Source organism: Uloborus diversus, chromosome 5 (genome assembly GCF_026930045.1).
Source record: "Uloborus diversus isolate 005 chromosome 5, Udiv.v.3.1, whole genome shotgun sequence".
Taxonomy (NCBI): Eukaryota; Metazoa; Arthropoda; class Arachnida; order Araneae; family Uloboridae; genus Uloborus; species Uloborus diversus.
In genome coordinates this window covers 84,084,179-84,156,267 of record NC_072735.1, presented here as the reverse complement: position 1 = coordinate 84,156,267, position 72,089 = coordinate 84,084,179, and the positions used below count along the sequence as shown (strand labels likewise).

General features: G+C 34.4%; 1 protein-coding gene across 1 annotated transcript; it reads left to right on the top strand.

Annotated features, from left to right (window-relative positions):
- The first annotated feature begins 25,209 nt into the window (after positions 1-25,209).
- Positions 25,210-68,493, top strand: LOC129222234 (barH-like 1 homeobox protein). The gene is made up of 3 exons (XM_054856714.1): positions 25,210-25,863; positions 63,096-63,336; positions 65,907-68,493. The coding sequence occupies exons 1-3, from the start codon at positions 25,449-25,451 to the stop codon at positions 66,277-66,279; spliced, it is 1,029 nt and encodes a 342-aa protein (XP_054712689.1). The 5' UTR covers positions 25,210-25,448; the 3' UTR covers positions 66,280-68,493.
- The last annotated feature ends 3,596 nt before the right edge of the window (positions 68,494-72,089 follow it).

The window sequence follows — 72,089 nt, the reverse complement described above, 5'->3', positions numbered from 1 at the left end:
GTAAATGTTGTGGTAATTTGGATGCAGTTTCGAGTGTACTGATTTATTAAAAGTTTCTCGAAAGAATTACACACCGTTATTTCGAACATTAGAAAACAAAGCAAAATCTTTTTGAAGGTACAGTCGAAATACCGTTATTAAAGTTACATTTACTTTGCTCCTTTAACGATTTTTATCATTCAGTTTCATTACTGATTTTTAATGTTCAGTTCAATACCGGTATTCAGTATTTTTTAACGCGATACCAGAATACCTGAGTAAATACCGGTATTAGAAATTTCCCAAAACACATTCAAAATCATAATATTTCGTTGCCATATTTTATTTTGTGCCAAAAGTGCATTATTTACTTATTGTGAACAGATATAAAATGAAGGAATAAATATCATAATAAAAAATCAATAATAGCAAGAAACATAATGAATCTATTTAATTGTCACTAAGCCTGAAACTCATTTCAGTGGTAAAATTTCCTGCAGTTGAAAATATTCTTTCTTAACTCACGCATGCCGTTGGTACTGCTAATAATGCGCTCCTGTACTTGATTGGAAGTCCTTCATCTTCAAATCATTCGGGCTCGAACTTGTTGGTTTTGAAAAAATCATTTTTTTGTGAATGTGGGTGTTTCTTTTGCATTGTGGGTAGTTTTATCATTATTATTATTTACTCCGCTGAACAATTACTATTATATATAGTAACCGTTCATTGAGCAAAAATTCGTTTCCAGTACTAACATCACACTCAACGATTTCCTTTTGGGTTGAATAAGTTTGTGTTTGCTTTTTATTAGCCCTTTAGTTTGATATTTACGATAAATTTGATCTTGTTATTATTATTTTTTTTTTCGTTTTATTTTCGAAATTTTTTACATTTCTGAAAATATGTGCCCTACCTCTTTGAAAATGTTTAAGGTATTATAAACATCATTTCGCTTCGTATAAATCTGAATATCGAGACAAAACAGCACGCTAATACCGGTGACAAGAAATTACAGTGAAGCCAGATTTTTACTTCAATTTTGACAACAAATTTTGGAACTGTCACCTCGAAAGAGAAATTTATATTTAAAATAACAGTAGATATATAATTAGGTTCATTGAAAACACTTTAATTAAAAAATACCGGTGTTATGAAACTGCAAAATAGCAAAAATTTTCAATGTTAACGTTTTTGGTTGTGTGTCACCGATGTCGGTATTCTCGTTGGTGCTGGTCTCCTTTGTCATTCCTAAAAAGCTTTTCTTTTAGTGAGTTCTGAATCTGAACTGTGTGATTTTAATAGCTTTACTTCTGGAAAGAGCTCTGGAACCAATTGCACAAAATGTCTCCAGTGCTCCAAGCTCGATTATTAGCACGCCAAAATGCAGTTTATTACTTGTAATCTGTAATCTTTAGGAGTTTGGATCTTGAAAGAGAGGAAAGTTTTATCTGTTTGCATAGCCGCATCCACGTAAAACCGAAACTCATCCGCGTAAAATAAACTAAAGGTGTCAAATCTTAAACCGCGTATAATCGAAACTGCGTAAAATAAACCCGCTTAAAACGAGGGTCTACTGTAATTGGGAAACACACAAATTTTTCAGTTACTCAACTGCAGGGATTGCTTTCCGAATTTCTTAAAGAAGTTTCTTGAAAATTGAAGTGCTCACAGTTGGTAACATTTATAAGATTTACGTGTGTATTATAGAAATACCAACAATAGTTTATACTTTGAGATTGTCTCAAGATGGCAGGTATATAATTCTCATTTTTGAAAAAGGATCCAAGTTACCTCGTTACGCAGTGTGTATGAATACTCAACACCAGTTTTGGATGAATGTAACCAAACCAATAATACCATAACAAGAGCGTATATAAGTGAGAGGCTCAGGGGATCCTGGAAAAATTTAATAAAAGGTAGTTTTATTCAGTAAGTTACCGCGCCATAGCCAGGGCTAAGGCAGAAATACATGAAATACACCGTCAACTCAGTCAATTCCAGCTGAGGACTGCAGTTTCGTGCTTATTAGCACTCATCAACCCGGCATAGGAAAGTGACTGAGCTGGAGGTGGAAAATCTCTTAAGGAAGCCAAGAGTGTCAAATAAACTGGTAGCTAAAGTGGAATTAGTAGTGAACAGACGATTGACCGAAGCAATGGTTCGGTTCAACTCGGATATTGAAGGCAAGGCAGGTATGTAATAAGTTACCGCCCCATAGCCAGGGCTAAGGCAAAAATACATGAAATACACAGCCAGCTCAGTCAATTCCAGCTGAGGACTGCAGTTTCGTGCTTCATCAGCCCGGCATAGGAGTGACTGAGATGGAGGTGGAAAACCTCTTAAGGAAGCCAAGAGTGCCAAACACACTGGTATCTAATACAGAATTAGCACTGACCAGACGAGTGACCGAAGCAGTGGTTCGGTTCAACACGGATATTAAAGGCAAGACAGGTCTATTCAGTAAGTTACCGCCCCATAGCCAGGGCGGCTATGGGGCGGTTTTCCATCTCCAGCTCAGTCACTCCTATGCCGGGCTGATGAGTGCTAATAAGCACGAAACTGTAGTCCTCGGCTGGAATTGACTGAGCTGGCGATGTATTTCATGTACTTCTGCCTTAGCCCTGGCTATGGGGCGGTAACTTACTACATACCTGCCTTGCCTTCAATATCCGAGTTGAACCGAACCATTGCTTCGGTCACTCATCTGATTAGTGCTAATTCTGTATTAGCTACCAGTTTGTTTGGCATTCTTGGTTTCCTTAAAAGGTTTTCCACCTCCAGCTCAGTCACTCTTATGCCGGTTTGATGAGTACTAATAAGCACGAAACTGCAGTCCTCGGCTGGAATTGACTGAGCTGGCGGTGTATTTCAAAAGGTATACTTATTATTATTTAGTTTAAGTTTGCTGAAAAGTATTTTTCATACTTTTAGCTTCAAAAATAAATAAATAATGACAATTATAATAAAAATACTTTAGATGGCACCAGACAGTAGTGAAACCAGAGGGGAAATTAAGAGAAGAAAAGAACGTTTCTTGTTAAAACAAAGTTCTTTTAATAAGAAAAAGCAAATAGTGTTGAGAAAATTAGCTTCATTATTTTAAAAAGAAATATTTAAATTAAAAATGTTCATTATCACTATTATCGTTATATAACACGGGGAAACATTAAAAAATTAATATTGTCAATCTTAGGTGTAGTGTGAGGTCAGGTTTCTTTCGTTTCATAACAGCAAGTAGAAATGATGAAAAAAGTTATATTTAAGAAAATGCACTTAAAATAAAGAAATAATATAAAAGTAATGAAGAAAGCTATATTTAAAGAACTATACTTAGATATGAATAAATACGAGGTAGATGTATTGGAAAAAGCTAGATTTAGGGAAAATTACCAATGATAAAATATATTTATGCTGGACATTTCAGGTAGATGTAATAAAGAAAGCTAGATTAAAGAAAATGAACTTGCTATAAAATATCAAGTTTATTTCGACTTAATTCCACTTTAGTTCTTTAGCCTCTTTTTTGAACGTAACATTTCCTTGCTGAAATCTACTACGTTCAGAGCTAAAGTGAATCAAGTAAAATGATCCAGTTTAGCTCTGAATGCCTCATATGAGGTAGATGTAATAAAGAAAATTTACGTGCAATAAAATGTTTTTCTGATGAACAGCGTAGAAAGATGTGATGAAGAAAGCTAGATTTAGGAAAATATTTATACATTGAAGCACCGTTAATACGTTTCTCTTTTATACGTTTTAAACAATTATCCGTTTTTAAGTTGATCCCTGCAGAGTCTAATACATATTAACGTATACCTATTATACGTTTTTTCATTTATACGCCTTTTTCATACAGTCTCTTCAAAACCGTATAAACGGTTCTTCATTGTAATAAAATATATTTATGATGATGGTCATCTGAGGTAGACTGATCACAAGCAAGCACAGCTTTTATCCTGAATTCACTCTCTAGCTCTCTCAACACCATAAGGCACAAAAAAAAAAAAAAAAAACCCTCCTTTGATAATCTTATACTGACTAATTTACGCTAACATTTTAATGGATCCCGTTGGGTAGCGAAATTTACTGGTACTAAGTATCTTGACAAAAGCAAGAGGTTGTTACAGAATCTCGTGAACTGTGATTCCTCAGTAGTACGCTTTGCACCTGTTGCTAGCGCGGGGCCAAAAGGTTGCCATCAAACACTTCCAAAATCTAATAAAGTCTCCATCACTTTCTGCTGCCCACAAGGCCTTTTAAATGGAGCTCATGGCGTAACTAAGCGGTTTGGGGAGGAACTGAATCGACTTGCAATTAACGCCTGCATATCCTAGTGAAAGCCATGAAAAAGCTTGAACCACAGATTCTTTCTTCTCTTATTTGACTGTGAGATAATGCCTCTTTCATAGCGCTACTGCTATTGCTGACCGATCAGTTACTGTTAAAGCGCAATTTCATTTAAAAAAATTAAATCTTTAAAAATTGTAACAAATGGCGCATGACAGTCACAAAAATTTAACTGATCTGTCTAATTATTCGTAAAAAAAAAGAAAAAAGATAGATAGAGAGAGAGAGAGATAACATTTACGGTTTTGCGTTAGCGTTTTTTTTTTTTTTCTGGAGTGGGGGGGGGGGGGCTGAAATGAAAAAAGGTGCACTAACTCAGTTAAGGAACACCCGCAGCCAAGGGATTAACACAGTAAACTTTAAAACACTTAGTTGTTTTCTTTTTGGAAACGTATATGGTTCATTTCACATCAAATCCCTATGCTATGTGCCGTCAGTCTTAAATTTTTACCGTTTCTTTCTTTTCTTTTCTTTTTTTTTTTTTGCGAAAAGATGTCTATGAGATAAGCTGAAATTATTTTTTAAAGATTTTTTTTAATAAAAACTAAGTTTTAGACAAAATTTTAAAAAATTCGATTTTTGATAACTTTTCGGGATCACATTTTTGGTATGAATTCAGGAAAATTTCCTTAATCTCTTTATTTTTAACTAAATAAGCTGAATTAGGTATAAATTTCATGCTAATACTTTTTTTCTTTCAGTACAAACGACAGAAAGTATTCTGTGAATAGTATGGGGTGTTGCCACTCCTTATCTTAAGTCAGCTTTAAATTCTTTTTCAGCTGGGAGATTTAATAAGTCATATTCTAATATGTCTAGTATATCTTAATAAGTAATACTAATATGTGCATCAAATTTTTTTCGTAGTTTTAATCTTTTAATACATCATTCTCTTGCTAAACAGAAAAAAATTAGAAGGGTGTTTTTTATTGTTTTAAAATAAAAAAACTTACAGCTGACAATGATCCTCCACTCTGGAGGATCATTGTCAGGTGTTACACTCTTAATTCAAAAGAGCGAAAAAATAACTCTTAAAAAGAGTGAAATCTATTGCGGGTGCATTCATTCTTTCTGAGTGCTAGCTTTATCGAAAAAAGACGCTTTACGAAAAAACCAAGACTAAAACTTTTCTTTATTCGCGTGAAATTCGGAAACACTCCGTTTGATGAGCGAAATATAAAAACATTCTTTAAAAGAAGGACTCAAAAACATTTTCATTGGTTCGATTCTGTCACGTGATTTTGTTTAGGGAGAATCTTCTATACCTCCACGTTAGGCTTACCCAACGTTGGTCGCGAGTACCAAGTGGATGTCGCTATCTAAATGTCTTCATTTAATGAATTTAAACAATATTTGTTGCCGAATGAGGTTTCTGAAGGAAGTGCACAAAAACTGCATAGTAAGTGCGAAGAATTTTCTTTTTTATTAAAACTTGAAACTGTTAATATTTCTTGAACTGCTTGTATATCATTACAAATCATCCATGTGCAATGTTACGGCGAACTTTTTGTAACTTTTTCTTCCAAATGAATGAAACTTTCATCAACAATTTTGTTTCGGTCATCGAATCAAAAATAGGACATTTGGAACAGTCGTTACCATCTTTGGTGTGTGTGTGTGTGTACTGTATATATATTTTAGGCAGGTGTTACAGACCCGACCATGCGCAAATCTATAGGTCGGATACCGAATCCGCTCCCGATGGTCGGAGCTCCAACCACTGCGTATATTTTAAATTAATCAAATATTGTTTGTGTGTATAATAAACTTTAAAGAGTATCATAAACTTTGTATAATTCACTCATTCATATGTGTAACATCCAATTCATTAATTAAGTAAGTGTCCTGACGGGGAGGGGGTGGAAAATTCTCTACATACCCTTGCTTGGAGGGGGGGGGGTTGGATCCATTCTTACTAATATTTTCCGAGCCGATATTTTATATTAGAAATCCGCGGTCAAGTGGTTTGGCAAAATTATATTTCATTTGCTTCAGGAAGGTAAAAGTATGTATTACAGGATGAGCTGTTTTGTGTTTCAAAGAATGAAACGTGTAAAATATAATAAAAGAATCGCTCTGTGTTTTGCATGTCTTATTTTTAATTAGTATCGCATCATATACAAAAATTATTTGTCGAAAAAACATTCGGTCTAGATTCCTTACAGTTAACATTTCTTTACTCAAAAAGGTTTTAAAAAATAATAATGATAGTTAATTTAAGAACGATCCCAGTGATGTAATATTTGTTATTTTATTATTGTGAAGAAAAAAAAGAATCTTACGTAAGATGGGGGGGGGGGGAGAATCTTACATACCCTTACATAGGGGGAAGGGAAGGTCAAAAATATTGCCGAAATTGTCCTTACGTAATTAATGAATGGCCCCGAAGAAACAAAATTGAATTCAAACGTATCTTGTCATAATTTATGAGTGACTTTTTAAATTGATTTGAACTGAGGTAACTTTTAAAACATTATTAATGCTAAAAGGCACACCGAGAATATCAATATAGAGTTTCAAAATTTTAAATCTATTTATTTGGAACTGTGTGGGTTTGTTTAATTTTATTTTAAGTTTTAAATTCGGAAATGTACGCAATATTGCACGTGGGTGATTTGTAACGATATACGAGTAGTTCAAGAAATGTTACCAGTTAAAGTTTTAATAAATTAGAAAAGTCTTCGTACTTACCATACAGTTTTTGTGCAACCTCTTCGGAAACACTAAAAACAGTTTTTTTTTTTCCACACTTTTTTAGCCTAATTTTTTTTTTCAAATGAAATAACAATTTTAAAAACAGTTTTAAATTCAAATACACAGCATAAGCACATGAAAACACATTTAAAAAACAATTTCACCAAATGAGAGTGAAATGATTTTATCTATTTTATTCTAAAAAAGAGTGAAATAGCGGCTTTCCAAAACGGAAAGCAGTCACTCATTTAGAATATTAATTTAGTCTTAAAAAAGAGTGGAAAACACTTATCAAAAGGGAATGAAATTAGCTTATCCAAATGGAGTGAAAATAACCGCTCCGCATAAGGAATGAAATTCACTCCTATAAGGAAAGTGCGTTTTCGAAACTGTAAAGGAGAGAAAATTTACTCAGTCTGAGTTAAAATCGCCGGAATTTTTTAAGAGAGTACATAATCCAAACAAGTTCACGTTATGAAAAGGTTTCAATGGTAATTCTTTTTTTGTTTGTTTTTTAATGTCGAAAAAATAAAGGCAAAATAAGGCCTAAACCTACGCTTCAGAAGACAATATATATATATATATATTGTCTTCTGAAGCGTAGGTTTTTGCGCAATTCTTTTCCAAATTGAACAACCTTTTAACGATTAACAATTGATACAAATCAGTTTTCATTCTTTGACATTCCAGTATTAATTGTTTTGAAACGTTTTTGGGTCTGTTTAACCACAAAAGGACTTTAAAGCTATAGAAAACTTGTATTTTCTGCATAGCAAAAGAATGATTTATTTATACTACACACACACACACACACACACACACACACACACACACACACACACACACACACACACACACACACACAAATGATGCAGATGTTTGTTGGCACTCCTGATATATGACATATTAAATTTATCGATTGAAAAAGCATAAAAACTGACTTTAGATAAAGAGTGGCAACACTCAACCATTCAGAGTACTTTCTGTTGTTTTTGCTGAAACAGAAAAGTTTTAGCTTGAAATTGATACCAAATTCAGCTTAACTGGTTGAAAAATAAAGAGATTAGGGAGATTTTTATAAATTCACATCAAAAAGGTGACTTTGAAAAGTGATCAAAAATCGAATTTTTGGAAAAAAATCTTCAAAAACTAATTTTTGTTCGAAAAATCTAAAAAAAAAAAAATATTTGATTGTCTCATAGAATTGATTGCCTCTTTGTCTCTTATTGTGTTTGTCTCTTTGTAAAAAAATAATGGACAAAATCTAAGACATGACGGCACGGCCGACTATTTAATTTGGATGATTTAACGTGGAATGACTACCTCATTTCATTTTACCTACTACTTTCATCTATATATAGAAAGAAGTTATTACTACCAGTTCATAAAAGAAAAAACTATTTAAACCTTATTTTAAATAAATAAATAAATAAATAAAAATAAGAAAACAAACTGTTCATTCACTGCACTGTGTTCATTTACTAGTCTGTCTCTCCTACACATTTAAAAATTTTAAGTTTTTCAATTTTTGTTTCTCTACCCAGTTTGCCAGTCATCTGCCATTAGTGATATAGTTTAAAAAAATGGATTAATTATAAAACAGAAAATCGCCCGTCAAGGTATGACGGGTGAAAATTGCTTCTACATTTGAACGAAACCATTGCCTGTTTGGTGAGATTTTGATAGTTGAAATTATAACCCTAACTCCAGTGGCTTAACCCTAAACTCAATGGGTAGCTTTCATTGTTGACCATTCTTTCGTTTCTTCATTCTCCTGAAATGAGTTTTATCAGTAAAACAGTTAAGTTATCAAATCAAGTTCTGCCTTGTCATAATGAAGCTTTTCCCTGGATGTCAAACATTATTAAAACATATTATCTTAAATTATCATGTCGTGGCGCGAGTTTCATTGTTGAAACACTTGGGTTACTCGATCATCGACTACTATTTATATGAAGACTTACATACATACATTACATACACAGACTTTCAACATACTTTATTGCCCATAAAATTATGCTGCCAGGTCCGTGCATTAATCAGACGCTGCTCAACAGAGTGGACAACTTCCATCGGTTCGATCGTTTTCAGAGGCAAGAAGTGAGAGTGAGGCGAAAGTGGTTAGAAGAGTTGTAATGACCGCGCGGAGCTGTCTTCTTGTGGCGTGTCCACCGGATGCCATGTGTTGTGTTCGCGGGAGAGAGGAAGGGCGGGGCGGCTCATCCGTGCGCGCACTCGGACAAAAGAAGACGGCTCCATTTCCCGCCATAAACACCTCATTGCCATTTAAGGGATGCTGCACTCCCTTGCGCAACAGAACGCTTCGCTCACGGTTTGTCTCCAGCGCATCAACTCCACCAAGATGGACAAGGGGTCGTTATGGAACATTTGCATCTCATTTACAACTTTGAAAGGAAAAATGATGAATAACCAAAGCTCAATTTCGATTTCAGTGGCCCTGGGCATATAAGCACGTAAGATTTCCCTCCCCCCATGACAATTTGCATTTTAATATTGAAGATATATTCAGAGAAATATATAAAGATAAAGTATTGTCCGTTTCCCACGAGAAGGCACTTGACTCCTCCTTCCTCACGTGGTATCCGATGATTCTAGTTCGCTGTTTTCGGCAGAAGGTATATTCAGATCATAGCATTTTGTTGAAAAAGCTGCAGTTTTTAAAATGTAAGAACAACTAAAATGACAACAGAAAAGTGAAGCAAGTGATGTAAAGGACACTAAAACTTTTTTGCACATTAAAATGCCCGCTCAATTTAAGGTTGTTCGGTTGTTTCATTTAGAAGCGCGGGGATATGTTTACCATCACCCCCGTGTAAAATGGAGCTCTGCTTAGAGGAGCGGGGCTAAGTACCTTCTCGTGAAAAACGAACAATACTTGAAGAGTATACTAAACTTAACTCATTGGTGCAACAGCCCCTGACCTACTGTGCCCTTCTCAGTTTCCTTGACCGAGGGCTTTGGGTTGCAATGTATAGATGCTCCTGTTAGGTGGTTAGATAAAAACGCGGAACCCCCAATGTTTAGTTCCCAAGCAGTCTTGGAAACTCATTTTATGGACCCGCTGAAGAGATGAAGGGTTGAACTTAAATATCATAACAGTGTTAAGATGAGTAACAAAATGTTTTTGAACTTCATTGATAAATAGAAACATTAGATGTATTTCAGATATGTTCATATTTGGAAACAAATTCATACCGTCCGTAGGATGGAATAGTAAACTAACACATCATAAAAACATTTTTTATGGCATGATTTTGGGACTCCCAAACCGTGTGGAGGAACCCTGGGTCAAGTGCCCCACTTGCTCATGCGGAAATCAGGGCCTGTGAATAATTAGCTGCTTGTTAATATTTGAGGATTTAATCATTGGTTTTTTCTAGATAATAGTTATTTGTGTATAATAATATAACACTGAAAATTTGGTTTGGTTTGAAAATGCCATTGTAATCGTATAGATAGAATACTAAACAAGTGTTAAGACACGAAATGCTAATTTCTCATACATACATTTCATACATTTATCGTGTTTTTATTTCTTAATTTTGTCATTGTTTTGTTACTTTTTTTTCTTTCTTTACTTTGTCTTTTTCTTTCTTCTTTTTTTATTCATTTTTTCTTTTTTTCTTTCTTTCTTTTCTTTCTTTTTTACAATGTAATTACTGCAAGCATTAGCTATGAAATTGAGCATCTAAAAAAACATGGAACAGTCAAGATTAAAAAAAAAAAAATTTAACTTGCACAATGATGAAAAAAAAAAAAAAAGAAAAATAAATAAAATAGAAAAATCATTTTCAATGTAAATTCGTGACAACAAATATTAAATACCCATTCCTCAGAAAACGATCTTTATGACTTTTCATAAAGTACCACAAGGAAAAAAAAAGCATGATATAAAGAATGATAATCATCTTTTAAAAAGAAGCTTCTCATTGTCGGCGAGAGAGCAAATAAAAGGAATAGAAAAAAGTAAAATGGTCGTAGAAAATTCCAGTAGAGTTTCAGAGCAGATAAATTGGTCCAAAACCATATCTACTTGAGTTCGCTAATGATGCATAGTTACCAGCTGTTGACCATTAAAGCTGTTCATTGTGATAGGTGTGATAAAACTAAGCCCAACTGACTGGCGTCTATATCTTGAAAGTTTAGGGTGTCATTAGACTGCAACTCTTTGCGAGAAAAAGAAGTTGTATTTGATGATATCTTAACTACGTGGAAGACTCTTTAAAGACTCCTTAAAAGAGCACGCAAAGGAGTTTCGTAGAAGACGAAACTATTCTTTCGAGCAAAGGATTTTCTTTCGTTATTTTCTTTCATAAAAAAAGTTTTTAGAGTTGCTTATTTTGCAAAATGATTTGTATTTTCTCTTTCTTTTTCTTTCAAAAAAAGAAAAAATATCTGAACTTGTTTTAAGGGGAAAACAATGATAAATCTGAATTTAAAATCAAATTACAAAAATTTTGAAAATATTAATGCAGGCAGTTTCATCTGTCCTGTCAAACCATCAACTGCAGAAATATTAGTTTTATGGATAGATAAACACCTATAAACTCTTTCGCAAACTTTTCGCCCCCCTCCACCTTTTTTTTTTCCATTTATTTTAATAATTTTATTTTCTTTAAACGCGAATCAATTGACTCTGATTAAAGTTCAAACATACTTTTGTTTATTTACTTATTTTGTTGTGTGTGGTGTGTGTGTTAACAAAAAAGCGTCCACTCAGATGTTTAGTTGTGCAAATCACTTGACTCCTGTTCTATATTTAAAAAAAAAGCTGTTTACAGGGCCCCAATTAACTGGTAAGACATCTACTATGGTAAGCATGGGGATCTTGGGACGTGAGGTGTTGAGGTGGCAACATTTATTATGATTTTAGAGACACAGATTAATCTCCATTAGGTTCTAATTTATTTTAGGCTATCTTCCTCTACTTTGAAAAGAAATTTATTGGGAATAAAATCGTTGGGAATAAAAACCACTATTTCTTAAAAAACCTAAATAAAAAGGCTTAATAAAAAGTTTTTCCAAATGCGAGCAGATATGACATTATATTAATTTCGACAAAACGAAATCTGCTCAGTTGGCTCGAATGCGATTGTACGCCCTCTTTGAAGGTAAAAGGTGGGATTCCGGGACTTTCACTCATATTCTTCTGATTTTAAAGTTTTAAAAATGCTATGTTTCACAATTTTCGACAATGTTAGGGGAAAGAGAGTGGACCTCTTCTCCGAAAATGCTTCGAAATTGAAATCCTAAAAACGCAATTATAGGCCATCTTTGATAACATTTTGGCAAAAAATGGAGTTTAGGGCTCTCCCCGGGAAAGTTTTTGAAATTGAAGTTTCAAAACGCAATTTTAGATGTTCTTTGATGACATGATGCAAGGGCGTGCACAGGGGGGGGGGGGAGAAGATACACCTGTTGGCAGGGGCCCGAACCTAAAGGGGGCCCGAGGTTTTTAAAATAAGGGGTGAAATATATGTTGGGACGCAGAGATAAACAATATTGGGGGAGGGGGGGGGCTGTGCCAAACAATCATTTGTGACGGCCCCAAAATGTCTGTGCACGTCCCTGATTTATAAGGGAAGTAGAAGATTCTTCCATGGAATTTCATTCGAAATTGAAGTTTAAAAAAAAAACGGTTTTAGGCATCCTTGGTGATGAAAAAGGTGATTCGGCCAAGAAAAGGAAAAGGAGATCCTCTTTCTTTCCTTTTTTTTTTTTGGTTACTTTTTCCTTACTCAGTTGTTCTTTTTCATAATCAATTTTCCTACTTCCACCTTAATATTTTTATTTGTTTGAAATACAAACGACTGCTGCTCCAATAAAAATCTTTAATGTTTGGGACTGACATGTATTTTGAAGTGATACCTCAGATCACTTTTTTCACTTTATTTTATTTTAAATATCATGCCACCTGAATCCATCGATAAAGTTTTGTCTTATTTTCGTTTTTACTTTTAAACATTCCAACCGACTAATGTGACTTCTCATTACAATATTTTAATCCTCTCCGCCCATGTGTTTTTCGCCACTTTGGTATGTTTTTCGTGTGACAATGTTTTATTTATTTATTTTTTTAAAGACAAGTACATCAACAGCTCTTTTTTTTAATTGATGTTTTTCATGGACTTTCATATTATACGTAGTATTTTTCTTTTCACTTTAAAAAATATTTGAAATGTACATTTCAGTCATCTTAATATTACAGATTTTTCAATACTCCTTCACAATATTTTGAGATGACATTTTTTTCTTTTTTCTTTTTTAACTCGCTTTTATTTTTCATTATAATTTATGGCACAGAAAAAAAGTCTTCTTGTCCTTTTTTATTCATTCGTTCTTTTTTTTTTTTCTTATCGAGTGTCAATAACTCTACGAAGGTTTTTCTTCCTTTTTTTTCATTTAGCATTATGAGTTATCAGTCCCTTTTCCCAAAAACTGGTTAGGTGGCATGTTGCAGCCCTCTACCTTGGCGATGGTCCTAACTGGAAACGAAATAATACCTAAATCTAAAGTTGCAATATTTTTCTTTCTCTCAACTCCGTAGTTTTATACTTTACTTTCACTTACAAAATTTTTTATCATAATGTCTTCTGTACAAAGAAAGGAAAATAAACTATTTTAGCATAAATTCTTTAAAACTATTCTGAAAACTTTCTATAGAGGTTGATGCCCTTTAACCCGCCCTCTGAGTAGGCCTCTGGCTGTCATGGTGGTGATAAAATAATCAGAATTTTGATTAAAAATATTGATAAATAAAAAAAAAGGATGAAAAAGTTTTCTTTTTCTTTCTTTTTGTAATTTGCAAAAGGTTTTATTTTAATTCAGTCAAAAGATTTCCTTTTCTCTTTCTTTTTCTAATAACTTTATAATATCTCGTACTGAACGTTTTCCTTGATGCAAAAAACAAAAATGCATCTTTTGAAAATAAATGATATGAATTCCAACAGAAAACTAAATATAAAGAAGGAAAATAAATATCTAAAGGCAAACTTGTCAAATATTCCACACGACTAAACCTTTCTTTCAAAAGATACGATCTCTTGTTACCACTCAAAAACAGTAAGTGAAAATATAAAGAGAAGTGTTAAAATTCCTCATAAAAATTTCAGTTTTTATGATCTGCCATGCTTTTAAATCTAACACTCCCATTCGAACAGCCTCGAAAGAGGCCTTTTTCGAACTGACTGTCATGAGCGACACATCATTGGATCAAACGATGACTTATTTAAGAAAGTCTTACGCTCTCGCCACTTCAAGGCGACGCTGAAATGGCAGTGCATTGAGATGGTAAACTGCGCTCACGACAGCTTTGCGAGGGAGGCTCGTTTATTTTCGTTCGATGGCGCACCCCCCTTTCGAATGTTTTTACGCCGCGTCAAGATTTATGGACATCTCTCTCACACCTATGAGTTTTCTTTATCTGAAGGGAATTTTGAGCCTCGTTTATTTATTTATAGGAACGATGATTTTGAAAAGCAGAGCCAAAGAATATCACACACAGCTTGAAATATTAAATGACACGATAAGGAGTGAAATACAGATTTTGATATTGGGCGATGCTAAGCTAGATGAAACTACGGGTAATAGTAGTTTATAACCGAAGAAATATGAAACGTCACAGGCAAAAGTGTGGAAAAGTTTTTACAGAAGAGTGAAGGAAAAGCTTAGATGACTTATTTTACAGCAAGATTGGTTTCATCGTGAAGCTAATTTATGTAGCTGAAGAATTCAAAAAAAAAAAAAAAGTTGTATTTCGTCATTTTTTTTCGCTAAACTTGAAAAGTAGAATGTTAGCTAATAAGGCCATGACTCGAATTTTTTATGGCACCGGAACATCGAATGATGGATCAGATCTTGTGCTGCGTATGCTACACATATGTGAAAGAACCGTGTGCAGAAGTAACAAAAATAATAATAATAATAATGAAATATTAGGCTCCGAATTTCACGATTAATCTATCTCCTTTCCATTGAAGAAAACATAGAATTTTTGATAATGTTTTTAAGTTAATGAAATGGGTTTCAAGTGTTTTGATATTGACAAAGGCGTTTGTAAAAATATTTTAGCTTACTAAAACTTTTTTTTTATTAATTTATTTTTTGAACCCTACTTGAGATTTTCCTTCCAACAGTTAGCTTTATTGGGACACATGTTCCTAACAAGTACAAATCGTTTTCTTTGCTAAAACTGCTGAACAACATTAAACTGCTAAAATCACTTGAATTTTCAATTAGATTTTTTTTTTCTTATTTTTTATCAGTCGGCTGATGAATAGGCAAGAGAGTCAACTGCATCACAAATGAGCGAGATATTAGGTCATTAACCTTAGGGTGGCCTTTTTTGGTGCTCTTACCTTACTTTTCAGGTTCTAAGTGGCAATACTGTTATTAATTTTGAATCACATTTCTCCATTAATATAATCAAACATTTCCAGGTAGGGTTGGTCATGAGAATCTAAAGTTGTGTGGGATGAGGGGTTATGGTTACCTTGGTCTTTACACTCATACATATACTGGGATCGGCAATGCAGGTTAAAATCATGTGTTTTTTTGTAGGGGGGAGGGGATTAAACACTTAAAATCACTACGCCCCCTGTATTACTGGCAGAAATTATATAAAAGACAGCTATGAACAAGGCTAAAAATTCAGTTTAATTGAATTTGGGAATCGTTATTTCTCAATTTTGTCTATTTTAGAATAGTTTTTACGCCAGTTTTAAGCTAATAAATTAAGAAATACTATTAAAATGCATGTAGAGGAATTAAAAATAGAAAAATTGTAGAACAAACTTAACCTGAATGAAAATATTTATTCGTTTTTTATCTTAACCAGGCTCATTACAACAGACAACAATTCAATCCTTGTCGAATTCTTTCCATTTCCCTTGGTGCGTACTGACTTCAAATATTCATGCAGCTCGCTGTTTCTACGCTTACAACTATATTCAACTGTTTGTAACCATAAAATTGTTAGTGTCGATGATAATATATTCAATCACTTTATTTTCTGCATGTTTGTTACATTAACAAAATAAAATATTACACTATATTGTCTTTGTTATTTTACCCTTGTGGGGGAAGGGGGGAGTAGATCGACCGATGAATGAACGATTTACCCCCCAGTTTCGCCGACACTTAAAAATTTCTCCCCCCTTGAATGTATCAAAAGGTATGATTGAAACTGAAAAGCAGGTGGGTAGAAAATTTCGTGTCGTTCAACCGAATGAACACTTATAAAGCACAATTTTATTTTCAGAAACTCATAACAGTGTTAAAACTGCAGCATTTGGCACATGACAAAAGAAACATTTTTATTTGTGTAGGTTATTATTTTCTTTAAAAATGGAGAAAAATTTTATGGCTCTGCACCAGTTTTTTTCTTTTTTTCTTTGGCGGAGGGGGTTTGAAGTGCAGAAATACACCAATCCTTTAAATGAGCACCCCTTACAAGTGGACACACACAGCATTTCACTAACTGTTTTCCTTTTAAAAAAGTATAGCAGGAAGTTACTGTTTCCATTGCCACTTTATCTAAAGAAAAATCTTTATTATTATTTTTTTTTTCAACATGAGCTATTCATTTACTGCTCAGTCCTTACAGAATTTTTTTCACCGTACCATCACCTATTTGTCAGTCCTCACCAGGGCCCGACTACCTTAAAGTGAGGCCCGAGGCCCAGAATAATTTGGAGGCCCCCTGAAGACTCTTTAGCGGAATTCAGTGGTTGACTTACAGGTTGGGACCCGCATGAATGTATTTTGGGCGCCTCTTCGTCTATCACTAAACTATATAAATCATTTATCATGTGCATGCATTTATGATTTATGAATCCCTTTTTGAGGCCCCTCATAATTTTGACGCGGTAAATTCACTACTGGCTGAATGAATAAAACTTCTAATTTAAGGAAGTAATTTTCCCGATTAACAAGTAATTATTATTTAATGCAGTAAAACCCTTGCAAGTTGACCATCTTTCTAAGCTGACCGCTATTTTTAGGCAGAGTTAGATCTATGTCATATAATTCAACCTCTATAAGTTGACCACTAAAATAGCGCACCGCAAGTGGTCAACTTACACAGGTTTCACTGCAATACTTTTATAAAAACATATATTTTTCATCCTGTTGTCATGCTATGCAAATTTCTTTTAGTAATTTGGGGCCACTTGACTCCAAATTACTAAGTACCAAATTAACCCACCCAAATTATACTACCCAAATTAAGTCCCAGGCCTAGTTGGCCTGTGCGGTAATCAGACCCTGGTCCTTACATTGTAAGTACCACTTTACAGAAATTTTTGGCACACAAATATGCTTCCTGGATGGAGAAATGAATAAATTTTTAGGTTAAAATTTGTCAACCGTCTGATCAAATTTCATACTGAAAAGAGCGACAATTTATCTACATTTGGAGAAAATATTTTGCGTAATTTCGTTTGCTGTCTCACAATGGACCGGATAACTCTTCGTGGTGGTCTTTCTTAGCCAACTATTGTGAAGATGGGGAGGAAAGTCCGACAAAAAAGGGGAGGGCGAAAGCCCACTTTCGGGGGTTCGAAATCAACTTCAAAAGAAGGGCTTACAGAAAAGTCAACTCACTGAGAATGTCACACTTCCCCTTCTTTTGTATAATGGACACAAAGGCGAAAATCCAATTTCTATGTGGTTCACCCTAATGAGTTGAGCCACATTACCTCTCAGCGGGAGCATTTGTGGCTACGACATATTGGTACAGAAATCTGAAGCGTCAAATTGCCAATGAGTGCCTTGGGAGATCAGTCCAACAAGTACATCGATCACGTGATACAAATTGCTGCAATGTATATGCTTTTCGAGCAGTCCAAGAACAAGTAGTAAGAAATTTCTTTCAGCTAGACAGGAGGTAGCAGCCATTGTCAAATTGGACCCTTCTGAAAAGATGCTTCCGTTGTTCTCTAAACAAATTATTTTCAAGATGTATCTTAGCTACAGCTGTTTCAATTGATGTTTCTTGCCAACACCACGCACATTTCCAGCTTTTTTTCCTCATGTTTTCTGAAACAATTAGAACTGGTGATTTGAATAACCAATGTCAAATCCTTCTTTTTTGAGCAAAAACGGGGATAACGGCAAGTAAAACAATAACCGCCCATTGTAAATGAGTGGGAAAAGAACGGCAAAGAAAAAAAAAAGTCTTTTTGCAAAAACGTTTTAGTTGAAAACAGTTGGTACTCGGTGTAAAGCATAGCTATGCCCCCCTCCCCATTTTGAGCATGGAAATCTCTAAAATGTCCTTTTTGTCTCAGAATATATTATTATTAGTATTATTATTATTTTACCGCATTTGTATTTCATAAAACTAAGCAAGTTTCAATTTTCTAGTTGAAAAGTTGTTTGAAATTTGATTCAGCACGTCTCAAATTTTTTAAGCCAGCAAATCAGTTTCAAAGCAGTGGTGGTGGTCAGTTCATCTTGAAGTTGTAAACTGTTGTTTTATTGCTTTTAATAATAAGGAATCTTGGCACATAATTGTGGCATTTTAGAACTATAGCATATAGGTGTTTTGTTTCTTTACTCTTAATGTATAATCAACCTCCGGCTCCGGGCAGTTATTTACACTTCACACACTTCTCCAAACATGCACGCAGTCCAGTTAACGCAAGTTTCGTAATTCTGTGCGAAGTATAGTAACACTGAAAGCTGAAAGTCGAATTCAATCTTTTACTTAAATTTCAGTGGAATTAAAACAAAATTTACCATTTTGGGATTTCCAGTAAATGTCATCCTTAATTGAAATTTTTAATGTAAGTAATGATGAACCTAAACAAACTGTTGCCGCCTAAACCTGACAACAGTTTAGGTTCATCGTGAAGAGCGTCACCACACAACACCTTAGACTAATCGGATTGCATTTTTGATTTGTACTAGGATTTCTAATCCCGCACCGAATTCAGTCCCGCCGGATTTCGGGATTGTAAGGAGTCAATCCCGCGGGATCCCGGGATCCCGCGGGATTGACGTTATTCTTCTAAAAATCAATTTTTTTTTTTTTTGTCAAATAGAAAAAATTCTGCTTTTTAGGAAGGGCTGCTTTTATTACTTGAATTAATAGTCGTATTGAATTATATGCAACAATTGTAAAGCACTACTAAAGTCAGATTCGAATTAGCAATTATCGGTTAATAAGCAAGTGTGCCGCTCGTATGGGATGATAAAGGATTTTTGCTCTAAAAATAATGCGCTTGATGAAAACACGTGATGTGGATCCACGCAATTGGTTTAACTAAAATTAAATACTTGTAGACATTTAGAAAAACTATCCTATTAAATTCATTACCTACTGAAATAGATTTTTCATTTCTTACGCTGGGTTTTTGCTCAAGAATAGCAATTTCGGACAAAACCGATGTCTGTTGGATATGTGTTTATTTGCTGCATCCAATTTAATTTGCATTGATACTACTCTTGTTGTTCCCTAACGTTGGTCATTTCATCAGTGAATTTGAGTCATTACATTAAGGTGTGAATACTGCTTGATTTCACAATTTCACCAAGTCGCGGTCACAGTAACAGTGTTGGAATAAGTTTGCTAATTTTACCCCTCACTTTTAAGAGGAGTTCAAAAACATGAGCAGAGAGCTTAACTTACTGCACTGTCATGCGAGTCATCCTGTGCTATAGATAAGTTTCTGTCGCTCCTTTTAAAGTCGTGCCGAATATAATATAAATAATGTCAGATTTTTCATTGCTTTCCTCTTTGAAGTGCCCTTTTTGTAGCTGCAAGGTTTTGAGTGTATTACTAAAGTTTACAGAAGTGCTCCAACATTGCTTTCAAGCTACTGCAGCGGGTTTTGGTATATATAATACACTTCCTCTATTTTTTCTAAAGCGTAATTAACTGAATTTTAAATTTTAGTGATGCTTTTAAATTTTAGTGCTTATCAAGTGTTTTGCATTTTCTCAATTGCTGAACGTATGAAAACTGAAACCTCGGATGAGAATACCAACTCATTCTCAGCAAAATGTACTCCATTCTTACTGTGTTCTTAAATGGTAAATCCATCATTAGTCATATGAGACACACTTTTTTTTTTTGCTCTTCTTGCGGATATACAAAGAAGATTCCAACTTCAGATGATGCTTGTGAAAATAGCCGTTTTATGAGCGGCAAAAGCTGGAAAACGCTTGAATGGAAAAAAATTGCGGGATTGGGAATCCCACAGGATCAATCCCGCTAAATATCCTGCGGGATTCGGGATCGGGATTGGAAACCGTAATTTGTACACGCCAAGTCCCTCCCGGAAACTTTTCGAAATAAAAATTTCAAAAAAGCAATTTTAGACGACATATGGTAATTTTAGGATGATGAAAGTTTTGGAGGCTTTCCCCACGACATTTTGAAAAATTTAAGTCTAAAGAACGCAATTGTAGGACGCGAACACACTAAAATGGGGTTCAGGGACTTTCGCCCTGTAATTTCTCGAATCTGAAGTTCCATAAAATGCAATTTCAGACAAGCTTTGATCATTTTAGGGGAAAGACTTTCAAAACATTCAACCCTGAATTACTACGAAATTCAAGTTTTAAAAACGTAATTTTAGAATAACCGGTAACTGTTTTACATGTAGTATTACGTCGCTACCGGTGGAGTTGATTATTTCTATCTAAAGGTGAACCCCAAGCTGAATTCAAGGATTTAAAAAACATATATACTTAAATTCTTAATCAAGCCACAATATAGCTTAAATTATGTTTAAGTTACGAAATTTAAAAGAAGCTGGGGCATACTTTTACTGGTAGGAGGGGGTAACTTATGCGTCAAGGGCAAATTTTACGTGAAATACATTCGTAATTCTTACTTTCACAATTTAAACAACCGTTACACCATAAAAATAAGTTGTTTCTGAAAATTGCACAAACTTCATGTCTACATAAAACATTAAAAGATTTTTTATTTTAACGGGGAGGGGGGGGGCAACACAACTAATTAAAACCCCAGGTGGCACCTGTGCTAGGTGCTAGGAACATCACTGCATGTACTTGTTTCCACACTACACTGTAACAAATTTCGGAAACGTTTCTAGATATATCGGAAACGTCTCCGAAATAGTAAGAATCCTTCATCCAATAGCGAACTCCTCATTATTCAGAAAGCTTTTTGTTATTTCAAGAAATCTAGAAGCGGAAGTGAGGCGCAATGCTTCGAAACGTATTTTATCCTTTCAACACTGGCGCCAGTGAGTCGAAAATAACGAGAGCTTATTTTTTCCTTATCTATGGTTGCTGCAGTCAGCAACTGTTTAGCATTGGATTGCTTGTTATTTCATGTCTAGAGAGTATTAAATTGTGTCGAAACTAATTTTAAGCCTTTGCATTTTGGGCTGCCCTTGATTTTTTAGACGATGTACGCAGCTATTAAGTTAGTTAATAACGATTTGCTTCTTTACAATTTCCGGTGCGACCATGATTACATATATATTGTGTGTTCAAGCGTGAATAGTTTCAACATCCGTTTTTATACTTAATGAAACGAAACCCTTTGGATTACTTATCCAGTTGTAATGGAGGTACTTAGATTTTCTTCCGCTCATGTTCACTTGTAAGTATTAATGAATATTTTAAAACATGCTGTTATATACATTTATTTATATTTTTGTTGATTTGCATTTGATGAGGCTCCAATTGTAACTGTTTTTGGGTTTATCGAATTAATTTAAAGTTATCCTACATACCTATGTGCGCAGTGTACTATTTGTTGTGACCATTTGAAACTGATTAATTACGCAAAAGAAATAAGATTTATATTTGAAAAGCAATCACAGAAAAATTATTTCGCAATACTTGGATATACATACATTGGTTCAAAAAAAAAAAAATCAATTGTTTAATTCATTAAAAATATGGTAGTGCAAATGTTTTCTAGCATTGTAATATGCTCTACACAAAATATGCCAGGATTATTTATCTTTTTTTATTATAATTTATTCATTTATTTAAAAATATTTATACCATTAGAAAATGGCCCAGTTCTGTATTAGTAAGCAAAATAGTTATGCAATTAATTCATGTGCTTATTCATTTTGTTGAATGTGGTTGACAATAAAAAATTCCTTGACATTAGTTGTTGGGTAAATAACATTTCCTTCGTGGATATACTAGTTTAATATAGGACAGTCAGGAGGAATGAGTCAGAGGCAAAAATGGAACAGCTGCATTTACAAGCCGAAATAAAAAGAAATATTATTTCATGTCCTTTTTTTAAAAATATGTTATTAATATACAATGTACATACGGGGAGAACACGAGGGGCGTTCACCACGCAGACTGCCATTGACATTTTTAGGGATTGCTTTTTTTTTTTTTGGGGGGGGGGGGGCGCTTTATAGCATTTTATGGGTTCACCATCACTCTTATGGTGTGGGGGGGGGAATCTTGTATATATGAAATGGAGTAATCATGCAATAGAATTCAATGTTTTAATAAATAAAATATGTAATGCATTTTGCGCACATTGTAAAAATAAAATCAGTAACCTATTTTGATTAAGTATTTATATTTGTTATGAACTCGGAAAAGGGCAAGAACAGAAGAATCACCCCGAATGGTTCCAACAGGAGGACTTGGTGTCATATTTAAATTCATCAATTTCTCTGTTGGCACTTTTCGGTACACTTTGTTCGTCAGAGAAATAGACTTGACGCGAAGGGAAGGTAAGTTCTGTCAAATTTTATCCGAAAATAAAAGCTATCAAGTTTGATACAAGATATGTTTTTAAGTTCTGCATTAAAATACAATATGTTGATAATTTTGTCTTGAAAATATTGAGAGAAAAACTGAAGTTAAAGATTGTTTAACAAACAATCCCTCTTTTGAGAAAGTACCCTCCTCCCCTCCCCTGACGATTTTGTGAATAGGAATGAAACTACTATATTATGTCATAAATTTTCAAAAATTTATAACTGTGCATATGTTATACTGTTAACCATGCTATTTGTCATTAGAAATTCAGAAAAAAAAAAATCCACGAATGATTCTAAAATTGTTTGTTTCATTGCTCTTAGATATGAAAGAACTGAAACTGATATGGTATGGTATGCAATACTATTGTAAAGAATTATATTTTAGAAAAAATCACGGAAAAAGGATTCTGAAATTCTCGGAAACGTTTTTGAAAATTGTTTGGAGAGTTCCGAAATACTCGGAAACGTTTTCGAAACTTTCATGAACCACAGCTGCCCAGAATACTCAGAAACATTTCTGGAAATTACCGAAAGAGGATTCCGAAATACTCAGAAACGTTTCTGAAAATTACAGAAAGAGTATTCCAAAATACTCAGAAACATTGAAAGAGGATTCCGAAATACTCAGACACGTTTCTGGACATTACAGAAAGAGAATTCCGAAATACTCAGAAACGTTTTTGAAAATTTCATGAACCGCAGCTGCACGATATACTCAGAAACGTTTCCGGATTTTTTTTACAGTGTAGGATTGACAATGTCAGTTAAAATCGAGGTTTCGGGTGAGACAAACATAAACTATATAAATATAAACTTTTCTTTCTCCAAAAATATTTCACACATTCTATCTCATCCAGTTTCACGCAAGAATATGCATAAAATAATGTCGTTTCTCATTTCTCAAGCAGATGACTTTAAATATCCAGCCTAAAAACTTTCAAAACTGCGTATTTACATTGTATTTACCAGCCATCCCAGTCTTATTTAGCTTATTCACTTGTATATTAGTTCTTTTATTGTTTGTTATCTCAGTATTGTTGTTGGTTTTTGTAATTATCAAAATTGTACCAGCGAGTGTCGCTCGTGATCTGTTATGTTCCCCCCAGTCACCACATCCGGTTAAACCCTCACCGGGGTTGGTACGGTGGTGATTGGTGGGGTTTAGATAAATAAATAAATAAATACAAACATAAAGCTATGTGTGTTCTTGAAGAACAGAGATCCAAACTTACTCCTGAAAGATTACCTTGATCTAATTATTTATTAACGAATACATTAAATATTATTACGCGTTTTGGAGCAAAATGGAAACATTTTTAGCTTTTGCTCTTCAATCTTTAGTAAAATTAATCTGGACATATTTTTAAACTAAAGAACTTCTGAAACAATTGACAATTCTGTGTAGTTACTTTTTGAAGATAATTTATCATTATTAATTACCATATGAGAAACTAAATCGGGACACACACACACACACACACACACACACACACACACACACACACACACAAAAAAAAAAAAAAAAGAAGAAGAATGTAGCAAAGGGCCCGCCATGAATCATGACTTGGAGTCACGAAAGTCAGATTCTGACTTTATCGGCTTTGGAAAGAAAATATTCTCTGCACAACCTTTTCCAATTTTACACCTTGAGCATTTTCACTATCTAATTATAGAATGAAAGACTATGCACAATTTTAATTCTTTTGTACGCTGAAGGTTTTTTTGAAAAGTTTCTGTCACGTTTTCTTTTCTTTTCTTTTTTTTTTTTTTTTTTGCAAACAGTAATTTTTGTATTTTGTTGCATTTATAAAGTGTAAAGATAAAATGAATACAGAACCGCATATATTTTATAATTGTATACCTCTAAAATAGTATGTTTAATTGGAAAAAGAGAAATTGATCTTTTCATGCAAAAAGAATTTTTATTGAAAATTAAAAATTATACATTTTGAAAGAACATCATAAAAGTGGAAAACAAAGAAAAAGAGCTTAAATTGTCTAAATCATGCAAGAAATGATGTGCAAAGAGGAGAAATTATAAAATTTACCGCTTTGAAAAGCAAAAAGAGGAAAATTTAAGAAAGGGAAAAAAATCAGTTTTATTTACCCGACCCCTTCGTACACATGTTAGCATCCTTTACCGTGCTAAGAAATGGAGCCAAAAAGTAACAAAAGGCGAGAAGATAAATAATGCAAATAAACAAACAGAAATTAACCGATCGGCCTCTCGTAACCATCGCTCAACGCCTTCGAGGGGCTGAACCAGAAGAGCGCTCCAGACATTCATTGGTCCTCTAACGTGACGTCACAAAGTCGTCCATTTTCCGATTGGATGGGCGTTACCGAGCCGAGAGACCGAGCGGGATAGAGATGTTGCGACAGAGCCAGTCGGAAGCTGAGGGCGAACAGAAGCTATGGCCGAGTCTCGGAGGTGGTTGGTTTTGTTTTTGCGCCTCTGAAGCAGCGAAGTGGGGAAAAGACACCTGAGAAGCGGAAGAGATTGTTTCCACGTCCAGATGGCAACCGGGTCAAGATAGTTGACTAACTTTTTTTTGCGAAGGATTACCGAACATTGACTTTGTTTACTAGTTGAAGAAAAACTTTGCCTAATTCTTCACCTGCACCGCATTACCTTGTTCTTTTTCCACCATTACGGGCTCACCTTTCCTGTACGGCCAGCGGGCCATGACCGTCGACCTGCCGCAGAAGCCGATGCCGCCGGAGCGCCACCCGAGCAGCGAGGATCCGGCCGAGGACCAACGACTGTCCGGCAAGGATCCGGTCTCTCGTCCGGGCGCCGGCATCCCTTCGCCGAACGCCTCGGCGCCCTCCTCTTTCCTGATCCGGGACATTTTAAGTGGATCAGCAGCCCCCGCCGACCAGAAAGAACCACGTGGTTTCAACCCTCCCCTGGGAGGTCACGGGGCCCTAAGTGTCCTCCACCACCCTTTACACCCGCCGCCTCCACACTTCTTCCGACCGCTTCCAGCAGACCTCCGGAGGCCGAACGGGGGAGCACAGTTTTCACCCCCTCTAGAAGACGATGTTGATGACGGAGCGGTGTCCTCCGACGAAGATGGTTCAAGGGACGTTGGAAACGGTAAGACCAATTTTTTCATTTAGAAATTAGAAATCTTGTTAAGTTTCTCGGAACCTGCAAAATTACGTTATAAATTTAGAGTGTTCTAGTTGACTGTGTGTGCAATAAAATATGTTCGGAATGTACTTCTTTACAGAGAGATTGCACTGAAATGTGTTCCGAAAATGTATCGAATTTGTTCCGCTTAATATATTTGTTAAACTTAAACTCTGTAAACACATTTGAGAACAGATTGAGGATACATGTGAAATCATCGCTTTTTTGTACAAACATAATTTTAAGATTTTCTTTAACTATCGGTCAAAACAATCCCTCAAAATGATTACTAATAGAAATTTCGTTACACTAAATCTTCTCGCTATTGGTATCGCTAATGCCTTTTTATAAAGAGATGCCTCTTCTGGTCGAAGATCGTTCATTGCCCGGTGGTTGATAGTTACTACGCGAGATTTCTGTATAATCAAAAGTAAAAAAAATAAGGGATTGGAGTGTTCCATAAATGTTCTATAAAGTGTTATAAAAATTAGAACAGGCGTCAGTGTTCGAATTTTTTTTTTTTTTTTTTTAAGTGTTGGAACAAACAAGTGTTCTGAAAAGTTCTCAGAAGTATTTTGAAAACTTCCAAAAAGTGTCTCAAAGTGTTCTTAAAAAAGGGACAAGTGTCCGTGTTACAAATTGGTTTAAGTTCTGCAGTGCATAAAATATCGGCAAGCTTTCTTAAAAGTGGATGCATCTAAAAGTTAGAAAGAAAACAAAAAGCCCATATTTATTTTCTGATTTTCCTTTTTAATTCCTAGAATGTAATTATGACATCAATCATGTGATGTAGAAATAGAAATGCATTTCATTTAATTTCTAGGAATAGTTTTAAGCTTAAATCCCAATCTTTTTACATCATAAAACATGATAAACAAAAATTTATAGTTTTGTAAGAAGATATTTCTATTGCGCCTTTCTTAATACAAACAAGTGTTGTTACATATACCTTGCAGTCATGATAATTTTATTCTATTCTTTCATAATAAATATCTTTAACTTATCATTCTCAAACTCAACAACACCTTTAACTGCTTACATATAAGATGAAAAAAAAAAAAAAATAATAATAATCTTCGTCACCATAGTGCTTAACTTTGCTACATTTGGTCATTTTTATTGAACATAATGAAAGGAAAAGGATTTAAATCGAAAATTATGCTGCTGGAGACCATTAGGAGCCAGATCACAATTGTAATTTTTACATTCTTTTGAGAAGTGTAAGATCGGTAATTGTCCATTAATATGCCACAAAATCAAGCGTTCGTAAATCACAATGGATAAAGAGATTGACCGCAGGAGATGGTAACAAATTGCTTGATGAGCTTTACAAGTTATTGTTTCAAGATTGTTGCTTGTGAGTGTCAATGCCGAAATTGAATTTGATTATTATTGCCTTTGTTGTGTTGTAATTAATGATGCTAATGGAGGGACCCAAGTTCGTTTCTGGCTGCAAAAAATCGAATCTTTCCAAATTAGCATATCTCACCGACTCACGATAAATTAAATTAATAAATAATTTGAATACCTATTTAACATTGATAGCAATCTGTATTTTATTTTTCACAACGTTTAGAAAATACGCGTCGTTCATCTGAAATTTTAAATACTCACAGATGGGTGTTATTGATTATGTTGCTGATGAGCAGAATGAATGTTGCAACGGACAGTCCAAATACAAAAAAATGTTAATTGTATGAATCCAAAATTGGAAATTCATCAGAAATGAAAAGTTTAAATGTCGATATTTGTTTCACCTTCTGATGATATTTAGTGAATTGCATTTTATTTCATTGAGGGAAATTGCGAAGGAATAGAGACATAAATTGAATTATACATTATTAAATGAAATTTTTGTCTCAAAAGCTTACATATTATAATAAATTACGTAAGAAGGATTGCTCTAAGATAAATATGTGATTTACACGGTACTGATGAATATTTTACTCGCTATTTACAGTAAAGAATACCAATTAAAGTGCTTAAACTAAAGCACATAACTAAATCAATGTAACCCGAAAAATATATTTATTATTAATTAAGAGTTTAGGGTTCAAAAATGAGCACCAAGTTCAAAAGTCGGACACCTGCTTTGTCATTTAACATAACTTTCTCTTATGACTTTGAAGATACCGAACGTCTTTCTTTATTTATTTTTTTAATGTTTTAATGCTAAAAATTAAGGAAAAATTCCACCACGAAGGAGGTTATTTATTTTTACAGGGACCATTTTTATTCTTTTTAAAATTTCAGTGACGTATTATAATGTTACCTCTTTTAAAAAATGTTGAGCTAATTTCTTCCATTATTTTGAATTTAGCAATGGCTGGATTGCATCACAGTTGTGGTTTAAAACTATTGACTTAAGGGTGAAATAAATGTCAACATAGCTGTAATTTGTTTACTGAACTTTTTTTTTTCTTTGCCACATTTTATTTACATTTCGTATAAGAACATTTTGTCTATATATTTATCAACTAATATAAAAGCTTTACATTTATTATTATAGTTTTGCGTTATTCTCATGTTTACGTTATGTGACACTGATGATTTTTTTTTTTTTTTTGAAATTTTCACTGGTGTGGTAAAAAACAACCTATACGAACTATAGTTCAGTTAGAATTTACCTTCGAGGGGGGAGGGGTTACATACATATAAACTGCTGTATTAGGATTGGCACTATGTGTTAAACACAAGTGTCCCCCCCCCGTCCCTTGTTGTGCCTCTACTTATACATAAAATATAAATGTGGTTGAAATACTTTTGTTTTCTGTTATTATTATGATTATTTTGCTGGTAGTTTTGTGGAATACAAATATAGCTTTTTTTATAATTGTCTTTACAAAAATTCAGTCTTTCATTTAGAGAGCGTGAATTTAAAATTCAGTATTTGCGATTTTTAAATGAAAATCTTTCTCTGACTTATTTAGCCGTAGTACATGTTTCCATTTTAAAAAAGTTGTAATAATAATATAATAAATACATGCAAAAGTTGTATTCTTTTCCTATTAATAAACTAAAATATAACCACAAAATGCTTTAATAGAAAGTCTTTAAATCTTTTCAAAACAGTATAAACTAATCCCGAAAAGTTTTCCGTTATAAATGTCAAACAATTTGTTAAAGCGCCTTTGAACATACAAGCCAGGTTCCGCTATACATTTCGAGAAATATTTTGATTTTTTGAATGCATGGCAAAAGATAAAACTAAGTTTTCGCGGAAAGCAATATCCTATAACAAGATTTGGAAATGAGGAAAGATAAATGCTATTAAAGCTCGAAGGTGCGTTAAAAGATTCAAAGAACTAGATACGACATTAAAAGTGGAAGAAAAAACTGCCGGAAAAAGTGATTAAATGAACCTCCAAAATAAAAGTTTTTAATACTTTCAACTTTCTCTATTTACGGAAAAGTAAACAAAATGGATCACTCAAGTTTTGACTAATTCTATAGAATCAGTTTTTAATCAACTCAACGTACCAATAATGAAGGGATGCTTTAGCATAGTATATTATGCATTTTTTTTTCACGATAGAAAGATGTTAGGTAATAAGGCTTTTGTAATGCTGTCCACTTCAAGTTATTCATTAAGGATAAAATTCATTAAATCATATGAAACAGTATCGAACTATTACGCTTTCAATCTGTTTTATAATACTTATTTCTTAACCATCATTATGCATAATTTATATCTTTACTATTACAGAATATTTTATAAAAATTCTAGTAGTAAATTTTTTTAAAAATGGAACATATGGTCTGAGCTTACGTTATCTACTGTTCACAAAACTTTTGAATCCCTGTTTCAACACAAATTAAAGCAGCACCAGTTATTGACAAAATAAACGTAAAATTGTTGCAATTAAACAGAAATTATCATCAATCCTCTAGAAGCTTTCACACACTTTGGGCAACTTTTCTTTACCCTTTTCAATACCCCAATGATATCCACCAACAATAGAAATATCCATTCCTTTTTTCGCTATCTAACCTTCTATCCAGATGGCACCTATCACTTCAACAGAGCTAACACTGAACACCTTAGCAAGAAATGTGCTTCTCAGAAAGTCAAGAGCGCATCGAGGAAGGAAGTTGGGGGTCTCCCCCAAGAAGTCCCCCAGAACCCTTGGTTTTAACACTACTGTCGATCCTAATATACAGATAAGGACTTTTATGAAGTGTCCCCCCTCCCCCAGCATATTTCCAAATACTCATTTAATATCCTTTTAATAAATTACATAGTTTTTTCCTCCTTGTTATCTGTATCTGAAATTCAAGACATGTAGAGTGTTTATATAAGCTTCTAAAATTGTGTTTAAAAATATTTACTCCGAAGTACATGCAGTTTTTTATAAGGAGGAATGGCAAATTAGTTGACAAATCTGTCTAAAGCTTCTTTTATTTTCTTAGTATAGCAGAAAATTAGCAAAACTAACCTTGAAGAAAATGAATTAGTCACACGCCAGTAATTCACAATCAAATCCTTTGATGTCCATTCACACAAGAAAACACGCAAGCTCGATAAGGATCATAAAAGCTTCAACGTGCCTCGAACATAAGAAGTGTTTAAAAAAAAACAGTTTTAAAGTTGAACCAAGTATTAGTTAAGATGGTTATTAACTAAATACAATATAATCTTTGAATGCGATACTGATTAGATATTGTTATCGTATATTAAAAGCAAGTCTACAGTATTGACGTTCGCAGGGGGGGGGGATAATAGGGGTGTTTTCATAATTTCGAAGCCAGCGGTAGCAGACGCTCAGTGAGAGGGGGAAGGTCAACCCCCAGAACACTTGATTTAAGTTCTCTTGGTAAAAATGAAATGGTCAAATTGGGAAAACTTTGTCCTCATCTTCTGTTTTGTTCTCGAACAAGCCATTGTATAGAGTAGTGCCGAGGTAATAGCAGAAGGGATGCACGATTCTCGGATGATAAACAGAACCAACAAACGAGGAAGCGATGGGTGTTGAGGGGGAAGGGGTCGTCTCGCTGAACAGACGAAACCGGATCATTAAGCTACCGTCTAACTGCGTTCTCCACCCACCAAATAGCACGCTGTCACATATCAAGCTCAGCGTTGGCGCTGATTCGGCGCCGACAATCGGCATCGCTTGTCATTTTCACACCTGCGAGCAATTCACAGCATTTACTCGAAATGAGAAGAAAAAACAAGAGAGCTTTTCTGACTCACAAAAAGCGGGTATTTCGAATGCGAAATGTTCCTGTGACAGCTGCTAATAACACTGCGGTAATGGTAACGATACAGAGCCCCTGGCCGCCATTGTTCGATTCGAAACTGATGCCCTTTTTTTTTCTGCGTCAGATGCGTTTTCATTCCACTTTAATACGCCGACCGAATAATGCAGCTGAAAGAGGTGTCGAGATAAAAAAAATTAAATGATGTAAAAGGTGATAATTTAATATTTTTTTGCATTTAGTATTGTCAGTCTGATATTAAGTGCTGGCTTCCAAAAATGTTGTTTTACATGATGATCATAAAAAATAAAGAAAAAAGAAAAGAAAAAAAAATCGAAAGGTTAGGGGAAAAAATGAGGGAGGTGGGAGGAATGAGGGAGGTGGGAGGAAATGAGGGAGGTGGGAGGACTTGTTCAGTTTAGCAATGAAACTATAGCGCAGTCAGAATAAATGCTCTGAAGGGGGAAGGGTGGGTCCCTTCACATGACATTTCTGTATCCCAGAGCCAAACTGACGTAAGTCCGAAAATTGCGATTTCCCGTTTTTTGTGCACTGTATGTAGAAGTTAAATTCCTCATCAAGCCCTGTGAATGTAATTTTCATTTTTCACCAGAGTTTAAAGAGCACGCGTCCCATCTCCTTTTTTTTTTTTTTTTTGCATGTGCCGAAAGTTTTCCCTCTCTCCTGTAAAATTATCATAATGTCACTTACGTCCTTCTCAGTGGCGCGCGGCGCATACAACGGAGGAGTCCAGGTTGGTCCGAACCCCTCCCATAGGTCTTGCTTTTTTTCCCCCGATTGATTACGTTTCTATGTATTTTGTACGTAGCATAATTTCAAGCAAAGGAAACAATTTCAGTTCTAATAAGTGAAAAAATAAAATCCTCATGTTAAAAGATTTTTTAAAAATATTGTGCACTTTTCCTATAGCGAATTGCCAATAAGGAGAAGAATGGTGACTATAAATGAAAACACAGTCATAACCATGTTTTTAGTTTTGTAATTAGATCAAAATGAGGTTCTATGACATTGGAGCCATTTCTTAATTATTGGAAAAGTAAAAGCCTAAATCATTTTGCTTTCTGGTTAATTATTTAAGCATATTTCATTACATAATGCTAATTATTTAATCAACAGTTTTTTTTTTTTACCGTTTTTCATTCTCGGGAATCGATGAAACCAAGTCAGTATGTTTGACGGCGTATTGGGTTATAATATGAGAATGAAATTTTCAACCTTGGACCCTCCCCTTGCAAAATTCCTGCGTGTACTACTGGCTCTGAGGTACAGATTTTAGATGAGCTTACTTTGATGCAATAGTGTGGAAATTTTACTTAATAAATGTCGCTTTTTAAAATAATTTGAATGATCTTATGAAACATTTTTTTTAACACTTGCGTAGTCAGAATTTGCCTTCTGGGAAGGGGGGTTGGTCATAACATAACAGTTCTTGCATGTGTATGAACACCATAAAAACATTGCAAATATATATAGAAACTAACTTCCAATGGCTTAATCCAGCTTTGGGCCCAAGACGAGTATACAGGAAAAACTAATCCTAATTGCTTAATTTCTTATACATTGTACTAATGACTGAACCTAATAAGTGCTCACGTGCACTTTTTGACGCTCGGGGCCCATTTTACACGCTCAAGTTGTCGCATCCGGAGAAGGGAGCGGAAGCCTGCTCACTGACAACATCCCTTCTGAGCGACACGGATGCCCCCTCCTCTTGGCAGACGATCGCAATAAATCCGCCAATGCATATAAAAAGTCGTAAGCTACCGACAAAATGATCCGAAGCGGTTCTGTAGGACGTTGAGCGTAAAAAGAAAGGCCCCAAAGAGAAGGGCGAACTTTTTCTTCTTCAATAACAATCATTCGGATGAATCGTTTACACGGCAGACTCTTCGCCATGCTCCGGCGCCGGTGCATGCCTAACTTATTGCCAGGCGCTTTATTTTTATTAGCGAGGCACGGTCTCGCTGTTTGTCAGTCGGACGGACGGACAGCCTGGCGAAAGAAATTGTTTCCTCTTTCGTGATACTCTTGACGCTGTGACGTCCGGTCCAATCTTGGATCATCTTTCAAGTCGTACAGAGAAACTCCGAAATCAGCCACTACCATCAAAAGGGTGTCAACAGCAAAGCTGAGGACTTACATATTAGCTTTTGCTAAACTGAAACATGAATAGGCGCCTATGTGCTATTTCTATAAACGATGGAGAGACTATTATCGAAATAGGAATTCTAATTAACCGAACTGTCCAAGTATCCTAACATCAAATCCCTTTCATTATTTGCGACTGAGCAAACGAAATCCAAAACATTCCCCCAATATGTGTAAGTGAATAACGATTAGAGAGAAGGAGGGTATCAACGGCAAAGTTGAGAACTTACTTACCAGCTCTTGCTAAAACTGAAACATGAAATAGGCGCCTACGTGCTGTTTTTATGAACATTGGAGAGCAGGTTATCCGAGACCTCCAACTAACCGAACTGTCCAAGTATCCGAACATCAATTCCCTTTCATCATTTGCTACTGAGAGAGCAAAATCCTAAACATTCTTCCAATGTATAAGTGAATAACAACTAGGGAGAAGGAGGGTATCAATGGCAAAGCTGAGAACTTATTTAGCTCTTGCTAAACTGAAATATGAAATAGTCGTCTGAGCGTTGTTTCTATAAACGATGGAGAGCCGATTATTCGAAATCTGAATTTCTATTAACCGAGCTGTCCAAGTATCCAAACATCAAACTCTTTTTATTATTTGCAACTAAGCGAAATCCGAAACATTCTCCCAATGTATAAGAGAATAAGGATAAGGGCGAAGAAGATAAACCTAGGTCAAGACAACAGAATCATAATAACCTAATCTTAGCTTCGATAAAGAGTGTAGAAAACTTTATACAGACAGTATTATTTAATTCTGGAACGTTTGGAAAATAAAGATTAATTTCAAGAGCAATTAATTCAAAATGAAAGTTTAGCTCAATTGAGGCAGGGAGAAGCAAAGGGATGTAAGCAGCGAAATTAAAAATGTGAAGATAACCTGTACAAACGGGAGGTGAACCTCTCTACTGCCTCGGGGCAAGAAACAGTACAATAGCCCTGGTAGGTACTGTTATACAGCATGATTTAGAAAAAAAAACTTTTTGATAGAATCCGGCCTATGGGACCTTTTCTTTAAACGCGTTTTACTCAAAACCTGAAAACGTCTACTTACATCCCTTTGCTGCTCACTGCCTCAACTGTATCTCATTTAACAGGTTTTCAAGTTAGATTAGCTTTAACCAAAATCGCAAAATGCAGAATTAGTATAAAATAAACTAATTTTGCCAGCGGGTCAGGGCGCAGTGAGGGAGGAGTGGGTGGGGATGATTTTGACCCCCGATTGAAAAATTTTACCCCTCTAAAAGCATTGCTTACAATTTCTTCAGGCGTAAAAATCCTTATTCATTAGCTACCACCAAGTCAAAAAAGTATTTTTCCGCTTCACCATGATTCCCACGGTTTAATCAGCAACCTTTAACAAAAATTTATAACTTTCTGAAGAAATGCCCTACATTACAATGACATACACACACGTGTTAAACTCTTATTTTCTCTGGAAAGAATATGAGACAAAACGAGTCCGAAAAGTTTTACGATGATCGTGGAAGGTCCCCTAATAACAGAGGGCTTGTGAGATGACTCTCCCGAGAATATCCTTTTTCTACACCGAGCTAATTTGTCACTCGAACACCGGGAGTCGTGGGCTTCGAAGTGTTCGATCATCGTTATCCTAGAATCTCTCGAGAACACTCGGAGATGTCAACAATACTATTGGAGTCGAAGTGCTAGTATATGTTAAGGGATTTATGATGGGGGAGATGTTTGTTTTGGCGTTTAGTTCTGAACAAGGAAGGATTTCAGATGTAGTCGTTCAGAGTAACTTCCCAATTTCTGGATTTTTAACCTGCCACATTCATATCCTCACATATATATAATATCGAATGATCGAGTAACGCTCCTGACGTCATCAACAATGCAATTCGCTCCACGTCATGATAATTTGATAATGTTATTTTGGTAATGTTTGACACACAGGGAAATACTTTTTTTGACGAGGCTGAACTGGATCTGGTATTACAGTTCAGCCTCGGTATGGACAGTCTTACCAGTAAAACTTTTAACTGTTTTACTGGTAAATTGTAATTTTAGGAGAATGAAGAAACGAAAAAGTGGTCAACAATTAACGCTATCTATTGAAGTTTAGGGTTAATCCACTGGAGTTAGGGTTAAAATTTCAACTATCAAAATATCACCAAACAAACAATTGCTTCGTTCAAATGTAGAAGCAATTTTGATCCATCATACCTTGACGGGCTATTTTCTAGTTATAGTTAATTAATTTAACCCATACATTAGTTTCTGGGCACAGAGATGCTTTTAGCGCCTATGCAAATGTTTACCGCGTTAAACATGAAAAATACGCTTCAAAACATTTGTTAAGCTCATTTTCGTGCTTTGTTTTTCAAAGGAACATTGTGTAAAAGTGAGAGAAAAAGCATGAAATTTTTGAAATGTTACACTTATACGTTGTCTTATTTTGTTCCTCTTTTTTTTTTTTCTATAATTTTGAAAATCGTAACAGTACATACCTCTTCTTTCCGTGCTATCTTTCATTTCAGCCCCATGGAAAATTAGGTTTTTCTTTTCTTTTCTTTTTTAATAGAATTCATCAAAATTATTGTCTTTATTGTTTTTGTACATTTTACTCCTCCAAAAAGAGTTTCACTCCTCTAAAAACAGTCAAGTAGTATTTTCACACCTTGAAAAAGAAAAAAAAAGCACTAGAAAAATCTTTGTACATACATTGGGCATAAAACTGAAGTCATCCAAAATTAAGAAATTATAATTAGTAAAACTATTTAAGACGAATTATTAACCTGGTTCAAAGTTCTCCTGCTACTTAGGGCGATTCTGATCCATGTAAGAAATGTAATGTGAAATAACTCACTTTTATAAAAGTGGTGCAACTTGTCAGAGGAATAAGATTTATAACTGCTTAAAAACTACCAACGTTTGTTTCCAAGACTTTTTAAAAAAATACACGAAGAAAAAGAATATTGATTTGCGTTTTCATAATATTTTGGAGAAATTCAACTTTAAAATAGAAAACATTTTGAGCAATTCCACGAAAAGTGGGTTCTGACCCACCAAAATTGTTTTTTCACGTAATATAGAAACAAACCTTATTTTTTGACCAAAAAAAAAAAAATGTCTACACTTTTCTAGTATTAATTTTGAGTTTAAAATATTTTTATATCAGATTTTTGCCTTATTTGATAACATTTAGACGAAGTGAAAAAAAAACGCATTTTTAGTGAAACGAATGTAGGAGCCTTTTTTTTTTTTTGCTTAATCATCCTTTTTTAGGGGGGGGGGAACTATCAAATATCATGAACACAAATCCTACACTATATTTATGCGGCGTTTTTTTAAGAAAGACATTTGATAAGTTTTTAACCCCTTAAAATATGCAGGTCACTTTTTATTGGTCACACACACGTAATGCAAAAGGAACAAAAGTTTTCTTCCAAGGTGAAATAGGGGGACTAGAAGAAAAATATCTCATATCATAAATTAACTTGATACATAATACCTGTAACCAGACTTTCATCATCAAAAATTCGGTAGAATTTTTTTAACGAGGCTTTTTGAAAGATGTCACACACGTAACGTTCCTGAATGGTTTTCATTATAAAACCATTTTTACGTGCCATTTTTATGGAAAAAGTACTTGATATAATTCCGCTAAAAATATTGTGTGCTGGCACTGAAATCAGGACTCAATGAGTGTTAAAAATAATTAATAATGATAATTATAATAAATAAATATATAAATAAATTAGTAAAAATTGTTTATTTCATACCCAAAGAGCAATTTAAATTAAGTATTTGCAATTTACAAGATCAAAAGTATAATGTTCTGTTTCCTTAAATTGCATTAATATTTTTTGATGATTTTTGATTTTTGAGAAGTGAATAAATTCTACAGATGATTTAAAACTTCCAAATAGTTTTAAACGGTGTCAAACAGTTTTTCATCATTTGGACAAAGTTAACCGCCACAGTGCTGCAATAAATGTGAAAAATATTCTTGTATGAGCCAATTGAATGCGAGACATAGTCAGTAAAAAAAAAAGGATAAATCGTCGCCATACACCAACTACTTCTTTACCTTTATCAACTTCCTGGCTTCAAGTATTGCAACTTCAGAGCTTCTTGTATTTATCCGACCAGTTTAGTCAGTTATTAAAGACACGAGCTGAATGTGAAGATTCCAATTTTTTATCTGAGACTATTAAACTATGATGAAAAGTTTTTTTAAAAGATAAAAGATAGATCTGTACCTAGGAATAAAACTAATGTTAGATTTTGGCAAAATTCAGTTTATGATAGAAATGTGAACACGAAACTTTTCGTTGCAACAAAAAGCAATGTGATACCGTGTCCTAGTCTTGGGTAATTGTAATCCCATTTACCTAAGTACTATAAATTTGCTTTTTTCAACAATCAGTCTCAACAACTTTATTTAGAATAAAAAAAAAAAAAAAACTTTTAATTCAACTATAATTAAAATAATTTAAAACTCTATGTACATTTCTAATGTAACATGAGACAACAATTTCTTGAAATGTTTAAAACTTATTTGAGCTAAGGCATGTAAATTAGATAGAACCTGAAAAAATTAATAAAGCTTACGACTACTTTTCTCAAAAACTGATATTGTTTGATCTTGCTCCCAGGGTGCAGATTTATAAGTACTAATTGCACTTTTAAAAAGGTCTCTGTTTTGATGTATTTCCTCCACAAACGTACAAATTGCAAATAAGTTTTCAATTTTGTATTTAAAAAACTACTTAGTAATAATATGTGATGCTTTATCGTTAATTGTAATCGAAACTCGCTTTCAGATGTCTGAAAGATCTTTCTCGCATGTCTCTTCATTGATTCCGAAGCACATCATTAACCGACAGTGAGTAAAACAACGTTGCACAATTTTGCTCGTCTTGCCAAAGGGCACCAGCGAGTTACTTGACCCAACAAGATTGAAATCTCACCGGAATGACTCGACAAAACCTCATACCACGCATATCTCCTGTCTGACATACAAGATCTTATCTGAGTAAGAAATATCGAGGGGTGGCAGGAATATTCCATCCCCCTCCCCTAATGATAGATATATTAGCGAAGACATCCAAGCTCTTCTGCTATTTAATACCCCGTTTTGGGACAAAACAAAGGTATGACAACAAAAACAACTGAAGAAGATCTGTCCCTCTTCGATGACAACATGACAACGAAGCTGCTCATGTATCAAATGTTGTCCTGCGGGCTCTCCCCATCGATGAACTTTGTGATATAAATCACTTCGACTGGTAACTCTCTGCCATTACAGGGTGTAATACGACACAGGACACATTACCTCCGTGCTTTCCTCCCTTTCCCAAGTGTCGATACGTTTTATTGACGCTTTGGATGATGCGCGGAAAGTAAGATCTACGCGGCACGCGCATGTATTATACGTCATTAAGGACAGGTATCGAATTCGAAGCACGCTGTGGTTGAGCGAAGCGATTGAATTCTGTATCTTTTGATCATATCTGATGCGCAAGGGAAAGGGGGGAGGCTGCGGGGGAAGCAGGACATTCGATACTCGAAGAACAAGTGACGCGTTGGAATACCAGGTGAGGCCTTAGGGAAGTTTATTTTATCATACTTTCAAGCCATAGTGGAAGTTTACTTTCTCTTGTCTCATTTTTCTGCTCATGGTTTAGCTTTGATTTCAATTAACACAACTATTGGTGTGGAAATGGAGCTTAATCAAGTGGTTTACTGGAGAAGTTTGAATTGTATCGTTCTTCAGAAAAATGAGTGCGAATATCAGTAACTTTGGTAATTGTTTTCGACTTAAATTTTTGGAAAAAAATGAATGGAAAGCTTCTAGATGAAGTCATATTTGTATTCCATTATTTTATTCCATTTTAGAAGGAAAAATAACATTTTTTCACACTGAAATATTCAGTGAAATTTTTCTTACATTGAAAGTTTTGAAACTGGTGGTGGAAACGGTCTCTCTTTGTAAAGGCGTTTTATTTGGAAATTAAATCAAATGTTGAGTAAATTAAAAAAAAAGGGGGGCAAAATTTTAAAAATATTTTCCGACGCTATATAAGTTATCTTCAAAAAGTTTCTAAAAGCGACCTGTAAGAAGTCAGAGATTGACGCAGTGTGAAATATGTTGATTTTTAACATCCTCATATATATATATAATAGCCAATGATCGAGTAACGCTTCTGACGTCATAAAAATGAAACTCGTGCCATAGCATGATAATTTGATAATATGTCTTGGTAATGTTTAGCATGCAGGGAAAGGCGGCTTTACGGAGACAAGGCTGAACTGGACCCGGTGAGACTGTCATTCGAGGTGAATGAAGAAACAAAAAAGTGGTCAACAATGAACGCTATCTACTGGAGCTTAGGGTTAATCCACTGGAGTTAGGGTTAAAATTTCAACTATCAAAATATCAGCAAACAGGAAATTGCTTCGTTCAAATGTAGAAGCAATTTTCACCGCCATATCTTGACGGGCGATTTTCTAGTTGAAGGTAATCGCCATTTTGTAGTTAAAAATATTACGAAACATTTAAAGACAATATTTAAAATTGCAATACCCCCCCTCTTCTCCTCTATTTTCCACGATGTTAAACTTTATTTGAAATTCAAATAGCAAATATATGCTTGAGTATATTCTTGAGGTGTATTTCTGATTTTAATTAATTGCTGTTTTCATGAAATAGGGGAGACCGGGGCAGGTTTTCCAACTTTTTTTGTTTTATTTTTTTTTAATTTTTTATTCAATCATTTTGTTAAGTTTTGATTACGCCTTGAATTCTTGTACTTTAGGCTAAGTATTAACATTACTAAAACATAAAAAAAATTAAAAAAAAACTTCAAAGAAATTAATATATATTTGCTACCAAGTCACGTTGGAAAACCAACCTCGTCCGGGGCACGTTTTCCAATTAGTTTAAATGGTTTATAATAAAGGTAAAATAAACATAGAGTGCAACGTAAAATTTATATTCTAATTCATTGGTAAGTACAATGGGTACATTCTTAATAATTTATTACATTAAAATGCATTATAAAAATGTAATCTAAGTTAGTCAGAGTCATCTTCCATATCACTGTGACAGTTAATGCAAACAAAAAACAAAAGAGCCTTCTTTTTTGACGCACGCTACGTGAGCCCATTTCTTGCAACGAATACACTAGATCGACTCTTCTTTTGGCTTTGAGTTAGAAAAGGTGTCAAAGCAATATAGGCAAACACAATCTTCATCTTCTTCCTCACTTGATACATTGGCATATTTAGTTTTATTTTTCTTAAGCCAGCGAAATGTCTTCTTCTCCCTTATTTCATCAACAACTTTCCTTTTTCATTTTTTTCAAAATGACCGTGTTGGACTTTTTCTTTCTTCTTTTTTTGCTTCTTGCTCTGTTTAAAGATCGTTTTTGATAGGAGTATCGGTTACAATGGCGGATTTTCGATTTTTCCTCCCCTTGCCTGTGCCTTTCCTCGGGGCAGCCTTTTCAAATGGTCTGATTTCTTCGGGGGATGGAAAATACTGATGAGGCAAAGAGCCAGCTATCGGCGAGCGAGATGGTTGTGAGTTAGGCTCACCTTGGATGTCCTTAGATGTAGAAGGAACACCTTTTGGTAGCCCTAATTGTGGTTGACATGGTTCATTGAGAATAAATGAAAATGAACTGGTTGGACGAGAGAGATTGTCAGAAGTGTTAGTAGTTGGGCCTACATTGTTTACTTCGTCTGGAGCCGATCTGTCTGTGAACAAACAGATGGGGACAAGTCTTCAATTGAGACCATTTCAACTGCAGGAACTCGTGCTGACGGTACATCAACTTGTGACATTTGGGTTGTAGAAACTTCGGCTTGATGTACTTCGGCCTGTGGCATTCCGACTTGAGGGCCATCAGCTTGAGGCACTTCAGCTTGAGGTAATTCGGTTTGAGACACTTCGGCTTGTGGAACTTCGGCCTGAGGCACCTCGACTTGAGGTACTTCAGTTGGAGCCAACTGAACATTAATGAACTTGTGGCGGAAGTTATTTAATGTTCTCGTATTTATATTAAAGTCTACAGAAGCTTTCCTAACACTGCATCCATTTTTTATTGCTGCAAGCGCTGCATTTATTTGCGAATGCTTGTAGTTAGTTCCCTCGGTCTGACTTCTTACGGTAATTGCGCACCATTTTCAGTCCATCTGATATATCACATTAGAGAATGAAATTCAGTTTCGGATATAACTTGATACTATTAAAAAAAAATCAGATCATTTAGTAGGTATCCAAAATTTAATTTTAAATATTTATAATTGTGGTTTTATGCAGTAATTATAAACTGTATTGGCTAAAAATATAAAGTTAAATGGTAAAAAAAAACATGAAAAACATTCATAGAGAGCCCGGGGCACATTTTCCAATTAGAAAATGTGCTCCATATGGAATTGGAATACGTGCCCCAAAGCCATAATTGATGTTTTTTACAATATTTAACTATGAAAATGAAAACTATTTGCCAAAGTAATCACGCCATCAGAACCGTAATGAAATATAGTTTAAAGTTGTGTCCTGACAATAAAACAAAAACAGTATCATACATGTTTTTTTTAATGAAAAAAAAACATGTATGATACTGTAAAAGTAAATTCTTGCAAAGTTACTTACCAGAAGAAAAACCACAAAAGTTGTCGTCTCATGAAGACAAAGCCAGCTGATGAACTGAGGATCACGTGGAAGGCGTGCGCAGGGCTGCAGTTTCAAACTGTCCGGTAAGCGTCGCTACCAAGCGAGAAACACTTAAACTATGGCGCGTTGGAATACGTGCTCCTATAGAATATCTGCCCCGGTCTCCCCTACTCTTGTAGAGGCGTTGCAAAATATCTGTTTCCAAGAATAAGTAAAATATTAAAGCCAATATGCTGATATTTGTAATTCTTATTAGAAGAAAACACTGGAACGTGGAACCAAAAGTCTTTTGGCATATTTTTCAACTTTCTTCTCTCTCTCTCTCTATCACTGACAAGTAGTCTCAGACTCAAGAATAAAAAATTAAAAATATTAAAAGTCGTTAGTATTATAGAAAAATTCTTTATTAACTAAAAGTCGTTTTTAACTAAAAGTCATTTAGCGAATCAACTCAAAGGTTCTCTTAGCCAGCAGAAACAATCATGAAAATTGTATGTAAGCTATTCTGCTAATATTATCTTTTTTTTTAGTACAATCAACTGAACTTAAAACTTTTTATTGCCGAAAACAATCCTCGAAATCTTCCGTATCCTCATTGAATTGCAACTGTACTTGAAAATTGGTTAGAATTTATTACATTCGAATGATTGTAGGTTTTGTTATGTATCTTTCTTCATCTTGATTCTCTCTCTCCCTCTTTTATCTGTTACTCTTTCTCTCTCTCTCTCTCTCTTTCTCTTTTTCATCGCTGACAAGTTGTTTCAGATTCAGGAATAAGAGAAAGGGAAATAGTTAAACGTTGTTAAGCGAATCAACTCAACTATCCCGACCTGTAAAACCAATCATGAAAATTCATTACTGTAAAAAGATAGTAATATTAACCAAAAAACTTCCACACAACTGAACTTAAAGCTTTTTATAGGCCGAAAACAAAGTCGAAATCTTCCGTATTCTCATTAAATTACAACTGTACTTGAAAATTGCATGGGTTTTATTACGTTCGAATCATTGTCGAATTTTACGGCTGTTACGCGAATGGCTGATCAAGCGGGACCCAGCAGAAAAGTAGTTCCTTGGGTACGTCCACAATCTCCCAGCCTTTGCTATCTTGTTTGTTGCGAAGTCGATTTTGCCACTGCGTAAGATACATCAACATGATGGGAAAACATCTAAATACCTTTTTATCGACTTTGTCGACTCTGGCAAAGAATTCTTCCCACGGAGCTCCGTCTTCTGTGAAATCGGTGCCTTGTAGTTGGTTTAAAGAGGGAAGAATAAATGTTTTGTTTTTGTTTTGGCATTCGGGAGGGATTTTTATGTTTTGTTTACGATCTTGACGAAAGAGTATTGAACAGCTTTTTACTTCTGGAAATGGGATTTTCTACAGAAAATTTTACGCTCTTTCACGGCAATGACTGTTATTAGAAAAGATTTTGTAAAGGCTCGACGAAAAGCGTAATAAATATTTCGCAGGCTTTCAAAAGGAATATTCTTCGTTGGGGGGGGGGGGGGACAAGTATGTGGTGGGAAAAGAAGCTCTTAAACTGATGACTTGAATGAAGGAAAGCCTGTATTGTTTGAAAAGTTTTAAAAGTCGAAAAGTCACAAATTTATGCTATGATTTGGTTCAGTCTTGAAATGTATTTAACTTGATTTAAAAAAAATTAACCTCGTAATTACCGTTATTCATTTTTGCTTCTGTCAAAAAAATTTTTCTTTAAAATAATCCAAAATGCTAAAAAAGGCAAATTAGTAAAAAAAAAAGCAGAATTTGTCGAACGTATGTCTTTATATCTATAAGCTCACATCTTATTTCATTATAACTTGGTGCTCCGAAACACGTGTCTGCATTTTTCTTAAAGCAAATTTGTGCTTTTATAACGCTGTTGTTTGTTTTTACTTTTTAAATAAAAGAATTTATTTATTTTATCTATTTTTTTGGGATTTGTAAATTTTAATATTTTGTTGTTAGTATAAATCGACGTATTATGTATTTTAATTTCAACTGCTTTTGAAATTCTTTAAAACGCTTCCTAAACTAAGCAAATATATTTTACAAAAATACTAAAATTACAGTAGTATGAGTAAACTGACACTTTAAATACTTTTTAACGAAGACAGCAATAGTTTTTATTTCATTAGCTCATAGCCATTAAAAGGTTTTGAGAGTATTGAATCTCAGATCGATAAAAGAATATATATATATTCAGATTTACGTATATAAGCTGTCAAATAATATCCAAATAAGTAATGCTTTTGTGACAGAAATATTATAGAATTAAAAAAAACTTTTATTGATATTTTATTCCTGCGGATTAGCAGCACAGTTCATTGAATTCTCATTATTTACAATTTGAAAATGTATTACTCCCGGTTGAGTTGGTTAATGCTTATTACATAGTCAAACGACTAGTTATAGATAAAAATGAAAAGTTTATCAAATGTAATATATTTCAGAGTAAAAATAATTCAAATATACTTCCAAAAAAAAAATCACTGCCCCAGTTTTTTTTTTTCTCCTCTTAATCACAAAAGCTTTCTGCTCAAGAAGTCACTGCTGAAATTATTTTCTTTTCCCTCTCCCTTCCCCCTCACAGTGAATGACAGAAATCACCGCGAAACAAATGACTACATCCGCCGTTTTGCACTTCGAATTCTTTCTAATTCCGAATAAAAGAAAAGCGGGAAGAAAGCACACCCGAAACCGTAACGATTCTTCTCCCGTAAAAGCACGACGTCCGGTCATTGTACGGTTTCCGAACTAGACCCCCCACCCCTTGAAAAGGAAAAAAAATATATCCCTCCCGAATAACAGATGACAAGCGGAGAGAAGGTATAACCGCAAAGGGCTTTTGAGGTAGCAAGTTTTTCGAATCCATCTTTTGGTAGGATCATGACCTTTTTCACTTTGCTATAATTGCTGCTAAGTTGTTTCTGATAGTAAGAAATAAATTGTTCTTCTAAATCAAAGGAAGCTCATTTGGCGAGTTTAATTGGATAAAATGCTTACAGTATTGTAAATGAAATACAGTCGCGTCCATTTGTAAAGAAGTCGTATACAGTAGAATACCTTTATGACGCTGACCTATATAACGCAACTCTCTATAAACTACACAACTTTGCAGAAGTAAATAATAGGCTTTATAGTTCAAAAAATCCCTCTGTTTGTCTTTAAATTAAATTTTGAAACAGTTTTCCATCATTCCATCATAATTCAAAGCTTTTAAATGAAAATTATTATTCACCGTAAAAAGAAAATACCAGGGTTGCTCTTGAAAATGCAGCTGTTATGCAAACCATGAAGCTACCAGAAGTTCAGGCTAATTCACTTTCTTTGGATTGTGAAACATATTTATTTGTGAATGACTAATTCTATAATTAGTGCTTTACTACTCATTGCAGATGAAACCTATTCTGAAGTGCTAATATAGATATATTCTGAATATTAGTTTCAAAATTTGTGAAATGACCTATATAACGCCAAAGCCTATATAACATAAAAGCTCTGGTCCCAATGTGTGCGTTATAACGGTCTTCTACTGTATAGCGAATTAGTGGTTCATGATAGCTTCAATTCCTCTTCGCTTTATACTGGTTTATTACTTAACTTTTTCTAAAGAAATTACGGCTGCAAAGAAGTTTTTATTTGGTCCCTTCGATTTCGCTATAAACGGGCACGACTATATAATGACGAGCCACACATGTTGATGGAGATAATAAAAGCCCCTTTTTTCGAGTAGTTTTCCGTGCACTTGCAAGACGAAAACCTAGCTTCTTTTTTCGTATTCTTATCTTGATTCTTATCTATTAATGAATTGTGGGATACATTTTAATCCACTGGAAAATAGTGCTAAAATATTTGCCATTGTTCGGTAACTTAATATACAGCAGAGTCCCGTTAATCCGAATCCTGTTCATCCTGTATACACTTAATCCGAGGCAGCTTAAATAGTGTAACTGTTGTTTCCCTCTACGAAAGAAAGAACTGAAAAAAATGCAAATGAGTTACTTATTTCCAATCCTAGTATGGTATTACGCATGTTGCACGCACACATTTAGGGAATGTTGTGATCGAAAATTCCCTCTCAGGAAGGAGTTTTGGCTTACTGTAATCAAATCCCCCCCCCCTCAATGAAAATGCTCACTGTACAAATGCTATTATAATAAAACATCGTTTTTAGAGAAATATTACTTGCATCTATTGTTAATATATTGTGACATATGCAGAATTAAAAAACAGGAAAGGAAGAAAAACTCAAAATTCCTTTAAGAAAAACTATTTGAAAACTTCCTTTTGTTTACTTTTTACCTGAACAAACAGGAAACAAAAATGAATGATTCGAGTACACAAGTGATAAAATAACAGAACATGTTTTAGACACAGCGAGAATTACTACCCTTACTTGTTTAACTAGTCTATTTCATGAAGTGAATAAAATGTACCTATTCAACACATCACGTCAATTAGCAAACAACAAAATTTCTTCACAGCTTTGGCCGTCACAGAGTACACAAAATTACTTCGATCGCATAACAATGGGCCATAAAGCGAGTGACTATTATTCCTGCAATTGCTACCAAATCGCCAATTTAAATGAAAACTGGAGCGCAGAACAGATTACCTATCCTTGACACGAGCCCCACATCCAAAATATCTGAATTATCCAATTTTTTACAACTTCGGAAATGAATGAATGAAAAAAAAAGGAAAGCGTGGGAAAATAAAGAGCAGAGTAGAGAGTGAAAGTGATCAGATCTCAGGCTTGATTAACCATGCTTATGACCCACATTCAAATAAAGCTCAATAACAAATCTGTTGTTGCCACTGCGACAGTATTAATACGCACATCTATTGGTGTACTTTGTTGTGTTTGATGATGATGATCGTCGTTTTCTTTTCAATTAGCTTCTTTCGCTTTGCCGTGCATGGCTTGCAGCGTTAGATGGCGGATAACATTGACGTCGTTTCTCGTTGTAGCTATTTTTTAAAATGTACTTTTCAGAAGAACTAGTATTTGAAAGTGTCGGCTGGGTGTCGTGGTGTTAAGGACCTTCCGGGGACGGATACAAGGGAGGAGCGATGGGGGCGATCGCCCTTCTCTTGAGGGATCAATCGGTAATTTTTCGAATATGAATGAAGTTCAAAAAATGCAAATTTAGACGACTTTCATTGCTGTTGGGAGAAGGGAGGTTTGGGTATTGGACCCTATCCCGGAACTGTTTTGGAATTAAAGTCCGAAACCTTTGTGATCAATGTTTTAAAATCAGTATATACATAGTAAAAAGTAAGTACAGTATAACTTCGATTTAACGATACCCGATTTAACGATTTCCTCAATTTAATGATACTTTTCACTGATCCGGATTTGACTGCATTGAATATCTATACTCCTCGATTTAACGATATCCTTGATTTAACGGTAACTTTTCCCAGCCCTTGACAATCGTTAAATCGAGGTTATACCGTAATGAAAATCAATCGTACTTCCCTTTTTTTAATTTCTGGATCCGTCCTTGGGGCCTTCTGAGCCGTGGTCTCGGGTTCTGACTCTAGGTGTTTTTTCAAGATATAGAAAATCGTCAAAGTTCATGTCGTATGATTGTGCGACATGTAAAAGATTCCTTTGATATTCGTTTGCCAAAATTAAATCCCTAATGCAGTTTCGCATCGAAGAGAACCTAGGTAAGAAAATGGTCGTCAAAATTATCTGTGCCATTGACATTCGCGGCTCAATGGTGGCACATGAAAGACTGGATGCCGTATCGGGGGTTTCACTAGGTCTGCTAAAAGGCTAAATAGCCTGACGCAGCTATATTAAAAGGAAAAAAGAAACTTTTCAGAAGAACTAGTGTTTGAAAATAATGTTTTCATTCGGGTTAGTTTTTGTAGAGGGGGTTAGGACAAATCAAACTGTGGTGAAGATAATGGTTTTGCATTTTAAAATAATGTTTGCGAATATATTAGTATTGTTGTAAATATTTTTAATCAAAGTTTCCCAAATCACTGATGCAGCGAAATTTTCTACCGCTGAAGAACGAGATGATCACAGTCTGTGTCGTAGAAAAGAAGTGGTTCGTCCGAAAAAAAAAAATGTTATAGGTTGAATGATAACAGATTTTTAAAACTTCTATTCAGTACATACTTCTTTACAAATAATAAATCTGAAAGTCTGTGTCTCTGGATGTCTGTGTCTCTGGATCTCTTTAAGTCTGTAACGCGCATAGCGCCTAGACCATTCAACCGATTTTCATGAAATTTGACACAAAATTAGTTGGTAGATAGGGATTTGTAGATGCACCTCGAAGCGATTTTTCGAAAATTCGATTTTTTTCCTTTTTCTATTTCAGTTTTAAGAATATTTTACCGAGCAAATTATCATAACGTGGAACTTTAACATGGGCGGGCAAATTAACACAGCAAATTGGCGAGAAATTCATCATGTGTTATTTGTAAATATACAGGTGAACCAAATGACCTTTTAGTTTTCTACTACGGGCAAAGCCGTGCGGTATCGCTGGTAAAAAATAAAAATACTTTGGATTATTTTAAATATTTTTTCCGGATTATTTGTTTCTATCAAACTAAATGCTCAAGTGATGAAATGTTTATTTCCTGCGATTCGGGAAAACTACAAATAATACTGTTTATTGCCAATGAAAACCTTTCAACGGCTTATTTTCTATTTGTCACAGTTGTCATTTCTAAATAAAACAAACGGCAATTACCGAACAATCACATGCCGGATTCCAACCTTACATCACGCGGAAATTACTAAAGGAAAATTTTAGAATAAAATCGCGTATTATTTGGTTGAGCACATAATTGCAGCTGATGTAAAATCTTAAATGCCGCATCAGAATGCAACACATTTTAAGTCAAATTGCTACTTTTCAGGAAGCCCAAAGACAATTCAATGGATGGAAATTTCGTTTCCTTCGTATAAAATGTCACTGTAACCTGTGAATTTTTTATTGTATTTGAAAGGACGAATAAAACTTTTCAAAAGCGGAAATTTTCCTTTTAAGTTCAAAGAGATTGTCAAAAGCGAAACATTTGGGAGAAATTGACACAATTTTCAAAGTACTGAATTTCATTTTCTCGAATTTCGAAATTGGATAAGATAAAATGGCACTATTATTTGCTCCTCATATTGAAAAATATTTCTTTTTTGAATGTTTTGTTGAAAAGTAGTTCAAATAGAACTTTGAAATTCTAGTTTTAAACGCTTGATCGCAAAAATGAATGTAATATATTCCAATTCTGCGTAAATATTTATTTTTGGCTGTAAAATTTATAAAATAGAATTAAGAGAGATATATTGAACGAACATTCTGACTGAACGACTTTTCTGCTCAGGAGAAGTTCAACTTTTTTTAAAATGATTTTCAACGATGAACCGGGTTTACGTAACTGAAAAGATTACTATCACTTCAATTGCAGATTGATTGAAGGTACTGTTATCTATTTTCGGCTAATCCAAGTTAAAATTTGTGCAAAAAAAAAAAAAAAAAAAAAAATACTCTATGATTGCATAAAAGATACATAAAAAGTGTTGAATTTTTTATTTGTATGGAGAAAATTGACTATGAATTTTTATTGCCAAATGTCAGCAAAAGATACACGTTTTTTGTACAACGACTGTTTCAATCGCATTTAAATTAATAATCGTCACTTTCATAAAATAAAATCCAATGCATATTGTAGAAAAGCAAAAATTCTAGTACGAATAACTTTTTCAAATCAATAAATATACCATTTCCCAAACCAATTTTCAAGTTATGGGTGAGAAAAACAGTAAAATATCACTATTTTTGTACTAAGTTTACGAAATTAAACCCCAAAAGTTCTCCTAAGTCTGTACGAGTGTGAGTTGAGCAAAAATGAATCATAGTTATTTAGAGACCAAAATTCAAGTCCTTGTAATGTGCTCCAATTCCCGCGTTTATAGAGTATACAAATACAATGGTATTAAATTTTGTACGTTTTGTTTAAAGGTCAAAACTTTCAAAGTTTTCATACATGCAAAGGAAACTGTTAAAAGTTAATGTTTCTAGTTTTTGACTGTTAAATATAGTTTTTTCGTTCCTTTTTCTTTTCTGTTTCTAAATTCTGACCACCCCGAAGTTATTTCAAAAAGAATTTATCCGTTTTAAATATAATAAAGTGTAATGTCACAAACGATACAAATATACAAAATTTTCTGAAACTGAACATGAACCCAAGTGAACCCGTATAAAAATATTTAGCAAAATCTTCAAAAGCTTCTCGTCTGACTTTGACAGATGGATTGTTGTAGACAGTTTGAAATTTTTAGGTCTCGGATAAAATTATTTGTAACAGAAACCTAAGCAACAGATATTTTCCCCTCGCATCAAGCCGCAAAATGGGCTGTTAAGTGCAAATTACACATTCAGATGGTGTAACGGATCCTGACCTTTGTTCTACAGAGAAGGACCGTGAAAGCAAAACCACATCCATTTCGGGACTGAAAATCAAACAAAAAGTATCATTTCGGTTGCGGATCTAATTGTCCTAGTGAAACCAACTGAATATAGATACCAACTTAAACATCCGGTTCATACCGGAGTAGCATTGTTGACGACAAGTCCGGTTGCATTGCCAACCAATTAGCGTCACGGACGAACAAACGCCCGCAAGATTGGTCAAATAAATACCGTTTCGACACTCTCAATCCGCGTGGGAGGTGATGGCAAGGGAATGACAACAATTGATTCATATCAATCGCTGATTCAGAACGACCGGGCACGCGCGAGGGTCAGGCATGTGTGTACACCCCCTTGTGTACACGCGTATCACTTATGACAAGTACAGGGATCGCGTGTTGCCATGACAACTGTCGCACGTGTCTCTGAACACAGATTTAATGAGCGAAGCATGCACGCTTTTTTTCCAAAACTGCGCTTACAAGCTTGTTGAGGAGTATGGCACGTGTCTATCGATTGAGGGGGGCGTCCGGGTTCATAAACAGACAATAACACTCACGTGCCGCAGGTTTGAAAAAGCGTGCGCTTCGTCAAGTCGATTAAATCAAGCCTCCGCTGCGTGTAAACATCCCTCTGGCATATCAATTATAAGCCCGGGGGTTCCTGCGGGCCATGAACATTTGAATGTAATTGAAGGCAACTTGCGGTTTTGGAAAAGAAAGGAGGGAAAATGCTATTATTTGACGGCCTGTAATACAAATAAAAAAATCATGTGTTGCTGGATGTGAGCAATCGACCTCTATTGTGTTGTTCGATCAAAACAGTCAACTTCTCATTTGCTGCTTGATCAAAATTATTAACTTCTCATTTGCTGCTCAATCAAAACAGTCAACTTCTCATTTGCTACTTGGTCAAAATAATAGACTTCTCATATGCTACTTGGTCAAAATAGTCAACCATTATTGTAAAATAAATACTACTACTTTTCTATAACACAGTTATAGCAAAAAACAAACGTTTTTTCAAAATTGTTCTTTTAAAGTTGTTTTTCTCATTATTACTACTTCTTATGTTTTAAGTTGAATATTTCAAACTATTTGATCAAATAATCTGCATATTTTTCTGTGGGGTGTCATTTTAGTGGCAAGAATAGTTAAAGAATAATTAAGGTAGGTAGGATCAAGTTTTAAGCTTTTTAGGTTGAAATGATAGTATTTTTGATTGAAAGTATCAAGAAAAACGGTAATTGTGCTTTAGAGAGTGACTAATTAGATTTTGTGACTGAAATATCATTTAACAAAATCGTTTAAAAATAAATAGGACAAATCATTCTAAAACTACCTCCCCACCCCCACTTTCCATTTTTTTCCCCAAACTGTATAGTTTTATTTCATTTTTCTTTACAGTAGGCTAATCTTTTACTTAATTCAAAAACTGGGGGAACTGTCATAACTTTCAAAGTTAAACAATAGAATAGTCATTACTGGTTCCAATACTATTGGATGAGTCATGAGCTAGAAAATTAGAAATTTGTAAAAATAAACGTTGTACTAGCAATGCTACTGTGAAATAGTATCATGATATTATTAATTTAAGCTTTTTCCATACGTTATACGAGCTAAAAATTTATCATGAATTTTTTTGAGTAGTTCTTTAAATTTTGATTTTTCCAATAATTCAAAGTTGAATAGTTGTAAAATACTTAAACAATATAATAATTGATCTATTTTTTCCCCTGAAAAGTAAATGAATTAATCAGTCAATGGATGCGTAAAAGGTAGCACATAAACATTATTTTCAACTTTCATTCGACACGAGAATTGTTTAAAAACTAACGAATAATCAGTATAACGTAAAATTTCATTCCACTTCACTTACGTCATTTCACGTTTGGCTCTTATTATTGCTAATATGTTATGTACATATATAAATGTGGGTGTTTGTGTGGGTCTAAATAAAAATACTTTTTTCATGTTACAATCATATGCAGCAGCAATAAGCAAAGGAGTGTAAGTGCCAAAATAAAAATTTGGATATTACTAGCACAAATGGTAGGAGAAACTCTCCTCAGTTTTGAGGCAAGAGATGGCAATAGTTGTCATAGTTGGCACAGCACCATAGCATGACTTAAAAAAATATCAGTGAAAACTTTCTTTGAACTTAAATGCGTTTTACTCATAGCTTAAAAACCTTTCTGACATTACTCTCATTTTTCACTGCCTCATGCGCAACACAGCCATCAATAGAAAATATGTTTTGTGAGAATTGCATTCATTTAACCCGATGAGCGAAAGTTATCATTTAACCCTTGCCAAGCCTTAATGTCGCAAACAACAGATACTCATTTTAATCTTCGCCATAACTACCAACGGCCATGTCCAACCACTCATATTAAACGACTCATTTATGAACGCAATCATACATGCAGGAGCATTGTGACAACTGCCCATGCGATGCCGATTAGAGATATATCACTTCCGATTCAGGGGTCCTCAGCCCTAAGAGGTTCGAATTATCAAGTACAGATCTCATGGTCTTTGTCCGGTGGCGCGTTAACAAAAGGAAAACAACAAGTGACCTATTACTCTCGCTTGTGTGTGTGTGCGCAATTAAGTGTTGGTGGTGTCTGACTCCCCCCTCAAGCCAGGCGAAGAAACAATAGATGCGACTTCCTCCGTCGGAAGACGCTAATCGCATTTTGTCCATTCGATTAGGAGCTGTTAGTCTGCGTAGGAAGCGAAGCCCGAGGAGGTTGCTATATTCAGTGAATTAGATAGGCTTTTAATGCTAATCGGAGGAAGCCGTACTTGCGTGGCAATTGAACGCTTCAATGGTAAAAAGCGCTAATAACGATTTCACTCGTCGTTTAGGCCCTTATTTGATGGAACAGCCAGTAGAACACTGGAGTTGTGTTTAACCACGCATGGAAGGTGGTGTCCGGTTGTGCCAAAATAAAAAATAACATACTTAAAAATACATCCTCAGAAACATTTCTGAACATACGGGGCAGTGGTGGTGCATTGGAAATTTCAAAAATGTTTTTCTAGAAAATTGAATGAATAGTGTCCTCCCAATTTTATTGGAGACGACATTTCTCCCCCCCCCCCTGTGTTTCAAGGACGGATTTGATTCGAGATGCAGGGACTTTCTCTCGGCACATTTGCGACATTGAGGTTCCAAAAAACGTAATCTTAGACAATCTTTCATAATATTACGAAAAAGAGGCTCTCCCTTGCAATTTTTCGGACTTGTAACACAGGTCCTAACATTTTCATGATAAGGAAATGAACTGAAGTGCAAGATGTTTTCCGAAGCTCTACAAACTGAATTTTAGATAATCTTAGATGATATCAGATGGGATTCGGAGGCCTTCTCCTGGAAAGATTTTTAAATTTGAAGTCCCAAAAAAGCGACTATAGGACTTTGATGGCGTCAAGGCAAGAGATGGAAATTAGTACACTTTTCCCGAATGTTTTAGCAATGGAAGCTTCACAATGATAATTTTAAAAAATAATAATAATTTGGGACGATCTTCCATGATGCTACTGTGCGGTGGTTTTAGAGAATGTAAAAAAAAGTATCTGAAATTCATCGCTCCCCCTTGAATACTTTCTGGATCCGTCTCTTTGCTGTTTTTCAATTTCAATCATACTTTTTGATATACATATTTAAGAGGGGAGGAAATTTTAATGCAAGTGGGGGTAAAAAAAATACCATTGTGTTTGAACTGTAACATAAGAAGTAACAATGCAAAATAAGTGAGCTTGTCATTTGTCGGATGTCTTTTCATCCATAAGCTCTCTTATTCTGTATTGAAAAAAGGGGTCCCCGACACACGTGTATGTAGTAATCAGCAGTTTTGTGGAATTAAATGTTGTTTATTTCTTATTTTAGTGCTTTGGAAATTTTTTTTTTCTGTCAGCGCAATCCAGCTTCTTAAGTTTGAAAACAAAGGAATCGCTCTGCAACTGATCGGAAGCATGTCATTTACAGGATCTGAGATTTTCGGAAATATTTCAGTTACGTCAAAAAGAAAAACTGAAATATTTTGCAGTGTGACTATGACGCTGAATATGAAACGTAAGAAGTGAGCATCAGTGGCGCACACAGGAATTTTGCAAGGGGAGGATCCAAGATCGAAAGCCTCCTTTTCATATTATGACCCAATACGTTATACCCAAAACATATTGACTTGATTTTGTCAATTCGCGAGAACGGAAAACAGTAAAAAATAAACTATTGAATAAATAATTAGCATTTTGTAATGAAACATACTTAAACAAATTACCAGAAAGCAAAATAATTTTACGCGTTTACTTTTCTTATAGTTAAGAAATGGATTCAGCAAAGCAAATTCATCGTTGTAGATGCACCATATGGTTATAGAAGTTCATAGATTCTCATTTTAATCTATAAATACAAAACTAAAAACATCGTTATTATAGTGTGTTCATTTATAATCACCATTCTACTTCTTTAAGATCATTTGTTGTAGGAAAAGTGCACAATATTTTTGAAAATATTTTCGCATAATGATTTTATTTTTTCATTTATTAGAACTGAAATTATTGTTATCTTTGTTTGGAAATATTTTACGTACAAAATACATAGAACCGTAATCAATCGGGGAAAAAAACAAGAGCTATGGGAGGTGTCCGGACCCCCTGGACCCCTCCCTTGTGTGCGCCACTGGTGAGCATAGATACTTTCGCATGAAAGTGATACTCAGAAAACGTATACCGTAAACTGGGGCTACTTGGACCCGAAATTTCATTATTATTGCTAGTTTTACACTGATTTTTTAGCCAAACCCATAATGTGCACTGATAACTTTGTTTTTACCACTTTTCAGACGTTCTACTACCACTTTAAGCCTTTTTTAAACTATAATTTTACCTGTATATTTTTTTCTATTTTTAAAAATTAAGTTCAAGTATCCCCGCGCTGGGGCTCCCACTCAGCGAAAAAGCTGTAAAACAGGTGGTGATACCAAGAAGGACCAATGATTTTGAAAGAAAACTCAAAACATACATTCTAGTGAGCAAACTATTTATATAAATTGCAAATCATTTATACAAATTAATATAAAATCAACCTACACTTTATGCATCATTTGTTACAAGAAAAACAAAATTTCACTAAATAAAAGTATGAGTAACGAAGGCGTTTATAAAAATCAACCATTTCGTAAATCACACAAAAATGTTTTTTATTGTTATTTTTAACTTAAATGTCCTATGCAAGGAGTTCTTAAATCATCTACAACAGTTTTGCAACTAGAAATATTTAGCTTCGATAACGATTGCAAAAATAAATGGCAGGTTAAGTAATTCATTTTATTGAATCCATGAAATTGCTGCCACATTATTTAAACTGTGTCGAGCTGGTAACGTATTGTGAAAAATATCATCTGAGGAGTGAATGACATGTTATAACTATTATGATAATGGCAACGTAAATTTCTGTCCTTTTATTTTTTGAACACGGAAACGAAAGTAAAGACTTAAAAAGCTTCATGTATGTAATTATGATTTTTTTTTCGCATTTACTTGAATTAACGCACGATTATTATTCCTAACTTAAAGTATCCCTTACTACAGAGCGTAGGTGCGATACAAAAAACAGCAGGAAAACACTTCGCTACTTTTGGTCAAGCTTCATTAAGATTCTTCCTTGCCATTGTTCTCCTGTTCTTATAAAAGATGAATGGTCAGTCACTAAAACGCACGAAAAGTAAAAAAACGGGTAAACTATCGTCTGATATCCGATGCAAATCCGCTGGAACTTCCCACGCTCTGAGGACTGTTTTCATCCTTGAGTAGACTTGGTGGTCACCAAAGCAGGACCGGGCTACTCGCATCCCCCAAAATCACGAACCGCTCTTTACCTGATCATGGTAATTAGCTTTCTCGACTGGGCAGATTGAAGGAGGGTTTAGCGACCGATAGAAGTACCCCCCCCCCCCCCCTCTCTTTGCAGTTGCATTCGTCTGGGCGTGTCTACCACCGGAAGCGTGCCGGTCATGGGAAAACGTTCGACCGCTGGCTACTTGCTCGGTGATGCCTAGTGGTGACAGGTCTGAACAGACACAGTAGGTTTTAAAATAAAAAATAAATAAATAAATAAAAAAGGATTTAAAAAAAAGGAAAAACTGTGCTGCGGAGTTTGAAGGAAAATGACCGACTCCGACCTTTGGAATTTTAAAAGCTTTGACTTTCTGCAAAATTTACCCCAAAACAAGTCCGACTCCGCAGAAATACAAATGTATCCAGAAAATGTGTGGTAAAAAGTGGTTTCATCCATGTTGCCAGTACTCTTTACCATGAAATTCGATTTCGCAGTACAATTGCAAAATTATAAAAGAATAGCAAAAAGTTCCAATTCAACCCCGCAGTTGGAAAATATTGAAAATTTCTTGTAACATTGAAAATTGCACAAAGCAGAAGGTAAAGTTGAAAGAAACGCAGTTAAACTTTTTAATTATTTTTATTCAAGGCATCATAGACATAAATTTCACCCTATTTTTTTTTTTTTTTTCAAAGATACAAAAACTCACTTTTGGACGTTAAAAAAAAACTTAGTGGAGCAGCTGGGGGAGAAAGCAACTAGAGCCCTTGGTTTCAACACGTATTGCAAATCCTAATAATACAATAATTAATTATTGATGTAAAGACCATTATGACCCTTCCCCCTCCCTAGTAATTATATTAATGCTCCAGTAGTTTAACACGTATTATCTCTTTCTCTCTCTCTCTCACTTTTTTTGCAAATAGCAAGAATAATAGAACGTCTCCTGCTTTTAACTGTTCATATGTTCACGCAGTTTCATCCTCTCATCTCATTTTATTCATTCATCTTAAACTCATCGATATTCAATTTCAAAGCTCTGTGGGAGAGTAAGAAGGAAACCGAAACTGAGTAATCACGTGACTTAGAACCGTTCCCACGGTTTATGTGCTTAATAGTTTGCAAGCATAGTTTTAGGATTGGTTTATTAGTTTTATTTGCCATTCAGCAACTGATCTACCAACTAGAATTGAGGTTAACGCTTTAATAGATGTTTCGTCTTTCCAACAAAATGTTTTTAAGCAGGAAAAAAATGTGATACCGGAGTTTAATCTTTTAATGTGGTGCGATAAAATTGATTCCGGACAATAACGTAAGCAATGTATTGCCGATTCTTCGAGAAACTCAAAAAGAAAAAAGACTACTGTACATGCATGCTTTTACGTTTACATTCTTTTTCAGATTTAAAAGTGAAAACAATGCATTCATTCAATTCAGAATTTTGAAAAAAAAAAAAAAAAAAAAGCAGCCATAAAAGATTATAGGGTGGCTTTTTTAGAATCAATGAAAAAAATGTATACATTGCTCATTCGGAAGAAGAGTGCCACTGAAGGAATGAAATTTTACACGAGAAGCGTTTGAACTCTTCAGGAAATTCGCTGTAAGAAAAGTAAATTTGCTGTGCTCTCCAGTGGTTAATATTAAAATAAAAAAACCTATCATTATTTCCCAAAGAAAATAACGTCATTTGAAGCCTTTTAAGAGAAAAAAAAAAAGAAAATTAAAAATTTCATATTGTGGTACTCTTCTTCCAAACGAGCGATACATTGATGCACGTATAAAAGATGTAGAAGAAAGGTTAGTCCCAGAAAATCTGTATGGTTATTTCATTTTTCATTTTGAAGAACTAGGTTTTGATAAAGTCCAATGGCGCAGCGAAGTGGGGTTTTGGGGGTGAACCCCCCCCCCCCAGAGGCATTGGTTTTAATATAAATTCCAGTTGTAAAATAGTAGTTTATGCATGTGAAAGGGCTGTTTTGATTTAAAAAAAAAAAAACCTTTCAGAAGGTATTTTGGATCAAAAATCCCCTTCAATGGCATTTTGGATCAAAAAAACTCTCCAGAAAGCAGTTTTGATGAGAAAACCCCTCCAGAAGTTTTTTTTTAATCAAAAATCTCCCTCCAGAAGGTATTTCTGACTGCGCTAGTGATAAAGTCACAACATGGATTAGATCAAGTTTCGATTTTAACTACAGTTTCAAAATAGCCGCCTTCTTTCCTTTTTTTAATTACGTTCACATTATCGATCTTTCCGTGCTTGATTGAATTCACACGAGCTGCGATTGCGGTAAAAAGCTGCCACGACCGACTACCACGGAGACAAAAGAGGGCAACTCTTGGGGGGCCCAGGGGGCCCGCTGATTACAGGGCTGCATCGTGACAGGCCAGGGCTACCGTCGACGCGAGTTGGCGCCAGCGGAAATTACAACCGAAAGAGGGGGGCGGCGTAGCTCGGGATTGACAGCGCTCAATTACGGTCGCCACAGGAATGGTGTCTTCACTCTCATTGCTCTTCCTTCAAGTGCCTTTTATTATTTTCCATTCCTTTTCAATAGAAAGAGGAGATGTGCTGGCCTATTACGTCGGGGCCATACGACAAAACATTTCAGCTTTCTTTTCTCTTTCTTCCCTTTTGTATTCCTTTTAGCCAATTATTACCGAAGAGGTCGGGAGGAATTCAGATTGTAAACGAAAGGCAACTTCGGGATGGAAAATAATAAGTGGAGAATACGTTGCTCCACATGTGATTCTTGCGCTGTTGTCGGCGCGGTCAAAGCAGACATGTCTATCGCTGCTTAAACTGAAGCGCGAAAATAGTCCGACTTGAAAGTTTTTATCAGAAGCGAATGCTTGTAATAGGTCTTAAGTTGCGGGAAAATAGACAAGATTTCAGTTCTTTTCTTCATTTTTACTCCACAAATGTTAATGAAGATGGGTATAACATTTTTCAAAGAGTCTAATTGATACGACTGCTTTGATACGTCATGTTCACAGATGACAACATTGTTCATGTTGTGATATTGTTAATATATATCTATTCATACATACACACAAACATGTGCAAGGCCCACTTAGAATATCTTCGAGCAATTTAGAGTGGGTACACACACAAACATACATTCATTTTACATAAATAGATTAAATTTCCTTGGCATATTTTATTGATTATGTATGTTTAAAACGAGAAATAATGAGCCAATTTGGCAGAAGAGCCGTATCCTGTTATCAATGTCAAGAGATTAAGCAACGTTCATTTTTGTTATTTTAAACCCATAACTTGCTATCTAAACATCTAAGTATTTGTTAATTGTCTTAATTTTGATTTCTTTTAAGTCTTCAATACGTTAATGTAAGTTTTATTGCAATTTTGTAATTTATTACGCTGTTTTTGGGGAACTGTGTCACATCAATAACGAGTTCCAATTCGTAACAAACAGGCTGCATTACTTCTGTACTTAATATCAAGTAAACAGCAGCCCTTCTAAACTGAATAACCTATAGAAAAGCAGACCATTAAGAACTTCAATAAAACCTATCAAGGAAAAGCACGTTAGAAACAAAAATAATAACAATAAAAACAGATGGTTTTTAGACGGAAAATAAAAAAGCAATCCTAGACATTAAACGAAATCGAATCGGAACTCCCGTGTTATTAGGTGGTAAGAAAAACTAGTGTGCTCTATGACACCTTAAAAAAATAAATAAGTAAATAAATTACTCCTTATAAAAGGGGGAAAAAATGGCAAATGCGTTTTATTGCTCTAAAGCTGGCGTTAAACGATCTTCATAATTCCTAACTGTGGGAGAAAAAGAGAGAGAAAAAAAAAAGGTGAGAAAGTTACGGGAAAAAAGGAGGGAAAGCAGTTCCACTGGCTTTTTGATGACTCCTCTAAATTTCCATCATTTGTCGGAGGTATGTTTTTGCATTGCCCGGATAATATTCTTCTATTGCAATCGCTCTCCAACTCGATTTTCTTTAAGTAAAATGACTTTCTTTCCTTCTTTCTTTTCTCTTTCCTAGTTCTCTCCTTCTTTCTTTCTTTCTTTTTTTTTTTCTAATTCAGAAGATGAAAACTCCCCCTGAGCGGCTTTCATCTGTGACTGCATTAGCCAGTAGAAGGAACTAAACAAACAGATGGAGTCGCTACCGTTATTAACAGGGGCCCGAAAATCGTTTTTCTCACCGCTAACTTCAATTATTTCCACTAAACTTCCTCCCCTCTTTGGTTTTCACCCCCTTTTATCGCAGATGTAGTATTAAAATTCCGCAGGCACTAGAGTAGAGTTCTACTTTTTAACTCGCTCCTTACCAGTTTTTGATGGATATTAAATTCAGAAGAATCTTTACTTTTTAAGCGTTTGAAGTTTATGAATGCAATGCAAAAGAATCTTTTAAATTAGATTCCCGATTAACTGGGTTGGGCTGAAAATACCTCTGCTCGGAAAACCGCGAAAATCCCGGATAGTCCAATTTTTGAAATGTTTATCCAGATTTTAAACTACATAATAGAAACTTAGTTTGCATAACAATGTTGTAATAAATGAAATTATCAATGTTCTTTCGTGCTTTTGGTTTGCTCTACGATGAATTTTGCTTCCGAAATTTTTTAACATATTTTTTTACAAGTGGGATATCTTCTCGTTCTAAGTAGTTTAGTAACATTATTTAAACTGCCTCGGATATTCTGCTACCCGAATAATCCGATTCCGGTTGACCATAGTTATTCATAGTACTTATTTTTTGTTTCATTAAAAACAAAAAATAAGTACTATGAATAACTATGATAATAACTACATAACACATAAGTAAAACTATGAGACGAGAAATGTAAAAAACTACCATTGAAGAAGTTTCGCTCAAATTTGTCTTTAGAATTCGACGAAAATTTTCAAAAATTTTAAAATTTTGTTAAATTTCCAAATTTTTCTAAAAAGTGTGAAATTTAACGGGCAGTTGATTTTTTCATGAGACCTTGAATGGAATTCAATCGCAATAATTTTTAATGAATTCAGCATATGAAAATGATTAATAATTATGTGTTTCGATATAAAGTCAAGATTGGCTATAACTGATGGGATAGTTCTAAGGAAACGTATGGGAGATAGAGATTAAGTATTTTAAAAGCTTTTGTTATCTTTTCTCTCTTTTGTTATCTTTGTAACTCAGTTTCCTTTAAACCCCTAGTTATGTCATTTTTCATTGGGACATTGGAGTTTTGATCGAATAAATTTAAACCCAAATTATATATATATATATATATATATATATATATATATATATATATATATATATATATATATATATATATATATATATATATATATATATATATATATATATATATATATATATATATATATATATATTCCAAAAGCATGACTAATACAACCATTTTTTTACTTAGTACTCTGCAGACTTCTATAAAGAATTCGGCTACTTGTTCATAGAGATAAATGAAGTGGGCATCAGATCATCTTGCAGAAGGTGTTAATTTTTTATCTTTTTTGATAAACTATTGTTTTAATTAAGCATAGTAGGAAAGAAAGCGCTTAGACCTAATTAATAAAGTTAATCTTTTTCGATACAGAACAATGCCCACTCAATGTTCAACTACATAGACTGGTCTGAGTACAATGGTTCTTGCCACCAAGAGTGATACCTTAATTAGTCAACATTTTGAAAGTTTGTCCTATTACGTGTTCAAGCCAGCTTCAGATATTCTTTGCAACTCATAACATTAAACTCTCATAACACTTAACTCCTTATAAAACCAGCAATATAAATTTTACTTAAGTGAAGTTGCTGAATCATCCATCAAATCTCCCTACACAGAATAAACCTAACGCTAAACACTAATTTACTTCCAAATACGATCAAAATATAATGAGAAAAATCACAGCACTAATGGCTTTTCAACAGAGCTACAAAACCATGCTCTTCGCCTATCACAGCAATTGACAGCTAGTTGGCTTTAGAAATCAAACCTCAAAAAAGTTTCGCATAGCTGCCAACATGCCAGCTTAAAAAATCTTACAATGTGCAAGGTGACTACATTTCTACCCTTTTTTGACCATCGCATCATACAGAAAAGTATTGAAATTTAAAGTATTATAATATTTTCAAATCCTTACCTTGACTTGATCTGTGCTTTTATAAGCAAGGGGAAAAAAAAAAACAAATTTAAACATAAGTAAATAAATAAGATTTTATTTATTTGAACTTTGAAAAGTTGCTGACTTCGAAGCTTTCAAAAATTATCTATCAAAAACTTGTTCAAAACAATAGTTTTTCTGCTCTCAAAAGTGCTGAAAGTAAAAGAAAACTTCAACCGTTCGCAATTTATCGTAAAATTAAAACCAAAAACCTAAAAATCGTACCAATCTACCATAAGACCGTACAATCGTACAAAACTTCCCAAAATCTTACAATGTACGGCTAAATCGTACAAGTGTGCGGCTAAGTTTGCATAGGAAAGCACAAGAAATTTCCGAAAAGATCTTTTTGTAATGATCTATATTCTGTAAGGTTCCCAAGTCATCAAATGCCGCTAAGCTTGACGATATTTTGTGGTTTTTTGCCAAATTTGTAACAAAATGATATAAAAAATAATTCGCCAAAAGATGGTGATCTTTAAAATTTCTAGCTAAATCCGTAAACTTGATGTTAAATTACTTTCGGGTAAGGCATCATAAACTAAGATAATTTTCATGAAATGGAACGAAATAAACATCAAATTTAGCTAGATGGCAATAAATTGACCAAATTAAAGCATAAAAAAACATCTATTTACAAAGTTTAACAATACTATATGCAACGCGAAAATATTTGCAGTTGTTGACTTGTAACATCTCAAAATGTTTAAATTTTCTCTCTTCTTTGCAGAGGATCACTCTGGTCCGGACGCGTCCGGCAGCCCGGATCCTTCCCGCGTGGGAAGCCCTCCTTACAATCTGAAGGTGAAGAAGCAGCGCAAGGCGCGGACGGCCTTCACCGACCATCAACTGCAAACCCTGGAAAAGAGCTTCGAGCGCCAGAAGTACCTGAGCGTGCAGGACCGAATGGAACTGGCGGCCAAACTCAACCTCACAGACACGCAAGTCAAGACTTGGTACCAGAACAGGAGGTGAGGAAACATTGGATTTTAACATGTTACAGTGAATAAAGGCTGGCGCTGGTAAGATGAGGCCTGACCTTGAGAATGTTGGTTTCTTCTTGGAGAGTGCAACACAGAGGAGAAATATTATTCGCGCAAGTTTAATCTGGAAAACATTCGAAATACAGGTATAAAAGTAACCTAACTCAATACAGCCCTAATATAAGTTTTATTCATTTCCGTGCACTCTCCAAGAAGAAGTAACTATTCTAAAGCTCAGGACGCATCTTATTGAAGCCGTTGTATAATTCGTCACTTGAACATTAAATAACACAAACTTTACTTCCAAGAGGGAAGGGGGCAAATATACTTTTGATTGGCTTTTCCCCCTTGATACTTGCAAAACTAAAGAATGAATGTTTAGTGGGGTTGTTTCCTTCAGTTAAAAGTAGTACTTTTGTCACTGAAATTGATAGAATAAGCAAAAAAAAAAAAAAGAATATGGACCCAGAAAATACTTTCATTTTCCCAACAGTTATTTTTTAATTATTTTTAAAAATGTTCAATTTTTCAAACAAGGGGTGGTTTTGATGACGTCAAAAATGATACACTTTGCCGCATCTTTCTACCGCAATTCCACGTTATGATAATCAAGCAGCGAATTAAAATTGCGTTCTACGCTTGCTATCAACCATATCGTTGCCGATACACGTGAGTAAAGATGCGAATTAAATATTTTGCTCTGTGAATGGCAACACGAAATAGCATTTCATCATTTATGATGTCATCGGACAGAAGTATAAACATTGAAAGCGTGCCGATTAAAGTAATTTTTTAAAAATATTAAACTTAAGCAAATTATTTAAAAAATGGTCAGATCCTATGTTTTTAAGCATGCTCTTTCAGAAAAAAAAAACACTTTTAAAATTTTGGAAACGACCTCATTTTCGCTCCAACTGTAATTCACAGCACGCAAAACGGTTTAAGTAGTCAAATGATAGTTAAAATAATAATAATAATTTTATATTTTGAAATGATAATAATAATAGAAAGATTAATCATAGAAAATTAATGGTGTTTTCATATGATCCAAAGTTTGTTTGTGTAAAATAAAGAAATTACATATTAATTTAATTTAAAAGGTCAAAAATTTCGTGGTTGAACTGTTTTTACGCTGTTAAAAAAAAAAAAAAAAAAAAAAAAAAAAAAAAAAAAAAAAAAAAAAAAACTCAATGTTTCAACCCGAAGTTGGTTATACATAGCAAAGTACAGCTTCAACCATCTCATTGATAAATTTCGTCAATGTAACTTTTGTTTTAATGCTTTTAGAAACTGGTGACCACCAAAATTTCATTACATTAGTGAAACTTACCACCAAGTTAGTTTCAGCTACGTTTTCCTAGATTTAATTTATTTCTTGGAGAAACATTCATTTTTCAGATTATAGATATTTCAAAGAAAAGCTTTGAAATTAATATCTGCTAAGACTAAGGTTTTTTTCCTTCAAAGGAGACCGATGCAACCGCCGACGTTTTAACTCGAAATTTATTAAACTCGAATGCATTTCATCAACTTTGCAACTCGGCAATTTCTTTCTCTTGAAGCACAAAATATATCGACGGCATAAGTGAGGCCGTTCTGTTCTCTATGAGCGAGGAAGACTCGTGCCTCGGAACTCTCTCTTTTAACAATGCATTTTGTGACCACCCCATTGCTGAATGTGCCATTTATCACCCACGGCCCTTTGTTGTCGCGCGCATCCTCCGCATCCCCCCCCCCCCTCACTTGCTTTCTGAAGTTGTACAAGAGGACTTCGTAACGCGATGCACATTGAACAAATATCGGAATATTACTCGGTACTCGAGAACATCTTGTGGTGAATTACGCGAAATTGGAGATTTCTGTCTGCCCTTGGGAAAGTCGATGATCTTGGCGAAGCAAAGTGTTCGTTTTGACGTGGTCAAAGTGTTCAAAGAGCGTTCTTGAAGCAATTAAGCTTGAATGATCCTAATTACCATGGAACCGTTGAGCATTAAAAATTATACGCTAAATTTTGGCGCAGTTCAATAAATTTTAAATTTATTAAATATATAGGATGTTTACTAAAGTTTTTTTCCCCCCATAAAAAAGTCTTGCAGTTAGGGTAGTCCAACTAGTGAAGGATCAGATGGTAATTTTTAATAAAGGGTATGATTTCAAAAGTTTTCTTTTGGTGAATTGGCAAGAGCAATCTTCTTTTATACAATTCCAAAAAGGAAACAAAAAAAAGTCTTTTCCCACTGGTTAGATGCATGCATTGATTGCGCTGCTGCACCACTTTTCATTTAAACCACCAAAAAACGGTAACAATCATAACAGTTCCCCCAGTTTTATTTAAAAAAAATAATTAATTACGCATATGAATAAAACATTTAACTTAAAAAAAAACTTAGTTTTACAGTTTGTTCTTTAATGGTTCTGGAACTAGAAAGTTGTGCTTGAAAATGCAATAATAACTACCGCAAATGCTGCGGAAATAATGAAGATGTCCTGAAAATACTAATTCAGAGTATTCAGAGTTAAAGTTGCGAGATTTCAACCATTCTGTTTCTTCTTTACAGGACGAAGTGGAAACGTCAGACTGCAGTAGGCTTAGAACTGCTAGCGGAAGCTGGAAACTACGCTGCTGTTCAACGTATGCTCCAGACATCCCCTTACTGGTTAAATCACTATGCCACCAACATACCTTTCAGCAGTGTTTCTGGAATGGACATGTATTATAGGCAAGCTGCAGCCGTGGCACTACAGAAACCTATGGCCTATCGGATGTATCCTCAAGGTCCTGGAGCAGCTCCTTTGGGCCTACCAGTCAACTTTTCTTCTTCCAGTGTTCCTCCTATGCCAGGAAGCAGTGCCACAGCACCGACCTCCCCCATGTCCACATCTACAACCCCGTCTCTGCCACCCTATTTCGGAAGGGAGCCTCCTTGCTGAAACTGGACTTTTCCCTAATAGGGAATGACTACTAATTTATTGTACAGTTCCAACGCGGTGAAGACTATACCTCGCTATGTCCATATTGCGCTCGGTTGTAAATTTGAAAGCACCAGAAGTCAGAAAAGAGAAACGGCTGTTACAAGGTCCATATTGCGTTTTCTAATTGTAAATTTGAAAGCTCTAGAAGTTCAAAAAGAGAATCGGCTGTTTCTAACATTGCGTTCAATTGCAAATTTGAAAGCACCAGAAAAAAAAAAAATGTTGCTAAGGCACTTTCATTGAAAGAGCTACATTGCCAGTGAAATTGGCTGATGTTGACTATCCTAGTTTAAACTATTCAAGCTTATACGATTTTTAGTTGCCATCTCTTCAGTTCTATAGTACTTCGAAAATCATGTCAATGGATCTACTTAAGCTTAACAGCAAAACTACATCCAATCAAATAAAGCATCTCATATTGAATGAAAGACTTTTGACACCAAGAGTATCGTGGAAATAACGTCAGTGGTATTCCTCCAAGTCTCTATAAAATCATCCATCAGCTGACTTTTTTATGTTCGCTCATTTTCTGCCAAAAGTGAACATTTCTTATATCACAAATTATGTTGTGGAAATGAAAATGAAATCTTAACTTCATAAAGGCAACTTAATTTATTTCTTTGAAACCGAACGATCAATTTAGTGAATTCTTTGTGTAACAGAAACCAAAGTGAGTTCTTTTATATATATACAAAGTGTGTTCTCTTAAGCGTTTTTCTTTTAGTCACAAACCCGGTTTCAAATTTTTTCACTATGAGCTTAACATTTGAGGATCATTCAATCATGTTTCTGTCTTGAGTATAAATTTGGTAGTTCAGTTTTAGAGTTACAATTTAAAAGAAAAAAAATATGAAAATATAAAACAAATAACATTTTAAATCATTAATTCATTTTCCTTTTTGTCATTATGTAAAGGTTTTTTTCTTCCAAACAAACTTCTTTTAAAAGGTAGATTCCCAGTTCAAAAGAACAGTCGTAAAGAATTCTTTTTATTAAGCTACAATTTAAAATGCGTATCATTTACTCAAAATAAATTCTGAAAAAGATACAAGTGGCATAAATGTTAATTTCACATATAATTCATCTTTAAAAAAAAATAAATGAACAATTTTAAAGCTCAATGACTCACACAACTGAGGACCATTAATATAAATTACGAACATTTTCAAAAGTTAAAAAAAAAAAAAAAAAAAAAAAAAAAAAAAAAAACAATAAAATCAGTCAGTAAATAAAGTTAAATACTTTTAAATTCCACCTCTTTCAGCAATCATGCAATTTGAGTATATAGTTTCAGCTTAAATTTCATTGAATTTCACATGTAAAAAAAAAGGCAAATTTTTATAATTTTTAATTTTATTTCTGATTTTTTTTTCTTTGCCTTCACAAGTTGGTTTAAAGAGATAAATTTTTAAAAAGTCGTTTTATTTTACCGAAATTATTGTAATGCTAAAAGGATTTAATTAAAAAAATAAATAAATAAGATGAGCTCTTTCTTATACTTAATTAAATTCTTAAACTCATATGCCACTCGTATTTTGTTCAAAGTATGCCATCAAACCAAAAACACTGAGATAGCAAGAGTTGATATCTCCTAATTCTTTCTTTTTTAGGATAGAAAAATTCCGTCAAAATTTGTTTATTTCATTACATGTTAAAGGGAAAATTACTTTCTGATCAGAAGTTGTGAAAAAAAAAAAAGTGTTTGAATCTTTTGGTAACACAATCTATGAGTTTAAAAGTCGCCCAGAAAATAGAATATTATTCGCTATTTTATAACCAACATTTCTGAAGTAAAATACTTAATACATATTTTGCTACATTTTCTAAAAAACAGCCGTGTCTGTACGACTTTGAGACCCAACACTGCTGGGTCGTTAACCATCTAAACCAAATTTAAATCATTGGCGAGCTTTCTACATGTGACCTTGTACCTACTAATACATTTGTAATTTTGTTGTATTTTGTTTATGTATTGAATAACTGTGTACAGTTGCCATAAAATTCATGTAATATACTGCACATACATTCCTTAATGTTTGTAAATTGTATTTATTAATCTTTGAGGATTGTGAACTTCATTGTAAAATATCAAATCCAAGTCATCGATCGGTTATTCGATGATTGCTGGAGTAGTGTTCTGTCAAGACTGTATATAGATAAAAATTACTTATGGTTGGCGATGAAATAAATTTTTTTATAGAAATTGTGGCAATATTTATTATGTTTATTAGAAAGTCGATACTTACACTTGAATTAGAGCATAACACACATTGTGTCTGTGTGTGTGTGAGGGGGAATGAAAGTGCGAATTAAAAAAAAAAGCACCAATTGTTGTTTATAATAATAATAATCATTATTATTATATTTTGAGAAGAATCAATTTAACTATAAAATACTCCATGTATTCATGTGTGTAAGCTAATTAGAATTGAAAACCAGGTACATTGAGCTGAAATTCCATCAATTTAAACTAAAAATGGTTGGAGATGAAATACTTTTTTTTTTTCATATATAAATTGAGTCAGTGAGAAGCAAAGGGATGTGAGGGGCAAAATTAAAAATTTGGAGCTAACCAGTATAAATAGTAGGGGAACCTCTCCTCTGTCTTGGGGCAAGAGATAGTACAAGTATCCCTGGTAGGTGCTGCTGTATAGCATGATATAGAAAAAAAATTCAATGAAAGCCTACCAAGGACGTTATTTTTAAAAGCGTTTAGTTCAAAACTTGAAAACGTCCACTTACATCTCTTATATGTTCATTAGAAGGTCGAGACGTGCACTTGCATTAAAGCAAAACACAGTGTGTGTATAGTGGGAGGGGGGATTTAAAAGTTTGAGTTTTGAAGAATCACACCAATTATTGTTTATCTTTACTAATAATAAAGCTGAAAGTCTCTCTGTCCGGAGGATGTCTGGATGTCTGTAGGATGTCTGTCACGCGCATAGCGCCTAGATCGTTCGGCCAATTTTCATGAAATTTGGCACAAAGTTGGTATGTAGCATGAGGGTGTGCACCTCGAAGCGATTTTTCGAAAATTCGATGTGGTTCTTTTTCTATTCCAATTTTAAGAAAAAAAAAACATCATAAGATGGACGAGTAAATTACGAAATTATCATAACGTGGAACCGTAACATGGGCACAAGCCAATTGGCGAGATACGAAATTATCATAACGTGGAACCGCAAGATGGGTACAAGCCAACTGGCGAGAAAATTCACCATACATTATTTGTAAATATACAGGCGAACCAAAAGACCTTATGATTTTTCTATTGCGGGCAAAGCCGTGCGGGTATCACTAGTTATTAATATATTAATAAGAATATCAATTGAAATATAAAACATTCCATGAAGTCATGTCTGAGCAAATTAAATTGAAAACCAGGTAAATTGTGCTGAAGTCTCACTAATTTGAATTAACAATGACTACAAGAAGACATTGTTTTCCATCCCGGATTGCATCTTCATAATGGAGGAATTTTTATTTTGAGGTTAGAAACTGAATGAAACTAATGAAAGTAATCTTAAAATCTCGAATGACAAAGTTTCTTAGTTTAAGCTTCTAAAATACAAAAGAGATATTTTTTTCCTTTTCGAGATTTTGAAAAGTTTTTAAGTGGTTTAAGCAAATCAGATGAATATATCAGGATTTTTAAGACTCTTTACGTAATTGCAGACCTGAAAATTCAAAAAAAAAAAAAAAAAAAAAAATCGCAACAAGTGGTCAGAAAACACTTTTAATTAAGTTATATAGCGAAATTTAGTCTCTACTTTATCCAGGAGTTTTATTTTTTATGAAAACTAGAACGCGGTCTCCAGCCGATTCGCTGTATTTCCCCACGCAACCTTTCAGCGTAAAGCCGAAAGAATCGTTAAGAGCAATGCCATCTTGTTCTCACTAAATTTCATATCTTTATCTTTACTAATAATAAAGCTGAAAGTCTCTCTTTCCGTAGGATGTCTGTAGGATGTCTGTGACGCGCATAGCGCCTAGACCGTTCGGCCGATTTTCATGAAATTTGGCACAAAGTTAGTTTGTGGCATGGGGGTGTGCACCTCGAAGCGATTTTTCGAAAATTCGATGTGGTTCTTTTTCTATTACAATTTTAAGAACAAAAATATTGTAAGATGGACGAGTAATTTACGAAATTATCATAACGTGGAACCATATCATGGGTACAAGCCAATTGGCGAGAAAATTCACCATACATTTGTAAATATACAGGCGAACGAAAAGACCTTTTAATTTTTCTATTACGGGCAAAGCCGTGTGGGTACCACTAGTCCTGAATAAAATAGCGACTCAAAATGAAAATTTCGCTTATACAATTTTTGCTGTGATTCGCGAAAGTATTTTGCGCAGAGACACAGGCAAGAAGAGCCCAGTTTTGAAAACTGTGCAAGATATTCATTCAAAGTGCAAAATGCGTCGAGAAAATTTCAAAAAGGAATGAGAAATCATTAAAATGAATAAATGTTTACTTTATATTGTAAATTGACTTTTTCGGCGATTACACCTTTTCTAACTTTTTCTGCCTTCTCGGGAAAAAAATAATTAAGAAAAACAGTTCCGGGTTTGAAAAAGGCTTGTATGACTGTCGTGAAAGATCAACGCATTAAAACTTCTCTAATATTTTGATGACTAAATGCTTATTCTACTAGAATGTTTTCTAAAATCACTTTCAAGCTCGACTGTGTGTGGGATTTTAACTTCATATACATAACAGTACTAAAGTTCCCCCTCCACCCCCTCATAAAACTCGTATTATTAAAAAAAATTCCCCCTTAATATAAACAAGTTTACTTTTTTCTATCCTCCCCCCCCCCCCTTATTATGTGCACCCTTCTATTTTTGCTGTCTTTTGCATCTAATATGTACAAAAAAGTGTCGTATTCATGAAGATTTTCGAATTAAAGGATTTATACGTTTTGAGATCTTTGGAATCCATCTTGGTCACTTCTGGGCAAATGTGTGTCTGTATGTGTGAATGATTTTTTGTGATCACTGTAGCTCAAAAAGGACTGCTGAAATAGACCAAATTCGTTACACTACGTGCACCCTTTGTTAATTAGTGCTGATTAGTTTTTGGCAGTAATTTCTCCAATGAAGATGAGAAAGTGAACGTTTTACCTCGCTAATTATGACTGCTAATCTCAAGAAATAATTCGGCGATTCAAACTAAATTTGAAGAGCCGTGAAGATGCCAAATCTTAGTAACTTGAGATTATACGGAAGATGCAAGCATTCATAAGAAAGATACATAAGAACGTTTGGTGTTGGCTACAAATCACAGTATGTCAATTAGACTAATTCTAACCTATATCACTAGCAGGGGCGGATCTAGAGGGGGGTCATGGGGGCCATGGCCCCTCCCAAAGCTTTGTGATTGTAGGAATTCTTTTAAGGAAAAAAAAAAGAAAAAAATATGAGAAGATAACAAAATTTAACACATGTATTTTACTGAAAAAGAAGTATAGGCTTTAATTAGGAGATAAATTATATCCCTATCCTCAAAACAAAACTTTTATTTCCAAACTTTTTCTCCATCTTTTCATCCATCTTTTACATCATTTCTTGATTCCAACTACAGACACTTGGACGATCTCTAAATGCTGCGGTTCTCAGAGTTGTTCTACTATTATTCACAAGACCAAAGAGAGCCTAAATTTTCGTTTTTATGGCTTTAACTTCGAAAATAGGAGGAGAACCCCCTTTTCCCATGCGCTTTCACACATGCCTTGACATGTAGCAAAAAATTGCATTTTAAG

Excerpts from the sequence above, each read along its gene's own strand:
- LOC129222234 (XM_054856714.1), top strand. The coding sequence starts at position 25,449 with ATGACCGTCGACCTGCCGCAGAAGCCGATGCCGCCGGAGCGCCACCCG. Across the intron at positions 25,864-63,095 it reads TTCAAGGGACGTTGGAAACG|AGGATCACTCTGGTCCGGAC; the intron begins GTAAGACCAATT and ends TCTTCTTTGCAG. Across the intron at positions 63,337-65,906 it reads ACTTGGTACCAGAACAGGAG|GACGAAGTGGAAACGTCAGA; the intron begins GTGAGGAAACAT and ends TCTTCTTTACAG.